Genomic DNA, 63705 nt, shown 5'->3' with positions numbered 1-63705 from the left:
CAGTTGCTGGAAATTCAAGTAACACATACAAAATGCTGGTAGAACGCAGCAGGCCAGGCAGCATCTATAGGAAGAAGTACACTCAACGTTTCGGGCTGAGGCGCTTTGTCAGGACTAACTAAAAGAAGAAATAGTAAGAGATTTGAAAGTGGGAGGGGGAGGGGGAGATCCGAAATGATAGGAGAAGACAGGAGGGGGAGGGATGAAACTAAGAGCTGGGAAGTTGATTGGCAAAAGGGATACAAGGCTGGAGAAGGGAGAGGATCATGGGATGGGAGGCCTAGGGAGAAAGAAAGGGGGGGAGCACCAGAGGAAGATGGAGAGCAGGCAAGGAGTTATTATGAGAGGGACTGAGAGAGAAGAAGAAAAAAAAAAGGTAAAAATAATAAATGAATAAATAAATAGATAAGGGATTGGGTAAGAAGGGGAGGAGGGCATTAACGGAAGTTAGAGAAATCAATGTTCATGCCATCAGATTGGAGGCTACCCAGATGGAATATAAGGTGTTGTTCCTACAATCTGAGTGTGGCTTCATCTTGACGGTAGAGGAGGCCATGGATTGACATATCAGTATGGGAATGGGATGGAATATTTCTTCCCACCCCCCCCCCCCCCATTACTATCTTTCCAACATAATTTTCCAGCGGTCCAGTTTCTACTCTTGCCTCTTTTCAGCTCTTTATTCATCTGAAAATTCTTTTGGAACCCTCTTTCATATTATTTGCTCGCTTACCTTCAAGTTTCAACCTTTTCATTTTGTACTAAAGTTATTTCAGAGTTCAACAGTTTCCTGCACATTTTGTATGCTATCCTGCTTTTAAAATAATGCCATTAATAAATGCCTTCTCCAGCCACATAGTTCATATGCAGACGGTTGGAGGTAGGTACTTTGTCAGCCTTTGCAGGTACCTAGTTTTGATGTCTTACGATATCATCAAGGTTGGTCTCTTTTTCAGCCACATCCTTTGATTTATTTTGAATAGTTTGATATAAAGTAAAATGATCACTGACTGCATATGGAGGCAAGACATTTCTTGTTGTACCTGGACCAGTTGTATCAAGAAAAATTGCTGCATATCATTAAAACAATATTATGAGTCACACTAATAGTGTTTATGAAATTTGCGTAAAAAGCAAGAATTTTAGTTGGCAGGCTCACAGAACAGTCTCACTGGGTTTAGCACTAACATTAGGTTTTAGCTTGCAGCTCCCTCACAGCTGTTGACCCTTAGCAATTCATTGCAATCAATTTTAAGGAATGAAGCTGCAGGGTAGTATTGCCAGTCTGCAACTGTGGAAGATCCGGAGGGACTGGATAAGGTTGGTAAAGATCACTGCCTGAAGTACAGAAGTTTCATAGTGCAGGGAATCTGTAGAGACCCTGCAGAACTCCAGCTAGGCATAGCAAATGGAAACTACCAGTGAGCTCTCCATAACATGGAGTGTAGTTTCTGGGTCTTCCCTGCACTTGGGAAAACCCTGAGAGCTCTGGTTGCTCCTGTGGGCAGAAGGAAAAGTAGACAAAGTCACCACTTTTTAATCCTTGAGTATGGAGTTTGAGCAACCCTCCTAATGCAACAATTATGGAATATGGCAAAGACCGATAGGAGCAGCCTAGAAGCATCATGAGGCTAAGTTGACAGTCACTATGACCCTGATGTCTATTGAACATGTGTATAGTTATGGTTGAGATCGAAACAAATCAATGATCTCAGTTAGGACAAAGGTTGTGGTTTGAGTACTGAATGTATTAGTTTCGTTCGGAAGGAAACAAGGCCTGGTTGCTCCATGTGTGAACATTTCAGCTCATTTTCCTTCCATTAGAACCCTTGTTTTTCAAAACGGATTGAAAGTCTCACAGCAGACAAACTTTGCATGTTGCATACATTTATGTAATTTATAATGGGAAGAAAGGGAGATAAAAAATCCTTCCAGAAGTCGAGACAAATTTTCTGAGAGGCACACAGCAATATGTAAAATATTTCCTACTCCAAGTTTATACAATCTTCAACAAGAATGTATCAGGTTTTTTGTAGTTGTGTGAGCAATCTCTTATTATATGGTCCTATTCCATTACCTTTCTTATTAACTCCCCTTGTGGAAATTAAGTGCAGTTATCCTACCTGAATAATATATAAGGAACTTTTTCACAGCATTTATTGCACATTCCTAATCAACTTTGTGTGTGGTTTGCTAGGGGTTAAGAAACAACCACATTACTGGAGTAACAAATGGCCAAGCCAGATAATTTGGCATATTTCCTTCCTTAGTGAATTGTACAGTGATTGATTATGCAGTGTTTAAGTTTCTTAGCTGTTCTGGTGGAATTCAAACTCACACTCTGACTCATTAGCCCAGGCCTCGGGATTTAACCATTATAATATTGTCTCTCCTTTTCTCTGACATAAGTTGCAATCCACAGATTGTAAATTAATTCGCTATCCTTGACTATTGTGTTAATGTTACCATTGTAAATTCTCAGAACTTTCTTCATATTTTAATTCTCTAACCTTACCATTATCACTTAATTTCATACCATGTTAATTTTAAAATTCACTGGTCAACCATCTATTCTAGTTAAATCTTCCCTTACTCTACATAAAGTTTGAAAACCCTGACCCGTGACAATGCTTTCTCTACTATCTACAGGATCTTTAAACACATATTTTACTCCATCCAACAATTAGTTCCTGATTTAACTGATCATAACTTTTACTAAAATAAAATCAGAAACACTCAGTAAGTCAGTCAACATTTATGGAAGAGGAAACACTTAACATTTTCAGATCCAGATACCTCCATCAGAACCATCAGAAATGTTGACTGTTTCCTTTTCCATGGATGGAGCCTGATATACTAGGTTCTTCCAGCATTTTACATTATTGATATATTCCTCGCTGGTGCTCTGAGCTGAGAGCCTAGTCCCTCAAAAAGTAGGCCTCAGTTGATATTAAGCTGAGCTGAGTCCAAGCAATGGATGTTGGGAGAAAGGCATCAAGTGGGAGATTCATTGACTCTTTCCAGTACATTTTCTGCCATAGTGACTCAAAGATATGTTTTTAGTGATTGTGCAGCAAGATTCTCGAAGGCTTTTTGTGTGTAACTCTCTATTATCCTTAGATTAAGGTGAAAATCAAGGCCACTTCTGCAAAGCTGTGTGAAAATATGTGAAAACATAAATACCCTCTTTTTAAAAATATGAACACAATGGGAAATTCGTACTTGCTTTTTGATGAAAATGCAGATAGAAATGACAGCAAAGAGATTTTGTTTACAGGGTTAATTATTCTCTCACTCCTCATAACATGCATCATTAAAAATAATGACAAATAATGAAAAAATATAATTACTACATAAACAAAGTGCATGGAAATGTGTACTGATAAACAGAAATTTACATATAATACATTATTCAAGCAAAAGGCTTTAGAATATACATTTTGAGTAGTAATATGTGCAATATTACTTTTAACTTTAAAAATACTTTATTGCTCTTGTTTGCATCAAAAGGAATAGCCAAACCTTTGACAATGCTGCAGCTATTGTTTCCTCTTTATATTGTGGCACATCCCACTGTGGAGAGTCACATTCAGCTGGAGCTGAGCACTGCTCCGTACCTCGTGCAATCTAGTCTTGTCAGCAGAGGGAGCTCACAGTTTGACAAATACATTTTAAGAGATGTTCATTGTTAACCCAAGTGCCTAACTGTGATTGTTAACACCCACACCTCACTGAAAAAAATTTAAATGCACAACAAGCAGCATCTGTGGAGAGGGAACTTTGGGTTGGTGATGTTTCATTGGGCCTAAAATGATACCTGCTTCTTTCAAGAATCCATGGGTGCAGCCTGGTCTGCTACTTCCTGCATTTTCTGGGATTTTCATTGATTTCTGATTTCCTGCTTTGGTGTATTTTGCCTTTGAACTCATGCTTGGCAGCTGATTCATGCAGCACTGTGTTATTATGAACCACGCAAGTTAACTCCGGTGAGAAATCGAATGGAATATTCATTAATTAGCTGGAGTTACAGTATGCAGTCTAAGATTTTCCTTCTGAGTCTGCCCAGCACCTCACTTTGAAATACATATGTGCAGGCCTCCTTAAGCATCTCCCAGCCTGTGAAGCCCAGAAATGGAAACCCAATCCCAGGAGGCACTGTTTAAATATTATACATACCTGGCTCCCCTTGGACAGAATTACTCCCTCCCAGTTCCTCAACAGCAGCTACCTTCATCCCACCCTCCAGTTTGTGATAATTACATCAAGATCTCAGACTTACTCTCCCCCATGAGCCCCTCATCTGCCAGCAGAAACCAAACCCAACACTCCCCCACCCATTCACACTTGACTTCCAATATACCCTTAGTAACCAAAGGCTCTTTGGCTACAAACATCCTCAACTTCACAACTAAACAGCTCATCCCATCAAATCCTTTAGCTAATAATTGGCCCTAGTTTCCCTACTGATCTGCAAATGTCCACCTCCCTCCACAGTGATACTGAGCCCCCCTGTGTGCTACTGAATTTCCTAGAGGCAGATCTCAAAGATACCACAGCCAAAGAGCTTCGAGGCACAATGCTCCAGGTATCTTACTTGTAACCGAACAGCAGAGCGAAATGTAACCTCAGATTCTAGTAACAAGGGCTTTAGATGAATTCTGCAAAGCAATTAATTATTGACATGCAGTAACTTAAATTGTTCACCAACCTTCTTTGTTAGGACGATGTGTTTTTTTCAGCATTGGAAACTTAATATTAAAATGGTTGAACTGTGCATTAAACAGGAATAGTTCAAGGACAAGTGTTCCCATTTGAATTGTTTGGAAACAGATGTCATACTTACGTCTTCAATATACAGTAGTAACTTTGTTTTTTACACTGTACAACGTCGTTTGGAAATAAACTGCTGTTATTGCTGCCATGTGTTAGAGGATTCCAATTATTTGTAAGCCTATCAGCAGTTATAATGACAAGCACAGGTGATTATGAACATCATCTGCCGTTTCTCAATCCTGCCGTGCTTACACTTGAACTCTATGCTTTCTGTTCTGGTTCTGTATGGAGTGCAGCAGCGGCTATCAGAGCACGACCCACAGTAGACAGGCCTGTAGCTCCTAACACTGATGCAGTTGTTGTATTCGAAGTGAACTGGCTGGAGTGCCCTGGTTGTTGGCTGGCAAATATTCATTCCCTGAAAAAAAAGGGACAAGTTATGTATGATGTTGTCAGAACACAGCAACTAACTGCAGTTATTCAATTTGAAAATAGACATCTTGTGTTTTTTTAGTTCACTGTGATATTTTCCTGTCTCTCAAATTCAAAACTTTTACTGTAATTGAATTTATCTGAGACTGATTGTAACAGTCAAATATATGTTCACCTTCAGAAATGATTAGGATGTCAACACCACCTTTGTCATAAAGGGGTACGGTGATAGACAATAGAGAGTTGACAAAAACAATCCTCTTACAATGGCACATTTTGCATAAATTTTCTGTAGGTTTATGCACTGGAAGCTGTGGTGTTGAGAAATACCTAACAGTATGACAGTCACTACAGGGACTTTGGTCTGGGTAAACTGCACAAGCACCTGTTCGTCTCCTTAACAAGTGGGCTGAAGAAATCTTGCTGAGATGTATTACCTAGAAATTCTCCATTTTCCTTTTTTTTATGTTGCACAACATTTTGCTACGCAAGTGAAAGTGCAATCAGGACAAGGTGGAAGCCACTATCCATATTCTGTGACATTGATCAGTAAATATCGTTCAATGGATGTTATTTATATGAGAACCTGCTGTGAATAATCAGCCTTTAAGTGGCACACAGCCCAAAAACTAAACGGGCTCTTAACCAGGGGTTTATGCCTGCAACTGTGTTGCAGGGCCTCACTCTATCTATCTTTCTGCCTTAAAGCCTGAGGTGTCTTCTCTTCCTAGTAGATTCTTTTTTCCTTCTCATGTTCTCATAGCTCCATCAAACCCTTCCCATCAGCCTTTCCAATCATTTTCTTGGATCTCCCATAATCTGTTCCATTCCCCTATTTAACCTGTCTCCCCACCATCATCCACTCAGTCCTGCATCTCCCCGACTCCCTCTATGGTCACTCCCTATACCTCCTGGACCATCTCCTCACACCCTGACTTTCCTCAATTCCCCGTTGAGTATTATGCATAATTATCTTGCAATAACGGAGTATTGAACTATTTACAATGCCCATTGGAAAAGCAAGGAAACTCACAGGGCAGCTTCCTAAATTTTGCATTTGTGCATGGTCACTAAAAGCTACTATAGGATACATTCATTAAAAATGGCAAGCTCCTTTAGTTATACTCCACTGGACATTGCACTTGTGCTCTACAATAATCAATAAGGTCTTCACAAATGTGCCAATGCTAACTTTATTTAATATTCAAAGAAATCCTCTCCTAGTAGATTATTATTTAGAGTCTGAATTCTTTTTTTATATGGCAATCCTTCATCTTTCTATTGTTATCCCTTTCAGGTCAACAGTTAATCTTCCAATGCACGTGTTCATGGACTACTACGCAATAACTGAAATAATTTCAACCATCAATCTAGAGTTTTAGAGTCATAGAAAAGTAGAGCTCAGAAACAGGCTCTTGGGCCCATCTAGTCCATGCCAAAACAATTTAAGCTGCCTACTCCCATCAGCCTGCACCGAGACCATAGCCCTCCATACCCCTGCCATCGATGTACCTATCCAAACTGTGCTTAAAAGTTCAAATTGAGCTTGCTTGCACCACTCGTGCTGGCAGCTCATTCCACACTCTCATGACCCTCTGAATGAAGAAGTTTCCTGTCATGTTCCCCTTAAACTTTTCACCTTTCACCATTAACCCGTGATCTCTGGTTGTAGTCCCACCCAGCCTTAGTGGAGAAAGCCTGCTTGTATTTACCCAATCTTTCCCCCTTATAATTTTGTATACCTCTATCAAATCTCCTCTCAGTCTTCTACCTTCAAAGAAATAAAGCCCTCCAGACCTGAGAACATCCCTGTAAAATTTTCTTTCTACTCTTTCAATTTTATTTACCTTACAAAATCTTATATTCTGTTCAACAGCCTCACTTGTGACTAGATTATTGATTAATAAACAACCTACAATTACTCACCATGTGAACTTGATTTACATAATTCCTTTGGCACGGCTTCACTATACAAAGTCGGCTTTGTGTTTCCAAAATACATTGAGGATTTTTGTTTGAAATTCGGGTGGAGACACCTATCCCACAAGTTCTCGAGCAGGCAGACCATTCACTGCTATGTTCAAGGCATTTGAAAGACGCACTGGAAGGATACCTTCCGTAGAATACATCTGACCTGAATGCTGAAGATGAAGTAAACAAAAAGCTTAGCTGTTTGTAAAGTCAGTCACAATTGAATAAACCAACAATTCAAAGATATACTTAGCCAGTCAAAGAAAGTTATGTTGGCTAGAAAAGCTACATTCTACAAATCAGTGAGCAGGAATGAGGCCTGGCAGTGGAAATAGACAAAACAAAAATCTTTGTTCTTGCCATGTGGTTGCAGGAATGGAGGTGACCATTTAGTGATTCTATCGTTGCAGCTGCCATTTTGTGAACTATTTGGTGAATTCTTGCCTGCGGGATAACTTAGGCTACATCCACACTAGACCGGTTAATTTTGAAAACGCCAGTTTCGCGTAAAAACAATAGGCGTCCACACCAGGCGTTTTTCAAAATACCTCCGTCCACATTAGAACGGATATTTGGGCGTATCTCCTCCTGCTGGGCAGGACACACAGAAAACAAGCAAGGAGGAAATGGTATACTTGGTGCGCGTTTGTCCAGTTACAGACTAGAAAAATTTAAAAGGAAATTGCCAAACGAAAGACTTGGTGCGCGTTTATCCAGAAACAATTCCTACAGCCATAGTCTCTTTACCGATAAAAGGGACGACAGCTACAACTAAATGCAATAAGGCTTGTTACTGGGCAAAGGTGAAGTTCGTTGTTAAATTTGTTTGCCTTTACTTTTGCCATGTCTTTGTGTACTATTTTGCTGTATTTAACATGTGCTAAAAAACAAGTTACTGGGCAAAAGTGACCATTGCATCTATTGAATGTTTGTACAAGCAATACATTCGGTGGTCAGTGACTAGTGGTGTGCCTCAGGGAACTGTACTGGGTCCAGTGTTATTTGTCATACACATTAATGATCTGGATGATGGAGTGGTAAATTGGATGAGTAAGTATGCAAATGATACTAAGATAGGTGGAGTTGTGGATAATGAAGTAGGTTTTCAAAGCTTGCAGAGAGATTTAGGCTGGTTAGAAGAGTGGGCTGAAAGATGGCAAATGGAGTTTAATGCTGATAAATGTGAGGTGTTACATTTTGGTAGGACTAATCAAAATAGGACATACATGGTAAATGGTAGGGCATTGAAGAAGCGAAAAGTACGTAAAATCAAAGTGAAAAGTACCAAATACTGGTCTTAAGGTGTTATACTTAAATGCACGCAGCATAAGGAATAAGATGGATGATCTTGTCGTACAGCTACAGATTAGCAGGTATGATATTGTGGCCATCACAGAGACTTGGCTAAAGGATGCATGTCTCTGGGAGCTGAACGTCCAAGGATACACGGTGTATTGGAAGGATAGGAAGGTAGGCAGAGGGGGAGGCGTGGCCTTATTGGTAAGAAATGATATTAAATCATTAGGAAGAGGTGATATAGGATTGGAAGGTGCAGAATCTTTATGGGTTGAGCTAAGAAATAGCAGGGGTAAAAGGACCCTGATGGCAGTTATTTATAGGCCTCCAAACAGCTGCAAGGATGTGGACTACAAATTACAACAGGAAATAGAAAAGGCTTGTCAGAAGGGCAGTGTTATGATAATTGTGGGGGATTTTAACATGCGAGTGGATTGGGAAAATCAGGTCGGCACTGGATCTCGAGAGAGAGAATTTGTAGAATGTCTGCGAGATGGCTTTTTAGAACAGCTTGTTGTTAAGCCCACTAGGGGGTCGGCTGTACTGGATTGGGTATTGTGTAATGAACCGGAGGTGATTAGAGACATTGAGGTGAAGGAACCCTTAGGAGACAGTGATCATAACATGATTGAGTTCACTGTGAAATTTGAAAAAGAGAAGCCGAAATCTGATGTGTCGGTATTTCAGTGGAGTAAAGGAAATTACAGTGGCATGAGAGACGAACTGGCCAAAGTTGACTGGAAAGGGACACTGCCGGGAAAGACGGCAGAGCAGCAGTGGCTGGAGTTTATGTGAGAAGTGAGGAAGGTGCAAGACAGGTATATTCCAAAAAAGAAGAAATTTTCGAATGGGAAAAGGATGCAACCGTGGTTGACAAGAGAAGCCAAAGCCAAAATTAAAGCAAAGGAGAGGGCATACAAGGAAGCAAAAATTAGTGGGAAGGCAGAAGATTGGGAAGTTTTTAAAACCTTACAAAAGGAAACCAAGAAGGTCATTAAGAGGGAAAAGATTAACTATGAAAGGAAGCTAGCAATTAATATCAAAGAGGATACTAAAAGCTTTTTCAAGTATATAAAGAGTAAAAGACAGGTGAGAGTAGATATAGGACCAATAGAAAATGATGCTGGAGAAATTGTAATGGGAGATAAGGAGATGGCAGAGGAACTGAATGAATATTTTGCATCAGTATTCACTGAGGAAGACATCAGCAGTATACAGGACACTCAAGGGTGGCAGGGAAGAGAAGTGTGCGTAGTCACAATTACGACAGAGAAAGTACTCAGGAAGCTGAATAGTCTAAAGGTAGATAAATCTCCTGAACCAGATGGAATGCACCCACGTGTTCTGAAGGAAGTAGCTGTGGAGATTGCGGAGGCATTAGTGATGATCTTTCAAAAGTCGATAGATTCTGGCATGGTTCTGGAGGACTGGAAGATTGCAAATGTCACTCCACTATTTAAAAAGGGGGCGAGGAAGCAAAAAGGAAATTATAGACCTGTTAGCTTGACATTGGTGGTTGGGAAGTTGTTGGAGTCGATTGTCAAGGATGAGGTTACAGAGTACCTGGAGGCATATGACAAGATAGGCAGAACTCAGCATGGATTCCTTAAAGGAAAATCCTGCCTGACAAACCTATTATAATTTTTTGAGGAAATTTCCAGTAGGCTAGACAAGGGAGATGTAGTGGATGTTGTATATTTGGATTTCCAGAAGGCCTTTGACAAGGTGCCACACATGAGGCTACTTAACAAGATAAGAGCCCATGGAATTACGGGAAAGTTACAAAAGTGGATAGAGCGTTGGCTGATTGGCAGGAAACAGAGAGTGGGAATAAAGGGATCCTATTCTGGTTGGCTGCCGGTTACCAGTGGTGTTCCACAGGGGTCTGTGCTGGAGCCACTTCTTTTTACTTTGTACACCAAAGATTTGGATTATGGAATAGATAGCTTTGTGGCTAAGTTTGCTGACGATACGAAGGTAGGTGGAGGGGCCGGTAGTGCTGAGGAAACGGAGAGTCTGCAGAGAGACTTGGATAGATTGGAAGAATGGGCAGATAAGTGGCAAATGAAGTACAATGTTGGAAAGTGTATGGTTATGCACTTTGACAGAAGAAATAAACGGGCAGACTATTATGTAAATGGGGAAAGAATTCAAAGTTCTGAGATGCAACGGGACTTGGGAGTCCCCGTATAGGATACCCTTAAGGTTAACCTCCAGGTTGAGTCGGTAGTGAAGAAGGCGAATGCAATGTTGGCATTCATTTCTAGAGGAATAGAGTATAGGAGCAGAGATGTGATGTTGAGGCTCTATAAGGCGCTGGTGAGACCTCACTTGGAGTACTGTGGGCAGTTTTGGGCTCCTTATTTAAGAAAGGATGTGCTGATGTTGGAGAGGGTACAGAGAAGGTTCACTAGAATGATTCTGGGAACGAGAGGGTTAACATATGAGGAATGTTTGTCCGCTCTTGGACTGTATTCCTTGGAGTTTAGAAGAATGAGGGGAGACCTCATAGAAACATTTCGAATGTTGAAAGGCATGGACAGAGTGGATGTGGCAAAGTTGTTTCCCATGATGGGGGAGTCTAGTACGAGAGGGCATGACTTAAGGATTGAAGGGCGCCCATTCAGAACAGAAATGCAAAGAAATTTTTTTAGTCAGAGAGTGGTGAATCTATGGAATTTATTGCCACGGGCAGCAGTGGAGGCCAAGTCATTAGGTGTATTTAAGGCAGAGATTGATAGGTATCTGAGTAGCCAGGGCATCAAAGGTTATGGTGAGAAGACAGGGGAGTGGGACTAAATGGGAGAATGGATCAGCTCATGACAAAATGGCGGAGCAGACTCGATGGGCCGAATGGCCGACTTCTGCTCCTTTGTCTTATGGAAGAATGCAGTAGAACAGAGGGATCTAGGAATAATGGTGCATAGTTCCCTGAAGGTGGAATCTCATGTGGATAGGCTGGTGAAGAAAGCTTTTGGTATGTTGGCCTTTATAAATCAGAGCATTGAGTATAGGAGTGGAGATGTAATGTTGAAATTGTACAAGGCATTGGTGAAGCCAAATTTGGAGTATTGCGTACAGTTTTGGTCACCGAATTATAGGAAAGATGTCAACAAAATAGAGAGAGTACAGAGAAGATTTACTAGAATGTTACCTGGGTTTCATCACTTAAGTTACAGAGAAACGAAGAAGGTTGAGGGGGGACTTGATAGAGGTACTTAAAATTATGAGGGGGATATATAGAGTTGATGTGGATAGGCTTTTTCCATTGAGAGTGGGGGAGATTCAAACAAGAGGACCTGAGTTGAGAGTTAAAGGGCAAAAGTTTAGGGGTAACAAGAGGGGGAACTTCTTTACTCAGAGAGTGGTAGCTGTGTGGAACGAGCTTCCAGCAGAAGTGGTTGAGGCAGGTTCGATGTTGTCGTTTAAAATTAGGTTGGACAACTATATGAACAGGAAAGGAATGGAGGGTTATGGGCTGAGTGCAGGTTGGTGGGACTAGGTGAGAGTAAAAGTTCAGCATGGACTAGAAGAGCCGAGATGGCCTGTTTCCATGCTGTAATTGTTATGTGGTTATATGGTTATATTAATAAAGCACCTTGTTAAATGTATAAAACATGTCTGCATCAGTGCTATCTTGTATTTCCATACAATATTACATTAGGCTGTTACACATCTATTGTCAGATACTGTTGTGGTGTTGGAGGTTGCGTTCAAGAAAACAATGAAATGCCGCGCTGCCGCCACCATTTGTTCCAGTAGGTCATGACAGCAGTTTTAAAAATAGCCGGTTACCCCGTACACACAATGCCAAATATGAGGCGTTTTCAGATTTATTCACTCTGGAGAGTGTTTCTGAAAAGCTCTGTTTTCGGGGGAGGAAAATCCCATTTCAATGTGGACGGACGATCAAAACGAAGAGAAAAAGCTTTGGTTACGGATTTATCCGGTCTAGTGTGGACGTAGCCTCAGGGAAATTTAACATGGACACAAGGAGTTTCTGTTAATGACCTTTTAAACCTGACACTATTTTAGATAAATTGTTGTTTATTATGCAAAATAACAGGCTTGTAGAACAAACAACCTGTGATCTGGACATCTGGGCATCTGGGCCCAGTGTTTGGCTGACGTAGTTGTCCTGATTTGAACTATTCCAAGTTGGACAGAACAAAAGAAGTCATTTTGGGCACAAGGCTGAAGGGAGAGCCATAAAGCAATACTGCTTATAGCTTTGGCCCACATCCAATGAGAAGCTGACACAGGTCAGTCAGATGATCTTATGCCAATGAAATTGAAACATCATAGATTGATCTGGTAAGGAAAATAATAAGAATGGAGGGTTTCAAGAGCATAGGCAGCAGAACTCTGTGAAGAGCAGCCATCGCAGAAGTGGATGGCCCTATGCTGGAAACATGGAGATTACATTGGGATCAAGAAGACTGAGTGTGATGTAAACTCCTTTTCCTGGGTATTACCTTTTCTCTTCTTTGACTGTTCCTGGAAGGGCAGGGCAACCTAATGGATGTGCATGATGGTTGTGTAAATCCATGTGTTTGTGAACAGAGCCCATAAAAGTACTTGTCAGCAAATACAGATTCTCTCTGTGTCTAAATGATCATTATTATTAATAACTATAATGATCATTAATTTATTAATGATAATTAATAACTAATGATCATTTTTAAAAATCACTATAATCCTTATGTTATAAATAATTATATCTTTAAACTAAGTACTTTTACCAACAATTATTATTGCTGAAGGTGACAGTTGGTGAATTCATTTAGAAGCTTTTTACATAGAACTCCAAAAAATTTCTATAATTTTTATTACAATAACAGCTTCCTTAGCCTAGTCCAATTCATGTGAATGAGTGTCAGATCTGGAGTTAAACCAATAGATATGTTTACAGGTGATTTTGAAGGATGAGCTTTATTTTGTATTCCATTTCTGGGCTGTCAAAATGATGGGAGTATTGACAGGCAGCCAGCTGATGAGGAAGAAAGCTTTTGTTCAGACTTCCAATGCTTAAAGGGGGAATGAATCTTTTGAGAAAGGTGGGCAATCACATGAAAACATGTTGTCTGTTGACCTTAATTGATTTACTGATTGACTGGTACCCAGTATTGTCAGTTCTAATCTTCACTTCTGTGATTTATCCAACATACTGCATCCCTCAAACTGTTACTCCACCTGCCTGTCATCTCGGCATATTTCAGGCGAGAGGCTTTCAGAGCCAATGTAAGGAAGCTGAGGCAGTGTGAAAATAGACCAAAGAACAGCACGAGAGACACGCAGGAAGGAAAACGTGGCTGAGGTGACAACCACCAGCATCTCTACTCTACAGACAAAGCTGCAGAGCAGAAGAGTCTAAGTGGCCAGCTATGAAGGCAAAGGTGAAATGCAGATCTCCGTTTTGATGACAGTTTCTGTGCATGCACCTACCCATACATACAACTCGATGTTCTCTGCCCTTTTCTCTCCAGCAGATGACAGTACCTTACAAACAGCTGCAGAGTTCTGAAATCAAGTCCTTTCACTCATGCTTTTTGCATCCACCCTTTCTTTCTGGAGTCACTCCTCATTGCTGTCTTTTCCCAGGATAGATAGAAGAGCAAAGTAAGAAACAAAAATAAGGCATTCTTCAACTGAAGAAAGTTTATAAAGGGCCAGATCTGAGGTGGGAAGGAGAGGTGGGATTATGGTGCAGGGAGGTTTATCTGTATCCCAAGCCTGGAGGGAGAGAAAATCAGCTCCATTTTGGATCAAAGCAATGCTGGAGTTATTGATGAAAATAACTTTGGCACAATCCAAAAACTGGTACCTACTCATTTACTATAAACACCTCTTTTCTCCCACAATCCTGACTGATGAGCACCACCTAACACTGATTAATATCAGTATCTTTGTTAACTGTATGGCCCATTATAATTCTTTATCCTTCTCCCCTTCTCTATGTACTTTTTTTCCACACAACAGGGACAGGTTAAGATTTGGAGGAAGTACCCCTCCTGGAGAAGTGATGTACAAGAAATTGAGATACGACCTTTATAAAGCTATCAGGGATGCCAAGAAACAATACTAGTCCAAAATCAAGTCCCAGACCAGCCATCAGTTGTGACGGGGCTTACATGCTATAACAGGCTATAAAACAGTCAGGCAGCATCACCAACAAACCTGTATCTCTTTCGAATGAGCTGAATGCATTCTATGCACGTTTTGAACAGAAAGAGATTGTAATGCCATCACCATTCCCAACCACCTTCAGCACATCTGAGCCCACAGTCACCATTGCAGATATGAGATCAGTCTTCCAGACCGTGAAGCTGCAGAAGGTATTTGGCCTGGATGGTGTCCCTGGCCGTGTCATTTGATTTTGTGCACATTAGCTGGTGGGGGTATTTGCAGACATTTTTAACCTCCCCTTATTTCAATCTGAGGTTCCCACCTGTTTTAAGAGGACCATTTTCATCCTGCTATCTAAAGGAAATATGGTAACATGCCTTAATGACAACTGCCCAGTGACTCTAACATCTGTCATCATGAATTATTGAGAGGTTTTGAGAGGCTAGTCATGGCCTTCCAACTTCCCAAACAATCTTGATCCACTGCAATTCTCCTACCACCGAAATATGTTCACAGTGGATGCCATCTCCCTAGCCTTGCACTCATCTCTGGGGCATCTGGACAGTAAAGACAACTAACAACAGGAATTCTGCAGATGCTGGAAATTCAAGTAACACACATCAAAGTTGCTGGTGAACGCAGCAGGCAACTACTGCGTTCACCAGCAACTAAAGACAACTAGTGCTCTACTTGCCGTGCACTCCTGACTGCATGCTGCCACTCCATCTACAAGTTTGCAGGTGATAGCATCAACTGATAGTCAATAGCAATGGTTCAGAGTACAGGAAGGAGATAGAGGCATGGAGTTATAACAACCTTTCTCTCAGTGTGAGCAAATCAGAAGACTACAGGAAGTGGAAGGTGTGCACGTTCTTGGTTACATCAACGGTACTGAGGTCGAGAGCGTTGAAAGCTTCAAATTCCGAGGACTGATCATCACTAATAGATATGGTCCAACCACATAGACACCGTGGGCAGCAAAGTGAGCCAGCACTTCTTTTTCCTCAGGGGGCTAAAGAAATTTGGTATGTCACCTTTGATCCTCACCAGTTTTTATTAATGCACCATAGAAATGATCTTGTCTGTATGCATCATGGCTGTCAGTATGGCAGCTGCTCTACCCGTGACCACAAGAAACTGCAGGTAGTTGTGAGCACAGCTCAGCACATCTCAGAAATTGGCCTCCCCTACATAGATTCTGTTTATATTTCTCATAGCCATAGTATGCAGGTATAATAAAAAACCTCACCCACTCTAGACATTTTCTCTTTTATCCCCTCCCATTGGGCAGAAGATACCAAAGCCTGAAAGCGTGCACCACCAGACTCAACGGCAGGTTCTATCCCACTGTTATAAGACTATTGAACAGTCTCTTAGCATGATAAGATGGACTCTTGACTTCACAATTTCTCTGTTATGGGCTGAAAATACCAGATCCCAGCTTTATTACAGTATTCCAAAATGCAGGCAGCGTAATGAAGAAGATTCCCTGGTAGATGCTAGGGATTGTTGATAGTATTGGACAACCTGCTGAAGAGCTCTCATGGACTGAGAATGTGTTCCATTCCAGTGTGTAGGAAGTTCAGGATGGTAGCACCAGCAGTCTTCCACTTACCAGAGAGTATGTGGTCATCTTTAAAAAAAATCAAGAGATTTGACCTGGATATAGTGACAGATTTGGAAACCATAACTGAACTGCACAAGACCTGTGCCTTACTGGATCTGGACTTAAGAGCGTCCAACTTCTTCAAAATGCTAATTTAATAACATTGTGATGAACTGGTAAAGAGATACAGATTCCATAAAGAATTGGTTTTGCTTTTTTGATCTGATTCCTTTAGAAGTACCATCACTTATTTCTCTGTTCTTGATGAATTCTGATGAAGGGTTTTGGTCCAAAACATCGGCTCTTTATTCCTCTCCATAGACGTTCCCTGACCTGCTGAGTTCCTCCAGCATTGTGCATGTGTTGCTCTGGGTTTCCAGCATCTCTTGTGTTTGTCCATTTCCCTTTATTTTCTGCATCAGTTCACTGCATCTTCAGATTTCTCAGTCTCCTCACCTCAACCCCACCAAGCACTCTGCTTCTCAGTGCATTATGCCCTCCATGCTTGTAATTGTTTAGATTCCATGGTGTTCCCCTCTCACCTTCTACCTCATCCAATAAGGCTTTCCACTTGTCAGAACCTCTCCCAATGCCTTCTTTACCTCCATTGGAATGTTTACCAGATCATTCCTTTTTGAAATGCTTCTCAATGCTAAAAATATTAAAAACATTGCAGTGTATGGAAGGATTATCTATGAAATAAGCTACTTCATCAAGGATTAAGCTATTTCCTCTTTCATAGGCTTTCCAACCATGTTGATTTAGGAAGCAGTGATCATTCTCATCATTTTCCATTTACAGTCAGAGAGACATAGAGCACTACAGCACAGAAACAGGCTCTTTGGCTCATCCAGTCTATGCCAGCCTATTCTTCCACCTAGTTCCATCTACCTGCACGCAGACTATCTGCACAGCTTTCCATACTACTCTCATCCATGTACCTTTCCAAACTTCTCTTAGATGTTACAATTGGACACACATCTACCATTCCCACTGGCAAATCATTCCACACTCACAACACCCTGACTGAAGAAATTCCTGTCAGATTTCCCTTAAACATTTTTCCATTCACCCTAAATCAATGACCTGCACTTCGAGTCTCATCCAGCCTAAGGGAAAAAGCCTGCGTGCATTCATCCTATACCCCATTTCTGCACCACATATTAGAGACCTGTGAAGAATTTTCTTTCATTTCAGACTAAATGTTCATTTTTTCAAATAACAGATTGAACTGATAAAGTATGCTTTAAAACATTAGACAGAAAGAGAGAGAGAGTAGCTTAGAAGATTACAAGCATGGCGGTATTGTTTATTACATCTGTCAATCACTAACACCATTTTTTACTGCTCTGACAATGCACGACAAACCAAACAAAAATATTACCTTTAAATGAAGTGAGTGTACATACCTGCCAAAGAGTCACCAAGGATACCACTGTCTTGGTTCTCACATATCCATCGAGGACAACATTCTCCTGGGACCTCAATGCGTTTGGGATAAGGACAATCTGGACTGGGTAGGCGGATATCTTCACTACAGCGTGGAATGCAACCAATTCCTCCATCTGAGCACCAACAGTGATATTTACAGCTGGGCTGGAATACATCACCATCCTTATAGAGCACCCCATTGAATTCACATGTTCCATCTTCAAGTGCTAGACACAATTTGAAAATGTTCATCATTCATCTATCTGATCTTCATTTTACTACATCATATTACAAGATAGCATAAAACCTATATAAATTCATTAGTATATATTGTAACAGATTTCTGGATCAACCCCATGAGAATGGAAGAGACCTAACTTTCCCTCACATGTCAGTGAACATCCAATGAATAATAAACTCACAGAATTTCCAAATGTTCCAGTGGCAAACCTTTGAACTTTGAGGAAGATACAATACTGAGCATCTACCAGTGTGGAAGGACGACAGCTCTCAGATATTTGCATTTAAGTGTCTGACATGTGCATTCAGTCCCATTTACTTTTTAATACCAATTAGCAGTTTTACTCTTGCTGCTGCTACTTCAAACCTGAGCTAGTACAATTTAACTCTTAATATTCTTCCATGAGACGATGGCCTGATTTTATGATGAGGAAATCAGCGTTCATAGTTATTACGCAGAAAGCTTCACAATAGTTTGCATCTGTATATGGCACTGTGAACTATAATTAGTAGCCACAGCTCAAACTGTTCTGACAATCAATGGCTATTTCAGAATAAACAGACCAATGAAGAGATGGTCAAATGTGAAAAAGAAGATTAAGTGTTATAGTTACTATTCCGTGGATTTGCTAAGTATGCCCGCAGGAAAAAGAGTCTTGAGGTGGTCTGTGATGACATAAAATTTACTTCGAACTTTGAAGTGTCACAGAATGCACAGTGGTTTCCAGTTAATTGGGACAATTGGGACCAGTACTATTTGGCCCAATGAAGCGGCTGCTCTAATTAGCCAAAGTTTCATGGAAATAGTTACATATATAAAAATGACAAACTGCCATTTAACTGAGTAACAATTTCTGTATTTAAATGACATACAGAACAAATTAGAACATTACCAATACCTCTATACTACTATAAAACTATGTATTAGTTCCTAATAGTTATCAATGGAGAATTTTATCTGCCGTTTTCTTTTAATTGACTGCAAATAAATAAAATCAGTGATGACACCTGGTGCAGATAGTGAATTGTCTTCCTATAATGCTTCAGATGATTGCATCCTCCAAATCTTCATTTTCATTGTAACATTCAAGATGATGATCGACACCTTCAAATTCTTCATAATTCCTAATTGTTGAAGTACTGAAATCATTTCATTTTCACTCATGGCCGCTTCTGGCATCTCCAAGCCTGAATGCTTGAAATTGCAGTGAGTAGAACAGTTTGGAGTTATCTTACTGCTTTTTTCTTGCCAGTTATCAGTGGGAAAAAAATCACCGCTTTTTGAACACCAACACATGCACCTGACCCAAGTTAAAAACCGTTCGGCAACAAGTTCTAAGGCAAGCAAGGCTCCCACCCCCATGTTAACTGCGTTTTATAGGAGCGCCATTGAGAGCATCCTGTCAAGTTACATCTTCATCTGGTATGGGAGCAGTCGCGCGTTGGATTAGAAGACCCTATAAAGGACTGTGAGAACAGCTGAGAGGATCATAGGGATCTCCCTACCATCCATTAGGGATATTTATCAGGAGTGCTGCAAATGCTGAGCCCTTAGTATTGTTAAGGCTCCCACTCATCCGTCCAGCATTCTCTTTGACTTTCTACCATCAGGGAGGAGACTATGATGCATAAAAACAAGAACAGTCTCTTCCCCCAGGCCATTCAGCTTCTGAACTTCCGGCTGCATCATATTTGAAATGTTATTGGTTAATCTGTTCAGTGCCTTACAATATTTAACATTAATGTTAATGTTAATTTTACTTTAGTTTGTTATTTATGTGTGATTCATCTGTAGACTTTCTTACCTCCATAAAGTTATCATGTGTTATGTGTGCTACTGTGCTTTACACCCTGGTTCAAAGAAATGTTGTCTCATTTTTATATACATTATATGGTTATATATGTTATATACATGTATGTAGTTAAACTTCACTTGGCACTTGACTTGACAGCAGTCAATTAAGTGTCATATTGTTTCAAATAAACAGAGGGAACCCTGGCTATTTTCTCAATTTAGTTTTTGTTCTTTAAGAGTAGTCCCAAATAAACAGCTGCCCCAATTGACTGGAATTCACTGCATTTAGCTGTTGAACTTATCATGTCTAAACAATTGACTTTGTTTGAAAGTTATGGGCTGTGGGTATGAGACAGAGCAATGCTAACAGTGAGATTGTGATCAAAATCCTGACTAATGGAGCGATTACAGGTCGAGGCATGAAGAGGGTGTTGTGGATTGCATTTCTATCTTCATCAACTTTGTAAATTTTCTACTAATTGTAGTCTTGTCTTTATGTATGGACAGACTGAGGAAAAGAATAAACTTTGATGTTACACAACAATATTAACGTTAATGATATTTATATATTTTGGATTTTGCTAAACATCTAAAATATGCACATGAATAGATCTCTGGATATTATGGGAATCAGAGAAAATTGGGACCGTGAAAGAAAATGGTGTTGAGGTAGATGACCAGTTATGATCTTGATGAATACTCTCCAGTGCCAGCACAGCCTCCGATGATCCTGCGATTTCAGTCTCTGAGGCCGATATGTGAGCAGGCTTCTGGACGTTGAACCCCTCGCAAAGCATCCGTCCCAGGTGGGGTACCAGGCCGAGTATTAAAGACCCGTGCTGATCAATTGGTGGAGTGTTTACTGAGATCTTTAACCTCTTGCTTTGGCAGTCTGAGGTACCCGCCTGCTCCAACCAGGCTTCACTTCTACTGGTCCCTAAGAAGAATGTGATAAACTGCCTCAGTGACTATCATCCAGTAGCACTTACATCCAGAGTGATGAAGTGTTTTGAGAGTTAGGTGATGAAACATATCAACTCCTGCTTGAGAAGAGACTTGGATCCACTCCAATTTGGCTACTCGGGCAACAGATCCACAGCAGATGCTATTTCATTGGCTCTTCACTCAACCTTGCAACATCTGGACAGCAAAGATGCATACATCAGGATGTTCCTTATTGACTACAGCTCAGCATTCAATACTATCATCCCCTCAAAACCAATAAATAAGCTCCAAGTCGTTCACCTCAATATCTCCTTGCGCAATCGGATTATCAATTTCCTCATTTACAGACCCTAGTCAATTCAGATTGGCAACAACACCTCATCCACAATCTCCATCATTACAGGTGCATCACAAGGTTATGTGCTTAGCCCCTACTCTACCCACTTCACACTTATGACTGTGTGGCTAAACACAGCTCTAACACCATATTCAAAAGTTTGACGATGAAACCACTGTCATGGGCCAAATCAAAGGTGGTGACGAATCAGCATATAGGAGAGAGATGGAAAATCTGGCTGTGTTGCCATAACGATAACCTCTTATTCAATGTCAGCAAGATCAAGGAGCTAATTATTGACTTAAGGAGAAGGAAACCCAGAGACTTTGAGCAAGTCCACATCAGAGGATTACAGGGTGGAGAAGTTCAACAGCTTTAAATTTCTTAATGTTATTATTTGGGAGGACCTGTCGTGGGCCTACACATAAGTGCAATTACGATGAAAGCACGGCAGTGTCTCTGCTCCAGATTAACCACCGATATAAGGAGAAAAAAATGAAGAGTTCCCACTTGTTTTGCCTTCTTTGAAAATAGTCATAGGCTTGTGCTAGATTTTATAGCAATTGCTTCATTAAATATTATTTTAAATAAATAAAGATTAGTATAACAAATGTAAACAAAGACTTTTTAATTATTCACAATGGATTGGATCACAAAGTAGAGAGTGGGAGTAGTTCTGGTTACATCTAAACCATGAATATTTATAACCACGTAGAGAATGCCAGATGCAGCCAGCAGACTAAGAAGTATTCAAGGACAGGAGACGAACTCAAGAACCCTTCACCTATATTTTGTAATAGAATTGGTGGGAAAGTGTATTGTCATGTACTTTGGTAGAAGGACTAAAGATATGGACTATCTTCTAAAGGGATAGAAAATTCGGATATCAGAGTTGCAAAGAGAGCTCAGAGTACTCGTGCAGGATTCCCTAAAGGTTAACTTGCAGGTTGAATCAGTGGTAAAGAAGGGAAATGCAGTGTTACCATGCAGTTCAAGAGGACTAGAAAGGGTTAACATCTGAGGAGTGCTTGGTGGATCTGAAAGTTTAGAAAAATGAGGGGGATCTCAATGACGCCTATCAAATATTGAGGGCCCTAGAAAGTGGATGTGGAGAGGATGTTTTCTATAGTGGGTGAGTCTAGGGATCAGAGAGCAGAGCCTCGGAACAGAAGGATGTCCCTATAGAACAGAAATGAGGAGAAATTTCTTCAGCCAGAGGGTGATGACTGTGTGGAATTCATTGCCATCCATGGCTGTGGAGGACAAGTCATTGAGTATATTTAAAGCAAATTTTGATAGGCTTGATTAGTAAGGGCATCAAAGGTTACAGAGGGAAGCTGGAAGACTGAGGTTGAATCATAGTCATAGAACACTACAGCACAGAAACTGACCCTTCAGCCCATCTAGTCTGTGCCAACCCATTAATCTACCAGTCCCATCAATCTGCACCCAGACCATAGCTCTCCAAACCCCTCTCATCCATATACCTATCCAAGATTCTCGTCAATGTTGAAATTGACCCCACAGCCACCACTTACACAGGCAACACATTCCTCACTCTCACCACCTTCTGAGTGAAGAAGTTCCCCTTAAACATGTCACCTTTCATTCTTAACCCATGAATCCATGAACTCTAGCTGCAGTCTTACACAACCTCTGCTTGCATTTATCCTATCTGTACCACTCATAATTTTGTATACCTCTATCAAATCTCCCCTCAATCTTCTACTTTCTAGGGAATAAAGTCCTAACGTATTTAACCTTTCCCTCAAACTCAGGTCATCAAGTCCCGACAACATCCATGTAATTTTGTCTGCACTCTTTCAATCTTATTTACACCTTTCCTGTAAGTAGGTGGTCAAAATACTCCACACAATACTCCAAATTAGGCACACCAATGCCTTATACAATTTCACCATAACATCCTAATTCCTGTACTCAACACATCGATCTATGAAGGTCAATATGTAAAAACATTTCTTTATGACCCTAACTACCTGAGTCACCACTTTCAAGGAATTATCAATCTGTATTCCCAAATCTCTCTGTTCTACCATATTCCTCAGTACCTTACCACTCACCGTGTAAGACCTATCCTTGTTGGATCTCATGAAGTGCAACACCTCACACTTGTCTGCATTAAGTTCCATCTGCCATCTTTCAGCCCATTTTTCCAGCTGGTCCAGATCCTGCTGCAAGCTTTGATAGTCTTACTCTGCCCCCTCCCCCAGCTGCCTACCACCTCCCTCATGGTCCCGCCTCCTTCTACTACCCATTGTGTTTTCCCCTATTCCTTCTTCACCTTTCCTGCCTATCACCTTCCTGCCTCCCTTCACCCACCCCTTTATCTTTCCCCTTACTGGTTTTTCACATGGAACCTACCAGCCTTCTCCTTCCCACCCTCCCCCCACCTTCTTTATAGGGCCTTTGCCCCTTCCCTCTACAGTCCTGACGAAAGGTTCCGGCCCGAAACGTCGACTCATCGTTTCCATGGATGCTGCCCGACCTGAGTTCCTCCAGCGTGTTGTGAGTGTTGATAGTCTTCCTCATTATCCACTATACCCCAGTCTTGGTGTCATCTGCAAATTTGTTGATCCACTTTATCACATTCCCATCTAGATCATTGATATAGATCTAGCACCAATCCCTGTGGCACACCACTAGTCACAGGCCTCCAGTCAGAGAGACAACCATCTGCAACCACTCTTGGGCTTCTTTCACAAAGCCAATTTACTACCTCATTGTGAAAGCCAAGTGAATGAAACTTCTTGACCAACCTCCTATGTGGGATATTGTCAAAGGCCCTACTAAAGTCCATGTAGACAACCTTCACTGCTTTGCTTTCATCAACTTTCTTGGTAACTTCCTTGAAAAATTCTATAAGATTGGTTAGACATAACTTACCATGCACAAAGCCATGTTGACTATCTCTAAGAAGTCCCAGCCAATCCAAATACATATGTATCCGGTCCCTTAAAATACCTTCCAATAAGTTTCCTACTGCTGGTGTCAGGTTCACAAGCCTATAATTTCCTGACTTATTCTTATAGCCTTTCTTAAACAATGGAACAACATTAGCGATACTCCAATCCTCCAATGCCTCACCTGTGCCTATGGATGTTTTAAATATCTCTGGTAGGGCCCCTGCAATTTCTGCACTAGCCTCCCACAAGGTCTGAGGGAACACCTTGTCAGGCCCTGGGATTTATCCACCCTAATTTGCCTCAGGACAGCAAACACCTCCTCATATGTAATCTGTATAGGGTACATGATCTCGCTGCTGCATTGCCTCACATCTATAGACACTGCGTCCATCTCCTGAGTAAATACAGATGCAAAATAATCAACTTGAGATTTTCATTTCTTTGGGCTCCATGCATAGATTACCACTCTGATCTTCCAGAGAACCTATTTTCTCCCTTGCTATCCTTTTGCTCTTAATATATCTGTAGAAGCCCTTAGGATTCTTCTTCACCTTGACTGCTAGAGCAACCTCTCCAGTCTGTCTTGAATGAGCACTACCGTGACATTTTCCCTGACTAGTTATGTCACCCCTCCCCCCTTTAATCCCTCCCGCTCTATCACATAAAATAATGGAACCCTGGAATATTGAGCTACCAGTCCTGTTCATTCTGCAAACACATCTCAGTAATGGCTTCAATGTCATAATTCCACATGCTGATCCACGTCCTAAGCTCATCTGCCTTTCCTATAATACTTCTTGCATTGAAATATACGCAGCTCACGACATTAGTCCCACCAGGCGCAACTGATTCCTGACATTGTATGTATGCTTAACAACATTTTTCTCCACAACCACTCCACTATCTGTTCTGGTGTTCCGGTTCCCATCCCCCTCCAACGCTTGTGGTTACTTTCAACATTGACTCTTCCGGGCTGCAATCACTTGAGAAGGAGAACAAGGCAGCCATGATGGAATGGTGAAGCAGTCTCAGTAAGATGAAAGTCCCAGTTCTGCTCCTATGTCTTATGGTTATGGATAAATACACACAGTCTTTTTACCAGTGGGGGGCAGATGAGAGGGGAGAGATTTAATTGGGGCATGAGGGGCAACATCTTCACAAAGAGAGTAGAGTGCTTATGGACTGAGCTGCCAGAAATAGTTGAGGCAGGTATGACAACAACATTTTAAAGACATTTGGGACAATAGTGTGGATTGGATAGGTTTAGAGGGATATAAGCCAAATGGGGTGATCTTAGCTAAGCATCTTTGCTGCTTTTATTTGGTCAGTAAATGACTCTATTAGAGTTCTAAAATTGAGAAAACAGATGTGTCTTAAGTCACAGGATGGGAACAAGGAAGGTGGGAGGCATTGCTGACGGAGAGAAAAATGGAATGTCTGAGGTAGGGTGTACCGAGGTTATCAGTTACAAGGGGTGATTGATAGGTTCGTGGCCTAAGGTAGAAGGAGATGAGTTATTAACTTTGAACTTTCTGCATTATCACTCTCGTGCATGTAACGAGAGTGTCTTGGACATCAAGGTGGTGCACAGCAGGGGTGATTGATAAGTTCGTGGCCTAAGGTAGAAGGAGATGAGTTATACAGCTCTTGTTACATGCACATGCAGTTCAACTCTTTGAGTGAAAATGCAGAAAGTTTGAAGTTAATAACTCATCTCCTTCTACATTAGGCCACAAACTTATCAATCACCCCTTCTGTGGACCACTTTCTGGAGGTCCAAGATCCGTATGCTCCACGACCACTGGAGTGTGTAAATGCAGGAAAAATAAATGTGCTAGGTTTTCTAAAATTAACTCCTTCTACCTTAAGCCACGAACTTATCAATCTCCCCTCGTATGTTAAAATGGAAGAGAAAATACACTAATGTGCAGACAGTATCAGCTCCAGTGACCCAGGCTCAATCCTGACCTGCAGCATTGCCTGTGTGGAGTTCACCCATTCTTTCTGTGAACACGTGGGTTTCCTCCGGGTGTTCCACTTTCCCCTCACATCCCACAGATTTGCAGATTGGTAGGTTCATTGGCTGCTGTGAATTACCCCTAGATGAGTGGTAGAATCTCAGGGAATTGATGGAAGTTTGCGTAGAATAAAATTCGTGTACGATTAGTGTAAGTATTGGGTGCTGGGGTGGAGATACGTTGCTACCAAAAGAGGCGTAAGGCACTCTTTCCCTCCGCTATCCTGCAGGTCCGCCTTGGGCAAGGTGTAGCACCTGCTTGGCCCCCGACCAGGGTCACATGAAGTTATGGATGCAGGTGCTAGATTGTCTGATGAACAGCAGGAGGATACCACAAGCCCCGATTTTACGCAACCACTGACGCCAGGCAGACAATCTCTGAAGAGTAATGATAATGGCTGGGGTCTCCCATCTTGTAAAGACGCTGCCCAAAAGAAGACAATGGCAAACCACTTCTGTAGAAATACTTGCCAAGAAATGTCATGATATTTTCAAGAGGTGACATAGGGTCAGAGAATGTTCAATGTTGAATCTTGGTGGGTGGAGTTAAGAAACTGCAACTGTAAAAAAAAACATTATGGGAATCATATATAGGTCTATGAATAATAGCCAAGATGTGGGGTTGAGATTGCAAAGGGAGCTTGGAAGAGCATGTAATAAGGGTAATTTCACAACTGTAACTGGGGACTTCAAGATGCAAGGGGATTGGAAAAATCAGGTTGGTGTCAGATCACAAGAGATGGAATCTGTTGAAAGCCTACGAGATGACTTTTTAGAGCAGCTTATGCTTGAACCTACTTGGGGAAAGGCCATCTTAGATTGAGCGTTGTGTAATAACCCAGATTTTATTAGTCACCTTAATGTAAAGGAACCCCTAGGAGGCAGTGATCATAATATGATTGAATTCCTACTGCAATTTGAGAGGGAGAAGCAGAAGTCACATGTATTAGTAGCTCAATGTAATAAAGGGAACTACAGAAGCATGAGAGAGGAGCTTTCCCGAGTGGATTGGAGGGGGATACTGATGGGGATGATGACAGAGCAGAGGTGGCTGAAGTTTCTGGGAATAGTTTGCAAGGTACAGGATAGATAGGTCCCACAGAAGAAAGAGTTCTCAAATGGCAGGGTGGGCAAATGCGGCTAACAAAGGAAGGTAAGGATTGCATAAAAGTCAAGGAAAGGGCATATAAGGTAGCAAAAGTGAGTGGGAAGTTTGACGATTGGGAAATTTTAAAAATCCAACAAAAGGCAACTAAAAAAGCTATAAGAAGGGAAAAGATGAAATATGAGGACAAACTAGCTGACAATATAAAGCAGGATACTAGAAGTTTTTTTTTAGTAATATAAAGAATAAAAGGGACGTGAGAGTTGATTTTGGACCACTGGAAAATGATGCTGGTGAGATAGTAATGGGGACAAAGAAATGGCACTTGAACTTAATAAGTACTTCAGAATCAGAATCAAGTTTATTATCACTGGCATGTCATGTGAAATTTGTTAACTTAGCAGCAGCAGTTCAATGCAATACATAATCTTGCGGAGAAAATAATAATAATAAATAAAATAATAATAATAATAAATAAACAAGTATATCAATTATGTATATTGAATAGATTTTTAAAAAGTGCAAAAACAGAAATACTGTATGTTTTAAAAAAAAGTGAGGTAGTGTCCAAAGATTCAATTTCCATTTAGGAATCAGATGGCAGAGGGGAAAAAGTTGTTCCTGAATTGCTGAGTGTGTGCCTTCAGACTTCTGTACCTCCTACCCAAGATGGAGCTGTACCTTCTGCAGCTTCTTTCGGTCCTGTGCAGTAGCCCCTCCATACAAGAGTGATGCAGCCTGTCAGAATGCTCTCCACAGTACAACAATAGAAGTTTTTGAGTGTATTTGTTGACATGCCAAATCTCTTCAAACTCCTAATAAAGTATAGCCGCTGTCTTGCCTTCTTTATGACTACATCAATATGTTGGGACCAGGTTAGATCCTCAGAGATCTTGACACCCAGGAACTTGAAGCTTTGCTTCGGTCTTTACTGTGGAAGACATTAACTATAGGACAGAGTTCCATGAGTGTCAAGGAACAGGAGTGAGTGCCATTGCTATTACAAAGGAAAAAATGCAGGCAAACTCAAAGGTCTTAAGGTGGATAAGTCACCTGGACCAGATGGACTACATCCCAGAATCCTGAGAGAGGTTGCTGAAGAGATAATGGATGCATTGTTCATGATCTTTGAAGAATCACTTAATTCAGTCATGGTTCCAGAGGACTGGAAAACTTCAAATGTCACACCACTCTTTAAGAAGGGAGGAAGACAAAAGAGAGGAAATTATAGGCCAGTTAGCCTAGCTTGGGAAAGTGTTGGATATTTGGAGTCCATTATTAAAGACAAGATATTGGGGTACTTGACAAATGATAAAATAAGTTAAAGTCAGCATGGTTTCTGTAAAGGGAAATCTTGCCTGAGAAATCTGTTAGCATTCTTCAAGGAAGTAACAAGTAGCCTGGAGAAAGGAGATGCAGTGGATGTCATTTACTTGGATTTTCAGAAGGCATTTGATAAGGTGCCACACATGAGGCTGCTTAACTAGATAAAATCCTATGGCGTAACAAGAAAGATACTGGCATGGATAGAGGAATAGCTGACAGACAGGAGGAAGCTAGTGGCAATAAAGGGGTTATTTGCTGGTTGGCAGCAGGGGTCAGTATTGAGACAGCTACTTCACACATTGTCAATTGTTTAGATAGTGGAATTGATGGCTTTGTGGTAAAGTTTGCAGATGGTACAAAGATAGGTGGGGTGGTGGGTAGTGCAGTGGAAACAATCTGATTGCAGCAGGGCTTAGACAGATTGGAAGAATGGGCAAAATGGTGGCAGATGGAATACAGTGTTGAGAAATGTATGATAATGCATTTTGGTTCAATAGTGTAGACTATTATCTAAATGGGCAGAAAATTCAAACATCAGAGGTGCAAAGGGACTTGGGAGTCCTTGTGCAAGACTCCCAGAAGGTTAGTTCACAGGTTGAGTTTAGAATGCAAATGCAATGTTGGCATTTATTTCAAGGGGAATAGAATATAAAAACAAGGAGATAATACTGAAGCTTTATAAGACACTAGTCAGGCTGCACTTGGAGTATTGTCAACAGTTTTGGGCCCTTATCTGAGAAATGATGTATTGTCATTGGAGAGAGTTCAGAGGAGGTTCACAAGGATGATTCCATCAATAAAGAGGTTAACATATGAGGAGTGTTTGGCAGCTTTGGGCCTGTGCTCACTAGAATTTAGAAGAATGCATGGGGATCTCCTTGAAACCTACCAAATGTTGAAAGTACTAGACAAGGTGGACATGGAGAGGATGTTTTCTCTGGTGGGGGTATCCAGAACTAGAGAGCACAGCCTCAAAACTGAGGGTCAACCTTTCAGAACAGAAGAAGGAGGAATATTTTTAGCCAAATAGTAGTGATTCTGTGAAATGCTTTGCCACAGACTGTGGTAGAAGCCAAGCCCACAGGTATATTTAAAGCAGAAATTGATAGATTCCTGCTAGGTTGGGGCCTTGAGGGATATGGTGAGAGGGCAGGTGTATGGGGTTTGAATGGGATCCAGGATCAGCCATGATGAAATGGCAGAGCAGGCTCGATGGGCAGAATGGCCTAATTCTGCTCCTATGTCTTATGGTCTTATGATCATGGAAAGACCATGATCACCTATGCCATATGCCACAGAACATAATGATGATTGTTAGGGTATATTCTGGAGTTAGGGTATATATCAAGTATTAACTTCAGCAACCAGTCTTCAGATTTGTTGATTAAATTTAAAATGCAGTCCTGAACAGTAGTTTCCTGGAGCAGTGGACACCAGTTGATTGAAAACTAGACAATGCTGATTAACATTCATTTTGGGTGAATGGAGTGTGAGTGCAAAGAAGGAGGTGTGAAAATGATATGTAATTTAAAGAAAGCATTGTAGATACATTGTAACTATAGAATTGTCCTGCAGTTACCTTTGCATATAAAATGTCGTGTAATATTGGGTTGAAGAGGCCTCTTCCTCCAATAGTGTCTCATCTTGTTGAATACAACACCTCTGTATCCATTAGCTTCAGTGTCTCTCCTGTGACTTTGCTCACGTTACAATAATAATAATGAGTATAGGGGCTGTTTGATGGTGTGGAAGTCTATGCAGATTGAGTGTATTTTCATGCCAAGTGACTCTATGATTCTATAGAAAAGAAACCAATTGAAACAGAAAAAGAAGATAGAGTGGAAAGGAAATTGTTCCATTCAGCATTAACTCCTGAGGTCTGCAATATACCCAAATGGATGATGAACAGTTTATTCTTCCTTGCATTTATTTTAGACTTGATTGGAGCAATGCAGAGGACTGAAGGCAGAGAATTAATACCTAATTGCCATCTTTGCAAGTAATTGTAACTTTGGTTTGCACCTTATCACAAATATTCTTTATTCACTCACCTCCATCCCCACCCCTGCCTTTTTTTGCAATTTAAAACTTCCTTATTTTCTAACTTTGTAGATCTTTGATCTGAATGCTGATTTCTACCTTTACAGATGCTGCTTGGTCGGCTGATCGCTTCCAGCATTTTTGGATTTTTTTTTGGGAGTTACAGCATCTTCAGCCTTTTTTTTAGCTGCAAATCTGCAGTTTACATATGGTCGTGCCAGACAATAGGTACCAGGAGAAGTATGATGGACTGAAACACACAGCACTTAGTCTTCAGTTAGCTTGTCACCTCAAAAGCCCACTGCCAGAACTAAAAATTTGACCAAATGTCTTTGACCTGAAACATTAAGTCTACTTCTCTTTCCACAAATGCTGTCTGAGTGTTTCCAGCATTTTTCAGATTTTCAGCATTTTTTTTAAATTTTAAAGTATTTTCAACATACAGGTAAATGAGCTTTGTCCTGCAGTCTCTTTTGAGGAAACCAAGCACAGATTGGTAGCCTCCATTACTGCTTTAGTGTGATCTCCGCCTGTCTACTACTCACTTTTCCAATTTCTAAACCAGAAGATGCTGGAAACATTCGGCAGGTCAGGCAGCATCTGTGCAAAGACAAACAGCGTTTCAGCTCATGAACCTTTCATGAGGGACAGAGAAAGAGAGGAATAAATTAGTCTAGGCGGCAGCGAAGGGTCTTTCTCTGATCGGATGGAATGCTATGGCAGTTAAAACAGATCGTTTCATTCCCTGTAATGTATAGCTAACATTGTAAAATTGTTCATGAAACCTGTTCAACTGGAAGATTTCATGATCAGCAGTTTCCATTCCAGCTAGTCCAGTGTCTGCCAATCCATCATTCGCCGGTAGAACTCAACGGGTCAAGCAGCATCTGTGGAAGGAAAGGAATTGTCGACGTCTAGTGTCAGGGCGGCTAGGTCTCGAAACGAAACGTCAGCCATCCCTCTGCCTCCACCTATGATGCCTGCTCTGCTGTCTTTCTCCAGCAAGTTGCTCCATGGATCCAAATGCCTTCCTTGTACACCTTGCGCGTTACCTTCCCCCCCCCCCCACCACCACCACCACCCCCCCCACCCACCCACACACACAAACAGTATACCTCAACTTACAGGTACAGATCCCTCTGTCCCCGGCGTAGCTGATGCTGTAATCACAGAACAGGTCTTGATCGGGGTCACACACGTCCAATCTGGTACATGGCTCTCCCAACTGCTTCGCACAAACTTGGCAACAACCGCAGGGATCCACAACCAGAGAAGATCCCGGGTCGCAGCGGGGCGGGATCCGGGGACAGCGACAAGGGTAAAGGCAAAGCTGAGCCCCAACCTGCAGAAGAGGACTACAGTCATCAAAATATCAGCAGCCGTGGAACCGCGTAGCGCGGGAAACCAGAGATACTGCTGTGTGAATGGACATTCGTGGTTACGGATGGACTGATGTGAGTAATACCAGTCGTGTTTGTGAAAGAATGAGAGAGGAGAACGTTAGAACCGCACAGATCACACAAAACGTGAGTGTTTTGTGAATGACAAATATAACATAGCTATGTATTAAACCAATTCGAATTAAATGCCGAGTAAACCAAGAGGAATCACCAATGACTCCTCTGCAGAAGTTGTTATAAAAATTCATAAAGCAATGAATATTGTCCGGGCCGATACAACTACCATACACTTCACTGAAAATCTACTGACATGGGAACAAGTAGCCTACCTTGTTTCCTAACACAGAACCTACTGAAGCGAAAACAAATGTGCAGAATCAGTTTTCTCACCTTGAATGCTTTGCAAAGGATATAAAACGTTAACGCAGTATTAACCCAGTGATTCCTCATGGTATTTCTGTGCGAAGCAGTAAAGTGGAGATTTCAGCAAAGCTGCTTGTTTAAACTTTGCAGCCTCTTGCGAGCCGGGAAGTAGTAGCTGTATTTATAGGAAGTTGTGACGTTAATCACAGGCTGGACAGCAAAGACAACCCTGGAATACCACCAAGTTTGTCCAAATTCCGGATACCTACTGACATTTTGACATTCGCTGACATGTGGTCTAATTTGTTATTGAATAGCAGTTAAAAACGCAAATAGAAATTTGTGCGGTTTCAATTCGCTTACCGGTGTCCATGGTGTTAGATAATATATCGTTCTGCCTACTAACGTCATCTACAAATTGCATTTGTTTGCAAATCGATCGATGCGCGTTTCGTATAATGAAGCACTTGTTCTAAACGCAAGAGACAGGGTATCACGACTGACCTGCTTCCTATTTCATAGTTGACCAGTAGGTAGACTATCAACAGAGGCACAAAAGCCCAGCTTGATGCCAAACTAAATAGAACAGTTTAGATGTCAGTCAAAGACATATAAATCCAAAACAGATACTTTTTAAAATCATAAGACACTCAGGGGTTCCCAACCTTTTTTATGCCATGAACCCCTACCATGAACCGAGGGGTCCACAGGCTCCAGTTGGGAACCCACCATCGGATTCTACATTCTGTTACATCAGCTAATGTTGATATACCAGCAGACACCATATACACTCTGTGTCCACTTTATAAGGGATATCTTGTACCTAATACACTGAGTGTATGTTCATGGTCCGCTGCTTTAGACCATCCACCTTAAGGTTTGATGTTGTGCATTCAGAGATGCTCTTCTGCACACCACTGTTGTAATGCATGGTTATTTGAGTTACTGTCGCCTTCCTGTCAGCCTTAACCAGTCTGGCCATTCTTCTCTGACCTCTCACATCAACAAGGTGTTTTTGTCCACAGAATTGCCTCTCACTGGATTTTTTTTGTTACATAGACACGTAGAAATCTACAGCACATTACAGGCTCTTCGACCCATAATGTGCCAACCATGTAACCAACTCCAGAGACTGCACAGAATCTCCCTAACACATAGCCCCCAATTTTTCTAAGCTCCAAGTACCTATCTAAGAGTCTCTTAAAAGACCCTATTGTAACCAACTCTACCACCTTTGCTGGCAGTACATTCCACATATAAACCACTCTCTGTGTGAAAAACTTACCTCTGACATTCTCTTGTACCTGCTTGCAAGCACCTTAAAACTATGTCCCCTCATGTTAGCCATTTCAGCCCTGGGAAAAAGCCTCTGGCTATCTACACAATCAATGCGTCTCATCACCCTATACATCTCTACCATGTCACCTCTCATCCTCCATCGCTTCAAGGAGAAAAGCCCAAGTTCACTCAACATATTCTCATAAGGCATGTTCTCCAATCCAGGCATCATCCTTGTAAATCTCCTCTGCACTTTCTCTGTAACGTCCACATCCTTCCTGTAATGGGGTGACCAGAACTTAACACAGTACACCAAGTGGAGTCTAACTAAGGTCTTATATAGCTGTAACATTACCTCACAGCTCTTAAACTCAATCCCACGGTTGATGGCCAACACACCATACACCTTCTTAACAACACCGTCAACCTGCGCAGTAGCTTTGACTGTCCTATGAACACAGACCTAAAATCTCTCAGATCCTCCACACTGCCAAGAGTCTTACCATTAATATTATATTCTGCCTACAAATTTGACCTACCAAAATGAACCACTTCATGGTGGAACTCCATCCGCCACTTCTCAGCCCAGTTTTGCAACCTATCGATGTCCCGCTGTAACCTCTGACAACCTTCCAGATTATGCACAACACCCCCAACCTTTGTTTCATCAGCAAACTTACCAACCCACCCTTCTACTTCCTCATCCAGATCATTTATAAAAATCACAAAGAGTAGGGGTCCCAGAGCAGATTCCTGCAGAACACCACTGGTCACCGTCCTCCATGAAGACTACGAAATATCCACAACCACATTTTGCCTTCTCTGAGCAAGCCAATTCTGGATCCATAAAGCAAGGTCTCCTTGGATCCTATGCCTCATTACTTTCCGAATGAGCCTCACGTGGGGAACCTTATCAAATGCCTTACTGAAATCCATATACACTACATCCACTGCTCTATCTTCATCAACGTGTTTTGTTACATCCTCAAAGAATTCAGTCAGGTTTGTAAAACATGACTCGCTCCTGACAAAGCCATGCTGACTATTTCTAATCAGATTATGTCTCTCCAGATGCTCATAAATCCTGCCTCTCAGGGTCTTCTCCAACAACTTGTCCTCCACTAAAGTTTCAAGCATTTCAGTCTGCTGTAAGTCATCCCCACAATTGCCAACGTCCTTTTCACTGGTGAATAGGTATTCATTAAGTACCTGCCCTACCTCCTCCAACTCTATGCCTATGTTTTCACTCTCGCTCCTGATTGGTCCTATTCTCATACAACTCATTCTCTTGCTCTTCACATGCTTGTAGAATGCCTTGGGGTTTTCCTTAATCCTGCTCACTAAGGCCTTCTCGTGGCCCTTTCTAGCTCTCCTAATTTAATTCTTGAGCTCCTTCCTGGCACCCTTGTAATTTTCCAGAGCTCTAATAGTACCTAGTTTCTTGAACCTTTCATAAACTTTTCTTTTCTTCTTAACTAGGTTTTCTACATTCTTTGTACAGCATGGTTCTTTTAGTGCCTCAATGGAACATACCTATGCGGAATGCCATGCAAATGTTCCCTGAACATTTGCCACATTTCTGGCATGCACTTCCCTGAGAACATCTGTTCCCGATTTATGTTCCCAAGTTCCTGCCTAATAGCATCATATTTCCCCCTACCCCAATTAAATGTTTTCCCAAACTGTCTGCTCCTATCCCTCTCCAGTGTTATGGTAAAAGAGATAGAGTTGTGATCACTACCTCCAAAATGCTCCCCCACCAAGAGATCTGAGACCTGACCTGGTTAATTTCCCAATACCAGATCAAGTATAGCCTCTCCTCCAATTGGCTTATCTACATATTGCATCAGAAAACTTTCCTGAACATACCTATAAAACTTCATCCCAACTAAACCCCCTGCTCTAAGGTGATACCAGTCAATATTAAGAAAGTTGACCCATCACTATTTTTCTATTATTATTGCACCGTTCCAGAGTCTGCTTCTCTCTGTTACTATTGGAAGGGGAGGTCTATAAAAACACCCAGTAGAGTTATTGCCCCCTTCCTGTTTCTGACTTTCATCCTCAAGGACTCAGTAGACAATCCCTCCATGACTTCCTTCTTTTCTGCAGCTGTGATACGATGTTTCTGGCTTTTCTACAGCCCAAAACATTGACCATACTCTTTTCATAGATGCTGCCTGGTCTGCTGAGTTCCTCCAGCATTTTGTGTGTGAAACTCTAGAGACTGCTGTGTGTGAAAATCCCAGGAGATTAGCATTTTCTGAGATACTCAAACCATCCTGCCTGGCATCAACAATCATTCCACAGTCAAAGACACTTAGATCACATTTCTTCCATTTCTGATGTTTAGCTGAGCAACAACTGAACCTCTTGACCATGTCTGCATGTTTTTATGTATTGAGTTGCTGACACATGACTGGCTGATTAGATGTTTGTATTAACGGTTTGAGAATCTCAGAAACTGTTGATCTCCTCGGATTTTCACGTGCGACAGTCTCTAGAGTTTACAGAGAATGGTGTGAAAAACCACCAGTTATTGTCATCCTGTTTCTCCCATGCATCCAGAAGTGTGGTGATTATAATAGTGCTTTAGCACCCATCTACCACTCTACAACAATCCTGGGACAAATTTGCAACATTACAGTTTATTAAATTAAAATTGATGTATTCTGAATAATGTGTGCCAAAACAATCAAGTAGTTCATTAGAATTCTTTAGAGAATAGAACTTGCTAAACTTAGCAGTCCTCTATATGAATTGAAACCTCTATATGTATAGCTCCCATGAAATTTAAATAGGTCTAATTATGTAGTGGTTAGCACAGCACCAGTGACCCGAGCTCAGTTCCCACCATTGTCTGTAAGGAATATGGATGTTCTTCCCATGACTACGTGCGTTTCCTCCGGGTGCTCGAGTTTCCTCCCACAGTCCAAAGACATACTGGTTGATAGGTTAATTGGTCTTTGTAAATTGTCCCATGATTAGATTAGGGTTAAATCAGTGGTTGCTAGGTGGTGTGACTCGAAGGGCCTGAAGATTCCATTCTGCATTGTGTCTCAATGGACAAATAAATAAATACAATGAATCATCAAACAATGGCTACCTTCTTAAATGGAAAAATGGAATCTCAACAAAAGGCAATTTAAAAATGAACTTGTTTAAAAAATTTTTATAACTATGATCTCAATATCTGGTTCATATTCAGTAGAGCGAAAGTTTGACATTAAAGTGAGAGTGCAATTCTTCAATGATCTTTAAGGAGAGAGCTGTGACATTAATTACAAACTCAACACAAGTTGCAATGCTTTCAGAAATACTTAAGCCAGGCTGCAACTTGTGAATGATATTGCAAAGTAAATTATCCAAATCAAGAAATCAGAAGTCACCAGCTTAGGTGTATCAAACCAGTAATTTGCAGTGGGCCATAAGACGTTTTGTTTCAGGTGGAGTAGTCTTGAATTGACTGATCTATAGTGGTGGGGGAATTGGACTGGATTGTCAACAGATTGGTACCAGTGTGGTTGGGTTCAGTTGGCAGTTTGGTGGTTCTGAGCAGGGGAGCAAGGAAAGTTTGAGTTAGGACTGGCACCCAAGCATGCAATTTCTAAGCATCAGTATTGCATTAGAACATTCTGCTGAAATCATGCTAGTGCAATAGTAATATCACCCATTCTGCAGTGCATTAGAACTTCCAATTACAGAATATTATCTGTTTTTAAATTGGTCAGTTTAAGTTAAACAGGAGACAGTGGCGTGGTAGCACAGTGGTTAGCGTAACACTATTCTGGAACCAGTGAGCTGGTTTCAGTTCCTGCCGCTGTCTTTAAGGAGTTTGTACGTTCCTCCCATCACTGTGTGAGTTTTCTCCAGATGCTCTGGTTTCCTCCCACATCCCAAAGACGCGCAGGTCAGTTAGTTAATTAGTTACACGGATGTAATCGGGTGACACAGACTTGTTTACTGTTACCATGCTATATTACTAAAGAAATTATTAACCTAGTGTGTATAAAGCAATTTTTTTATCCTGAATCAATTTAACCTTCAGTCATCATCATCACCATGATTATGTGCCTTGTCAAGTGACACGGGCGATCATGGTCTTCCACTTGTCATGACCATGATTGTTCTTGGCAAATTTTTCTACAGAACTGGTTTGCCATTGCCTTCTTCTTGGCAGTGTCGCTACAAGACAGGTGACCTCAGCCATTATCAATACTTTTCAGAGATTGCCCGCCTGGCATTAGTGGTCACATAACCAGAACTTGTGATATGCACCAGCTGCTCATACGATCATTCACTGCCTGCTCCCATAGTATCACATGACCCTGATGGGGGTAGGTGTGGCTAAGTAGGTGCTACACTTTGCCCAAGGGTGACCTGCAGTCTAGCAGAGGGAAGGAGTGCTGTACACCTCCTTTGGTTGAAACGTATCTTAACCTCGCCAACCTTAACCCTCGGTATTGTTTTCATATGAACTTCTTTGTAAATCTATGTCAGTTTTAATTGACTCTTTCAAATTTACCCTGGCTTTTCCTTCATCATAACTTTCATGTATTTATTTATTTAAAATTTTTACAGAAGTTGGTAAAGAGGTATCCTGTATATTAGTACAGGTTGTATGCATTCCAGATTGGCAGATCAAAGTCTTCCATTTTCCAAGTCTTCTCATGACAGGACATCATGCCAGGAATTCAGTGGTCATAGCATGTCTTGTTATATTTAACAACTTTTTTTTTGTAAGCACCAGCTGTTGACTGCACAAAACAGAGCTCCGGCGCACACCACTGATGAATTAGCCTGGAGGAAGTCACCAATTTGAATGTAAAAAGCCCTATGAGGCGAAGGGAAAACCCTTTCAATGTGATACAAAAAAAACATTCTTTTACTGCGTTCACCATTTGTAAATCACAAAAATAAATTTAACAAAAACATCAAAGGTTGTGGGAAAAGAGCAGGAAGATAAAATACTGTGCCAGCAGATCAAGCAATTGTTTTGAATAGCAGAGATAGTCCAAAGAGCCAAAATACTTGCTCTTGCTCCTGTTTTGCTATGTTCAATGTTCAGCATGTTTAACTTCAACATCATATCGTTTGTGAGGACTGTAGAAAACTGCTGTAAAATATACAAAATTATGTACTGTATACACATGAATTTTATCAGAATCATAATCTACATGTAAGCATTCCAGCCATTAAAAAGGTGAACATAAATTGACTGTTAGCATTTGTAATGAGCAAATGTTTAATTATTTATATGACAATGTTTTTGAACAGATAACTGCACAGTGCAGGAACAGGCTCTATGGCCCACAATGTTGTGCCAAACTATTTAAATTAGTAATCAAATGGCCAACTAATCTAGTCTCTTCTACTTACACAATGTCCATATCCTTCCATTTTCCTCATATCCATGTATCTATCTTTCTTTAAAGTCTGCAATGTTTCTGCCTCAGGCAGCACTTCCGGGCACCCACCACTCTCTGTGTGAAATATTGCCCCTCACATCTCCTTTGAAATTATCCCCTCTCACATTAAATGCATGCCTTCTGCTATTTGACATTCAACCCTGTACTCTATGCTTCTCATAATCTTATAAACTTACCTCAACTTTCATCACTCCAAAGAAAACAACCCAAGTTTGTCCAATCTTTTATTATAGCACATGTCCTCTACATGTGGCAACATTGCGGTAAATTTCTTCAGCACCCTCCCCAAACCCTCAACATCCTTCCTCTAATGGCTATAATGGGTGTCCAGAACTGTGTGCAGTACTCTGGGTGTGGCCTAACTAAAGTTTTATAAGCTTCAATATAACTTTCTGACTCTTGAATTCAATGCCTCAACTAATGAAGGCAGGCATGCCATATGCCTGCTTAACCACCCTATCAACCTATGTAGCCAGAGATCAATGAACTTGAACCCTAAGGTCCCTCTGGTCATCAACACTGGTAAGGATCTTGCACTTAACAAAGTATGGTCTTTTTGCATTTGACCTAACAAGGAACAACACAGGTTCATATTTGAACAGGTTAAGCTCTATCTGTCATTTCTCTGGCCATATCTGCAATTGATCTATATCCCATTGTATTCTCTGCCTGTCTTCTACACTATCCACAACACCATTTATCTTTATATAATCTGCAAACTTTTCATCCAAGTCACTTATATACATGGCAAACAGCACAGATTCCAGTACTGATCCCTGTGGGACATCATTAATCACAGACCTTCAGCTAGAATAAGCCCTTCAATCACTACCCTCAATCTTCTACCCTGTGTCTTCTATTGCAAACCAGTTTTGAATCCCAAGGGCAATTCACCCTGGATTCCATGCATCTTAATCTTCTGCATGAGCTTCGATGAAGGACCCAGTCAAACACCTTACTAAAATCCACGTAAGTAACATCCACAGTTCTACCTTCATTAATCACCCTTGTCACCTCATCAAAAAACTCAGTCTTACTAACTTGATAACTTGATTTACATGAGTCTTACTAACTCATGTTAGTAAGACATGACTTGCCCTACTAAAAGCCACACTGGCTCTCCCTGATGGTCTTCCAAATGCTCATGAATCTTATCCCTAAGAATTCTCTCCAATAATGTCCCTACAACTGACACGAGGCTCACTGATCTGCAGTATCCAGTATTACTCCTGATTCACTTCTTGAATAATGTAACAACATTGGCTACTCACCAACCCTCGGGGACCTCGCCTGTGGCTAGAGAGGACAAGAATATATTGGTCAAGACCCCAGCAGTCTCTTCACTTGCCTTTCTCAATAACCTGGTGTATATCCCATCCAGCCTGAGGGACTTATCCACCTTAATGTTTTTTTCGGACCCAACACTACATCCTCCTTTACATTGAAGTGCCCACACATATGAACATGCTCAACACCATAAGGCCATAAGACATAGGAGCAGGATTAGGCTATTTGACCCATCGAGTCTGGTCTTCCATTCAATCATAGCCAATCTTTTTTTCCCTCCTCAGCCTCACTCCCTGGCCTTCTCCCCGTAACCTTTGATGCCATGGCCAATCAAGAACCTATCAATCTCTGCCTTAAATACACCCAATGACCCAGAGTCCAAAACAGCCGGTGGTAACAAATTCCACAAATTCAACACCCTCTTGCTAAAGAAATTTCTCCACACCTCTGTTTTAGGTGGATGCCCCTCAATCCTGAGGTTGTGCTCACTTCTTCTAGACTCCTCCACTATGGGAAACATCCTTTCCACATCTACTCTGTCTAGGGCTTCCAACATTTGAAAGGTTTCAATGAGATTAACCCCTCCCCCCATCCTTCTAAATTCCAGCAAGTACAGTCCCAGAGGCATCAAATGTTCCTCATATGATAACCCTTTCATTCCTGGATTCATCCTTGTGAACCCTCTTAGAATCCTCTCTAATGTCAGGACATCCTTTCTTAGATGAGGAGCCCAAAACTGTTCACAATACTCAAGGCGAGGCCTCACCAGTGCCATACAAAGCCTCAGCATCACTTCCCAGCTCTTATATTCTAGACCTCTTGAAATGGATTCTAACATTGCATTTGCCTTCCTCAGCACTGACTCAGCCTGCAAGTTAACCTTTAGGGTGTTCCGCACAGGGACTCCCAAGTTGCTCTGCACCTCAGAATTTTGGATTTTTTACCTGTTTAAAAAATAGTCTGCACATTTATTTCCTCTTCTAAAATGCATGACCATGTATTTTCCAACATTGTATTGTATTTGCCACTTTCTTGCCCATTCTCATAATCTGTCTAAGTCCTTCTGTAGCCTTCCTGGTTCCTCAGCACTACTTGCTCCTCCACCAATCTTCATATCGGCAAACCTGGCAACAAAACCATCTATTCCATTATCTAATTCATTGACATACAGCATAAAAAGAAATGGTCCCAACACTGACCCATATGGAACACCACTAGTCATTGGCAGCCCATGAGAAAAAGATCCTTTTATTCCCACATTCAGCCTCCTACCAATCAGCCAATGCTCTAACCATGCCAGTAACCTTCCTGTAACACTATGGGCTCTTAACTGGGTAAGCAGCCTCATGCGTGGCACCTTGTCAAAGGCCTACTGAAAATCCAAATATACAACATCCATTGTATCTCATTTATCTATCCTAATTGCAATCCCCTCTAAGAATTCTAACGGGTTCATCAGGCAAGATTTTCCCTTAAGGAAACCATGCAGACATTGTCCTATCTTGTCCTGTATCACCAAATACTCCGTAACCCAATCCTTAACAATTGACTCCAACATCTTCCCAACCATTGAGGTCGGGCTAACTTGTCCATAATTTCCTTTCTGCTGTCTCCCACCTTTCTTAAAGAGTGGAGTGACACTGATTTCTTTATCCTCCACTTCCTTCTTCCTGGTAAATGCTGATGTAAAGGATTCATTAAGGACCTCAACCACATCCTCCGCATCCAAGGAAAAGTTCCTCTCTATCCTTAAATGGTCCTACTCGCTCCCTTGTTATGCTCTTGCTCTTGACGTATGTATAGAGTGCCTTGGTATTCTCTTTAATCCTACTTTTCTTGCCCCCTCCTGGCTTTCCTAATTCCCTTCTTTTCTTGCTTCTTTATAATCCTTCAGAGCTCTGTTTGATTCCAGATTTCTAAGGTTTACACAGTTCTCTTTTTTCTTCTTGGCTAAGTTCATCACCTCTCTCGACATCCAAGGTTCTCTTACCTTGCCATCTTTGTCCTTCATTCTTACTTGAACATGTCTGTCCAGTTGGTCTTTAAACACCCTCCACATGTCAGATGTGGAGTTCCCAAAAACCAGCTCCTCCCAATTAACTCACCCTAGTTCTTGCCTAATGCTCTCGTAATTTGCCCTGCTCATTTGTAATGCTCTCCGGCAAGGTCCATACTTATCCTTATCTATAGGTATCCTAAAACTAAGGAGTTGTGATCACTGTTCCCTAACCATTCATCACTGAAGGGTTGGTCGCCCGCCAGGGTCATTAACTAACACCAGGTCCACTACAGCCTCACCTCTTGTTGGACTATCTACATATTGATTTAAGAAACTTGCCTGGATGCACCTACCAAATTCTGCCCCTACCTCTTGCACTCAGAAGGTCCCAGTTTATATTAGGGAAGCTGATGTCCCCCAAGACATCAACCCTATTGTTTTTTACACCTTTCTTTAATCTGTCTGAGTATCTGTTCCTTGATATCCCTGTAGCTATCATGAGGTCTGTAGTGCAATCCCATCAGAGTGATTGCACCCTTCTTATTTTTGAGATCTACTCATATAGATTCAGTGGATGAGCCCTCCATTATGTCCCCTCTTAATGCAACTGTGATATTGTCCCTGATTAGTAATGCGACTACCCCACCTCTTTTACCTCCCTCTCTATCTTTTCTAAAACATCAAAACCATGAGACATTAAGCACCCATTCCTGTCCCTCTCTGAATCAAGTATCTCTGTAATGGCCTACAACATCATTGTTCCATGTACTGATCCATGCTCTAAGTTCATCAACTTTATCCATAATACTTTTAGCACTAAAATACACACATTTCAAACTCTGCAACCCATCATATCTATTATTTTGCTCCTGCCTGTTTTTACTGGCCCTGATATCGACCTTCCTCTCTATCCCTCTACTTTCTGAACTGGTTCTCTGGTTCCCATCTCCTACCAAACCAGTTTAAGCCTTTCCAAGTGATACTAGTGAACCTCCTGGTTAGGATATTAGTTCCCTTCCAGTCTTGGTGCAACCCACCTTGTACAAGAGGTGCAAGAGAAAAGGTTGCAATTATCCAAGAACCTGAATCCCTGCCCCCTACACTTGTTCCTCGGCCACTTATTCATCTGTGCTATCATCCTATTCCTGACATGACTAGCACATTACATGGGGGTAATCCAGAGATTACTACCTTGGAGCTCCTGCTCTTCTGCCCCTTTCCTAATCCCCTATTCTCATTGTACAAGACCTCTTTCCCCTTGCTACCTATATAATTGGTGCCAATGTGCACCATGATCTCTGGCTGCTCACACACCCCCCTGAGAATATTCTTCAGCAGCTCTGAGACATCCTGGACCTTAGTACCTGGGAGGCACTGCCCCCATCCCCCAACTATCAAGTCTCCTATCACTAGTGCTCTGCCTGACTTTACCCTTCTCTGCTGAGCCACAGTGCCACTGGTCTGGTTGCTGCTGCTGTGCTCTGATAGGTCATCCCACCCTAGCAGTATACAAAGGGGTATACCTGTTGCTGAGGGATATGACCAGTTCCAGTTCCTTGAAATTATCAGTCTGGTGCTGAAGTTGGGTGCTCTTCCTACAGATGTAGTCATCAGGGAGACTGTTAGGTACCCAGTATTCCCACATTTTACAAGATGGGCATTCCACTGCCTTAACTCCCATCCTGCCAACACCTGTTACACCTTTGGCTCTAACTTTTTAAATTTGAGTTCTACAATCAACTAGATGATTTCAAAAGACGTTGCACCCTTAGCCTCTGCCTGTTCATGCTGAAGGCTGTTGAGCCAAAGCCTTTCACTCTAACCCTGGCTTACTGCAACAATGGCCACTCTGCATACATTTGGCTTCTTTTTATTGGTCCTTGCTAAATTGCTAATAACTCAAATAATATCCTGCTCTGCAGACAAGTTTCAACAGGCCCTGCTCACTTTTTAAAACTGACACCTAAAGTCCACAAGGAACTGCCTCCAACTCACTCCACAGACCATAGTTTCCTCCTCTATTTTGCAGCAAACACTATACCATTCGTTCTCAAGTTATTGATTTTGCAAACATAGCAAAAATGGGAATCATGGCTTTAGATTTAAAATCTTTGGATAGCAATGACGGTGGATTCCAGTTGGTTGCCAACATAAGACCACACCTGCCCCTCCACCTACCTCTGTATCATGTGCAAGCTTCCCGCAAAGCCATCAATGCCATCAGCCAGATCATTAACATGTAACATCAGAAGTAGCGGAACCAATACTGACCCCTGTGGAATACTACTAGTCACAGGCTACCAAACCAGAAAAGGCCTTCTTTATTTCCACTCTTTACCTTCTGCAGTCAGCTAATCTTCAGTACATGCTAGTATCTTTCTTGTAATATTATGGGCTTGTATCTTGTTTAGCAGTGTCACATGTGGCATCTTGTCAAAGGCCTTCTGAAAATCCAAGTACACAACATCCACTGACTCTCCTTTGTCTATCCTGGCTGATATTTCCTCAAAGAATTCCAGCAGATTTGTCAGACAACAGTTTCCTTTAAGAAAACCATGTTGAATGTGTGCTATTTTATTGTGTGTCTTCAAGTACCCTGAAATGTCATCCTTAATAATGGTCTCTAATATCTTGCCAACTGCTGAAGTCAGGCTAACTGGCCTATAATGTGCTGTCTATTGCCCCCCCCAATCCCACCTTCTTAAAGAGTGGAGTGACATTTGCAATTTTCCAGTCCTCCAGAAACATTGCAGAATCTAGTGATTCTTGGAAGTTCACTGCTCTTGCCTCTATAAACTCTTGAGCTACCTCTTTCAGAACCCTTGGTTGTAGTCCATCTGGTCCAGGTGATTTATCTACCTTCAGATTCCCAAGCACCTTCTACTTAATAATAATGACTACACTCACTTTGTTCTCCTAACACTCTCAAATTTCTGGCATGCTGCTGGTGCCTTCCACAGTGAAGACGATACAAAATATTTATTAAGTTTAGCCGCCATTTCTTTGCTCCCCATCGCTGCCTCTCCAATGTCATTTCCCAGCAGTCCAATTTTCACTCTTGCCTCTCTTTTACTCTTTACATAACTGAAAAAAATAACCCTTTTATTGTACAGAATGCCGAAGCAAAAATATTGCAGGAACAGAAAATCTTAAATAATAACAGAAGCTGCTGGAAATAGTGAGCTGGACAGGTAGCAACTGTGGAGTGAGAAACATAGTCAACGTTCCACATCGATATCCTACTTGCAGAACAGACCGAAGTTCAGAATTTTTTTGCTTTTATATGTATTAAATTATTTTACAGTTATGTTTGGAAAATTCTGTATAATTTGAGAACTGCTCAAAAGATGAATAACCCAATAAAAGTTGCATTTGTTTGTATTGTATTGGCAAGTATTCACAATTTTTTATAAATACACATCCTTCTAATTACTTGCTCCACCGATAGCAGATTGATTCCAGGTTTACTAAACAGGAATTTCAATATTCACTATAAATTAATAATCTGTACATAAAAATTCATCTTCAATAACATTGCTATTTTCCTCCCCGTGGAATGTGTGGGTTTTCTCCGGGTCCTCTGGTTTCCTCCCACAGTCCGAAGATATACTAGATAAGTTAATTGATCATTGTAAATTGTCCCGTGATTAGGTTGGGGTGAATCAGGTTTGTTGGGGGTTGCTGGGGCAACATGCCTCGAAGGGCTGGATGGGCCTACTCCTTTCGGTATCACTAAATAAACATGACAAAGGCATGAATGAAGTAGTTTTCTATATTAGCTGTATGAAGCAGGTAACGTTATCTAGATGCTACCAAAAATCTAGGCAAACTAGTTATTAATCACTTTATTCTGTCTAAAAGTTAACTGCTGCAATTTCACAGCACCTAATCCCCACTGTAAAAACAGATATCAAGGAATGATGATATTTAATAACTTTCCTCACAGCAAGTGTTTTTGCAAAACTGTGAACTATAGTTTCTGGCCAGGATGTAGATGTGCTGAAATGCATCAAAGGAAATAATGTTACTGTATTAATCAAGGTTTAAAAGGTTCATATTAGCCACAATAAAGGAAAATCAACCTCTGATTTTACCATCCTGCTAAAGCACAATATTTTAAAATCAAGATCATCACCATTATTGAATTATTTCTTGAGTTGTGTTAATTCATTAAAATTAAATGATTTTGAAATATTCTTTCCAGTATCATTAGCTTTAGTGATTAATATTTTTACAGTTATTGTCATATTAAAATGAAAAATACATATATACATTGTTAACACAAGAGATTCTGCAGATGCTGAACATACAAAGCAACGTACACAAAATGCAGGAGAAACTCAGCAGGTCAGGCAGCATCTATAGAAATGAAGAAACAGTTGACGTTTCAGGATGATACCTTTCTTCAGGACACTGTTTTTGTTTTATACATTTACAGAGTGTTTTTGAAATCTGGAATAATAGTTAGGTAATGTTTTTAAGCATTGGTAATAAATATATACTGTATATTTGTGTGTGAAAAATCAATTGGTACAAAAGATCTCCAAGAATCTGAAAAGAAAAAGGGATAAAAGGTGAAAAATAATGAATTACAGATTTCCTTTGTGTCAACTCCAATAATTCTTGACTGTGTTATCTTTTGGGGTGCTTATTTCTTGCTATATATTAAAAGTATTTATGTCAGTAATCTTATCAATAAACCTTTCTAAAATTATCACTTAAGTTAGTTTGTATCCACTGACTGTGATTGGATTGTTTGGGTGCAGAACTACATAACTTTTACAAATGAGCCTCTCTGTGCCAAAAAAATATAATTTTAAAAGCTTTCGAAGCATTTGTTGATTGATTTTTTGATGCAAGATCAAAATTGTCTTCAAATTTAAGGAAATAATTCTCTAACAGTATTTCTCAGTTAGGGAATTGGAATAATAAGTAAATGTGGAATGTATGCTGTTTAGTTAAGGAAGGTTATGTGCAAAACATCTTGCCTGTTTGGGCCATCTGGGTGACAAGTGTGGTAACATTCTTCCAGATCTTAAGTGAGTTTGTTATGAGGAAAACATTACATTGCAAGTGTTCTTGACACATGATCTGGAATATACTACAGAGCACCGTCTGACTTCTAAGATCAGCATCTGACTGCTTCCAACATTCTTGGTGAGGCAGATGCGAATGGGCTGCCTGCCATTTTTATGTGTCTGACTCTCCCTTGCTATAACTTGTAATAATCTTCTTCTGTTTGATATGTTAGAATTTTAAGCCTCCTGGAGCTCCCCAGAACTCTAACAGATAATTAGCAAGGAATTAAAAGCGCTGTTTTAAATTAGCACTTTAAACACTTTTATAGAGGGTGAAAAGATGATTTGAACATGCACACGTTAAGGTGGAAACTGAAATGTTATATTATATTTCAAAAAAATCTTCCGTGGTAAAGGTTCTTTGATCTAAACTGTTAGCTCTGTTTCTTTTGCTACAGATGCTGCCTGGCCCGAGTGCTTCCTGTATGTTTTTTTATTTTTATTTTAGGGGTTTCAGCTGGCAATACAAATTCAAACATGGTAGACCATACTAATCTTTTGCATTTTGCACAGGGTTTGAGTGCAACTGGGATTCTGAAAACCTGCCAGTGGTTTGAACTTTCCAGTAGCAATGAGAAGCACATCCAGGTGGACAGGCAGCGTTGCCAAGAAAAAAAAATCACTGGAGAAAGTTGCTCGTCAGATCCTTAAGCTTCTTCCTACTTTGTTGACTCTGACAACAGCTCACTTTATAAATCTCAGTTATCTCAGATTACATTATTTTTGAGTACCTCAAATGTAAAAGCAACAAACTTTGAGATAGAGCTGCAGTGATCCACAAGACCAAATATTTAAATAAGGCTTTCAGGGATCGATGGCTTGATTGTAGGTAGAGCCAAAGTGCATGAATGAATTAGTGAAAGTAGCTTGTTGGTAGAAAGTTAGTAGCAATGGCTCCTTTTCAGCTATCTGCCACAAATGTTACTTCCTTGATAGTGAGGCAATTCATCTGCTCTCTGTTGCTTCCTCTGTTCTATTATGTGGGTCTGGAAAACATAGCGCAGAATTTTCGATACTGACATAATTTAAACCTAAGTGGTTATTGGCTGATTCAAATAGAAGTATGCCATTTTCATTCAGTGTACCTTCATCCAATATCATAGCATCAGAAGCAGATTTAGACAGATGGCAAGTGTATAGAAGTAGAAAATCATATGTAAAGGGATGGAGATAACAGCTGGTCTATCATGTGCCTAGCACCATCATTGCATCAAGATAGCCACAGTAGCCAATTAACCTTTGTCTTTGGGATGTGAACAATATGTTGAAAAGAGCTGGCTTGCTTGGAATTGGATTGTCTTCATTGTTTACAACAGTTTCCAAAGAAACACAAAATAGTTTATCATGTCCATGCCAACCATAAAATATCCATCTATATTAATCCTATTTACCAGAGCTTGATATCTCAAATGGTTGTGTCTTTACTAAGCCAATACCAAAGATGACATAACAAAATAGAGTGCTTTATTGAATATAGTCAGCTCCCTGCTAAAAGCAGTGGCTAGTACAACAATATGTCAAAAGTCATACCACATTGTATACTCAGTTCTTAAAAATACACTAACTCTTAAATGTACTATAACAGGAAGACAAGGTAAAAGTTGTACAGCCTTTATTGGTAGTCTCAAAATAAAATTGCTTTGATATATGTTAGGTTACAGATAATTTTCTAATGACAATGATGCTTCAATATTTTTCAAGCAATGCTGTCACTGGAAATTGGAACAGGGTCAACATAACATTAGCTGGGTGGGTATGACACACATAATATTCTCTATCCAGATCAGCTGACAGCCAATTGGAAATTCTAAGGCAACTATCCACTTTAGTCAGTTGCATTGAATAGAATTTAAAATGGGCAAAGTGTAAAAGAATGCAATTCCAGGAATGTCAAAAGCCATCATGAAAACTTTTAAAGAAAGAAGCTTATTAAATAATTGTCCTTTTAAATTAACTTTTAAACATTCTGTTTTCCTGCTCTCTTGAAGTTTTTTTTGAAGGTTAGTTCTGAAATCACTCCTTAGTCAGAATATAACTGTTCAGACAAATTAAATTTGTGCAGTCTTGTTTAGATACAATTTTGTTCCAACAACGTGTTGACCATTCAACCCCTTGCTCCTGCCTTACCTTCCAACCAAATCAGAGCTGATCTTAGGCAAGCAGAAGACTGAATTACATGGTATGGCTATTCTTACCCTCTGCATTTGACTTTTTTAAGAGATCAGCTTTATTTGTCGCATGTACATTGACACATCAAAACCCTAACCCTGATCCTTATGTCTGTTTTGGAATGTGAGAAGAAACTGGAACCCATGTTGTTTCGGGAAGAACATATTCCTTATAGACAGTGGCAGGAATTGAACCCCAGTCTTCCAATCGCTAGTGCTGTCAAGCATTAAGCCAACCATTACACTACCATGCTGCCCTTCACACTTAACTTGCATAAAGGAAACTGCCCCTCTTATAAATCCTTAATGTATCCAAATTATGCATTATTATATTTCCTATGGTAAAGCTTTTTTTAATCTTTATTTTGAATTTTTATGTTTAATTTATGGTATTTCTCTGTTCAGCAAATGGATGTATTAGAGCAGCTGGTCACCAGATGTTCGAAATTGACATTGGCTTTCTGTCTTTTCGATTAATGCCAATAAGCAGCCAAGTGTTTGGAAGTAAAAGAAGGAAATTATACCTGGATTCCATAAATTTCCATCAAAGCAACATATTCTTGTAAATCGCAAAAAGTGGTTTCACAGCCATTAGTGATGCACACCGTTTAACTACGTTAGAAAAACTAGAGGCATAGTGTTAGTTCAGTGCTGGTTGCAATTTCTGAATTTTTGCTTGTGATTAGTATTTAAATATCCTCTTTCGATGTGAAATACTGGATCATACTGCTGATGAGCAAAACAATGTATTACGACACGCACCCCACGGCGCCGGACTCCAGGGTTTAGACGCTTTAACTCTTCAGAATATGGATAGCTGGTGCAACGCAGCCATGTTTTGACACCAGGACTTTAATATTTAAAGAGCACCTGAACTGAGGTTCAGTACTCAATCATCAGCTCAACTTCCTATTCTTGTTCAGCATCTAGTTTGGAACTCAGTCTTCATTTCAGTCACATATTGTGTCTCCATTCTAGTCTCAGACACTCTAGCACCTGCTTCCTAACACCTTCACCCAGGTCTCTTGTCACAGTACAATTGAGCCTAACAGGGAGACCTTGGCCACTTTATACCACCACAGACTCCAAGGCAAATCAAAGGATGCCCTTGCCTAAGGAGAGCTGGTAGAGGACCTAGAGGCTCTGATTGATCAGTCTATCTGCCTCGATAATTGCCTGGTGGAGTGAAAGTGGGACTACCTCAAGAGGTTGAAGAGGGCTAGCCCGAGTCTGGCTTCAACACATCCACTTCCCAACTTCAAGCAATAACCCACCATCTCCTGCTCAAGATCCTGTCAAGCCCATGCAAATCGGTTGCGCAAGTCTCTTCACCAATGAGAGATCCCTGCACTGGAGTCAAGGTTGCTGCTATTACTGTGGGAAAGCAGGTCACCTATGGGCCAAATGTCCGAAGCTGCAGCCCTCAGGAGGACAGTTAAAACCATCCAGTTTTAGGAGGACTGTAAAGGTAGGAGCCACTACTCCCGATTCTACTGACGCTGGTGTCATGCCAAAGGTGGAGATCTCCTGGAAAAAGAATCAGCTGGAGGTGAATGCCCTTGTGGGCCTTGGGACAGGTGGTAATTTTCTGGACGTGGGGACTGCACGTCAGCTCCACATACAACTGCAGGAGTTGAGCCAGCCCATGCTCGCAACTGCCCAGGGGAGTTGTCCTCTCGGTTCTGGGCAGATCCTGCAGTAGACACTGGTTTGGAGGATCAGGATAGAGGAATTTGTGGAGGACATTTGTTTCTATATCATCAATTCTCCTCACATACCCTTGATCCATGGGCACCCCGTCCCAGCATAACCCTTCCGTGAACTGGAAGGAAGGGAGGATCTTGCACGGTCCACTCATTTTAAGCTTAATGTTCCAACCCCCAGATTCTCCCGACACTAGCAACTGATGAGGAGGTAGACTTTTGTTCAAGGTCTCCTGGAGCCTCTGGGAGACCCTGTTCTAACTCAAGGGCAGACAAGCTGGTCCCAGTCAACAGGACGATGCGAGTCCCAACCCAGTCTAATTGGGTGTGAGCTGGATCTAGTGAGAGAGGGTCTGTAGTTTAGGAGCAGGTCAATGAGGTACCTAAGCAGTCTAGAGCTCTGGCAGCCAAGCCTAAGGGATCCAGTCACAAAATGTTCAAGGGTATTGGAACACAAAAGTTGGAAATCCCTTCCATCTACAAGGATTTGGAAAGGGAGAGGGTTCGACTCCTCCACCTCACTGACCCTACAATTGTGCAATAGATCTACTGCCCGGTATTTGTCCTCCACAGGGTCAATTGTACACACTCTCAGGCCTGGAGAGAAACACTAGGGACATAATGGAGGCTCTTGCCATTGCCATGGGATTCATTCAGCCCTCCATGTTACCAGATGGTGCAGCCTTCTTTTTTGTCCAGAAAATGATGGAAGCCTGAGGCTGTGCATTGATTATAAAGGGTTGAATTGCATAACAGCCAAAAATCATTACCCCCTTCCACTCATGAACACTGCCTTTGAGATTGTCCATATGGCAAGAGTACTCTCAAAGCTAAACTTGTGGAGTGCTTACAATCTGGTCCGTATAAAGGAGGGCGATGAGTGGAAGACTACATTCAAGATAGCAACTGGACACTGTCAGTATCTGGTCATGCCATTCGGCCTGGTGAATGGGCCAGCAGTTTTCCAGGCCCTTATAAATGACGTGCTCTGGGATGATTCCTGGAATTTGCCAACTTTTACGAAAGTTCATCGGGAACTTCAACTCAGTGACGGCTCCACTGACAGCGCTAACTAGGAGATCCGCGGGCCCTTTTGTTTGGACTACCAAAGTGAGGGCTTCTTTTGCAGAGCTCAGACAGTGGTTTACAACAGCTCCCATTTTGGTTTCACCTAATCTGGACCTTCCCTTCATTGTGGAGGTTGTCACCACAGGTGTCAGAGTGGGTGCAGTGTTGTCTCAACAGACACCTTTGGACAATAAGCTGTACTGTGTGCATTCTTCTCCAGGTGGCAATGCCTTGCAGAGGCGTATTATGGCACTGGAAACAGAGAGCTGCTCGTGGTCAAGTTGCCGTCACTAGCTTGATGGAGCCAAGAACACTTTTACTGTATGGACAAACCAAAAGAACCTGGCTTATATTCAGGAGGCCAAAAGAATGAATTCAAGGCAGGCCAGATGGTGTCTCTAGCAGTTAAGGTAGATGACCATCTAAGGTAGGATGAAACTGACTTATCGACCAGGGAATTGGTGCATGTATCCACAAGTCCCAGGCAAGAGGGGAGATTCCCAGGAACAGTCACCTGGGTCACCTGTTCATCCCAAGTTCCGTCAGATCTTAGGTATTTCAATGGAAACACACATCAAGCATGACCACTCAAGCAAGGGTTGCCAGGGCCCTTGAGTTCATTAAGAGAAGATGCTGGTGGACTGAAATGGCAATAGAGGTCTAACAATACGTGCAGGCATGCGAGGTGTGCGCCCAGAACAAGGAGACCCACACACATCTTCAAGGTCTCCTTCACCCTCTACCTGTTCTGACAGACCATGGGCACACATCTCCATGGGCCTTGACACGGGTCTTCCACCTTGCAAGGGGAAGACCATCATCATGGTAATTGTAGATCATTTTTCAAAGGTCTGAAAATTCATTGCCTTGGACAAGCTACCATCTGTGGCAGAGTCAGCCAAAATTGCCCTGTACCATTCCTTCAGGATCCACGAATTTCTGGTGAACATTGTGTCGGATCACAGTCTTGAATTCGTGTTACGTTTTTGGAGACATTCTGTACACTGATTGGGCAGCAGTGAGTCTTTCCAATGGCCAGACAGAGTAGGTGAACCAGGATATGGAATGAAACCCACGTTGAAGACCAGGCACATGGTGCGACCATTTGATGCGGGCTGAGGTCACCCACAATACTTTACAGTACTCTGCACACGGGATGTTGCCTCTAGCCTTCCATGAGCAAGAGGCCGAGGTTGGAGTTCCTGCGGCTGAACATCTCGTCCAGTGCCGCAAGGAAAAGTGCACTAGGGCAAATGAGATATTGTTGGCCTCTACCCAGGAGGCTGAAATATAGGCTAACACAAGAGAACACATGGATTGGATTTACCTCTCCGAGTGGAGTCTAGGAATTCGGTGCTCCAGTTCATTGGACTCTTCAAGGTTCTCAAGAAAGTAAACCCAGTGGTTTACACCTTAGAGCTCCCCAAGGCCCTCAAGATCAGTCCCACCTTCCACACTTCCAAATTAAAACCTGAAAACACCAGTCCTTTAGCCCCACCATCATCAGTCCCGCCACCACTCAAGTTTGTCAATGGGGAACAGGTCTTTGCCATTAAAGGAACTAGATTCACGAACTTTTCAGGGCATTTGGCAGTTCCTCATGCACTGGGAAGGATTCCGACCTGAAGAACAGTGTTGGGTTCCTGAAAGGGACAATTTGGATTTGGTTCTCATCAATGGCTACCGTCATTATGTCTCCTAGCAGCCAGGACTGTCAAGAGTCAGCTGTAGGGGAAGGGGTCCTGTTATGACACACACCCGTCCGTGCCAGCCTCCAGGGTTTAGACACTCTAACCCTCTGGAATATGGATAACTGGTGCAGCCCTTTAAAGATTCCAGCTTGCCTCTCTAATTGACAGCCACGTATTGATGCCAGGATTTTAGCATTTAAAGAGCGCCTGAACCGAGGTTCAGTGCTCAGTTGTCATCTCAACTTTGGATTCTCGTCAAGCATCTAGTTTCGAACCCCGTCTTCAATTCAGTCTCATATCGTGCCTTGATTCTGGTCTTGGATACTCCAGCACTTGGGTCCTGACCATCCACTTAGGTCTCTTGTCACATAATGTCTACTCAAAATCACTCTCTTCATATAATGCTGTAAAAATACCCAAAGAAGTGTTTCCCTATCTGCTTAAACCAGTGCTGAGGTAACAGGAGGGAAAAGTGCAGAGTCACACCTGAACTAAGGTTGTTACAGCTCTATGTAGAAAGATATCTTTGTTTTTCATATCCATGCTGGCAATACATTAAAGTTATTTAAGCTGACACATCAGTGCTAATCCAGTTACTGTCGGTTATATCCTATTTACTTTAGCGGTTAGTTAGACTGCTGGCATCAGGCATTGAGTTTCCAGACCAGTGTGATTGCCGGAAAGCTGAATGTGAATTTTATGGGCTTGTTTTAAATGTCTTAGTTAAAACATAATCTGGGCATACTGAAGGGAGTTGGTTTTGGCTGTAAATACCCCAATCATAATGATAAATGGAATAAACTGACCTGCTCTGGCAGAGCAGAAAAAAAGCAAACAGTTATGAGTATGATCACCACATGCTTGCCCTCATTGTGTCACAATGTTTTAGAGTTTTTCATTAATATTTCCCAGGGACTAGTGAACTTCTCCTTGTAATATTCCTTTCCTCACAACTGGCATACAGTCACTGTTGCTTGGACTAATGGAGAATTTGATTCATAATGATGAAGGAGTAATAGACATGGCAATGTTGCCACTCCTCCCTCCTACTCACCTCTGAATCTCAAGCCTCATTCAAACCCAACAGCCTAAGGGAAGCCAATTGAAGAAAGAGAAGATGGAAGCAATTGTTCTCAATTGCTCTGCAGTTCATGTTATATGTTTCTGGTTTCTGTTTACTCCTTTTTAAATTGCTCTTTTCTCTGATTTTAGTCAGGACAAACTAGCTCTGTGGCCTGTAGTCAATGAATGACATAGCACTAAGTTGAACTGAACTAAACTAAACTGAATATTCCTAGACTATTTCAAGGCTCGACAGTTTGATGTTTAATATTCTGTGTGTTATTCACTTGTTTTTTTTGTCATTTGTACGATTCGGTTTTTTTTGTGCATTGGATGCTTGATGTTTTCTTTGAATGGGTTCCATGGTGTGTCTTTGTTTGGTGGCTGTCTACAGAAGAATGAATCTCAGGTTGTACACTGTAAACATACTTCGATAATAAATGTACTTTGAATCTTTGGATCTTTCATGTTTTGGGCTGCATAAAACCTCTCAGGTATTGTATCAGTAAATCTCATGTCCTGCGTACACAAGTCGCATATAAACTGCTGCTCAAAAGCCCTGAATTATAGTTCATGCATTTTGAAGTCAGCCAGCCTGAAGAAGCAGCAGAGGAAGAATAAATGCTGCCAACCTCGTCTGCTGAGGAAGTTTATACATTCACTGCACATACCGTCATTTAGCCTGTCTCTGCCAAGCACCACTCCAAATGCATTCAACCATGGAGATTAAGTCAGTTAGCCAAAAATGTCTGAACTAAGTGATATGCAGAGCAAAAAACAAATGAGAATGTAATTGCTCTTAGCTGAATATCTTCAATACACAGATCTTGCAGACCTTGTTTTTAATACGAGCATTCTATATATGTTAGACAATGGATTATTTTTGCCGTATTTTCTCTTATTTCAGATCTGTATCCTTTATTAAATTGATGAAATAATAAATATCATCCTGAAGATCAAGACCATAAGCAGATGTTGCTGGATACAGATTACAAGGATTCTGAAGATCTCATTAAAGTAGAAATACAGAAGTTCTCAGAGGATTTCAGTCATATCATCTGAATCAATCCATTTACGCTCAAGCTATCCGGTTCTTACATAGCACCTCCTTCAAATTCTGCAAGAGTGGCAAGTTATCAGATATTTCATCCTTTACTTACCCATCAACACCCGTAACTCAAAATTCATGTGTATATTCAGTGGCACTACACATGATTCTTGATTCATGATTCATAATTCAAAGAGTTTGTGCTGTATAGGGCTCTATCCCTTTTTCCTTACTTTTATGGTTAGGAAGGAATTGAGGGGTTTGGAACAGATGGGTCTCAAAGAAGACTCAAAACTGAAACTGTTCACAGTTATTAAATTTTATTTTGTTTTGCAAACATATTATCTTCTACAAATCTGTACCCCATGAGAGTGGCAGGGACTCCTAGCCAGAATATTTGGTATGGGGCGCTTACATTGACAGTAAGTATCTTTCAGCAACAAACATTTTAAACAATGAGCCTAAGATTCAAAGTGTAAGGAAAAATAATTCAAGTTGATTCCATTAAAATCTATTGGAGAACTACGAGTCTCTGAATTGCAGCAGCTTGCAGTTAAATATCATGTATAAAGGAGGCTTTTTTCTTATTCAGGGGATGTCGATATTACTAGGAGTACATATTCAAAATTCAAGTTTGTTTGTCACATGCACATTGAAATATACAGCGAAATGTGCCATTTGTGTCAACAACCAGTACACCTAAAGCTGTGCCAGGGACAGCCTGCAAGTCTCACCTCATAATCCAATGACAGCATGCCCACAATGCTTGACAGAACAGAGAACATAACAAAACAACAACAGCCAAACAAGCTGCACTCCTCTAACCCAAGACAGTCTCCTGTCTTCTTCATTGACCAAGCCTAATTCCCAGTGAACATTTGGGCGGTAGTTCGGGAGTCACCTATGGGCCAGAATGATTAAGGATAACAAATTTCCTTCTCTGAACACAAGGGAACCAGCCAGGGTTATGTTACAATTAAGTAGCATCATAACTATTTCTTTAAATTACATGTTTATTTAATTACTTACTTGCTTACTGCCTGCTATGCTGCTGGTGTTTAGGGCAGCAGTGAAGGTCCTCCATCTCTGTCTGACCTTGGCCATCTATTCTGTTGTGCCCCAGGTGTGATTCAAGATCCTCATTTCTGCCTGACCGGTATGGCGCCAAGTTGTCTTTGGTCTCCTGTGTTTCCTCCGTCCTTCAGGAGTCCAATGAAGTACTTTCATAATGAGGGAGTTGGCCACTCTTCTCATCACATGCCCAATCCATCTCCAGTGTTTCTTCATGCTGGTTGTTGCCATGTCCTCTTGATGACAATTAAGGAGAAGAGTGCTGGAGATCCTTCTTGGCCAGAAAATACAGAGGATCTTCTGGAATGACGGCAGCTTGGCAAGGTCACGTTCTATCATGCGCCAACATTCTGACCCAATTTATTTAATTATTTGACTTTAAATTCCCCATCTGGCAAGGAAGGATTCAAACTCATGCCTCTGGATTACTGATCCAGGACCCTGGCCCTAGTCCAGTCATTGAATTGCTATTGACCCATGCTACCAGATAATGGCTGGATCATATGGCTTGACGGTAGTGCAGTGGTTAACGGATCGCTCAACAGCGTCAGCGTGACACAAGTGTTCGATTATGGCCCAAGTGCGGAGGGAGAGGCACTGAAGCAGATGAACAGTTCACTGACTTTTAATAAGAATTGTGCAGGATTAAATGAAAAACAATAAACGCAAGGCCAACAGGGCTGTTAATTAAAACTCTTAAACTGAAAGCTGACACTAACACTGTGGCTAGAAAGCAGTAACTTATCATTAAATGAATACTGATCCTTTACAGCATCAATACAAATGGTTGTCTTCCTACCTGGAACAAGAACAAATGTAAGCAGGGAGCGTAGAAGTTGTTGTGCTTTTGGTCAAGTCTTGACAAGACTGAAGCGAGAGGAAGGGAGTTAAATTCCAGCAGAATGAAACACGAATTGGCTTGAATGAGCAAACTCATGGTCATGATTGCAGAACTGACGAGGGCAGACCCTGCGGCAGAGTCTGTGGTAGTGACACAGCAGTCACTGATCAGGGTTCAATTCCTGCAGCTGCTTGTAAAGAGTTTGTACGTTCTCCCCATGACTGTGTGTGTTTCCTCCGGGTGCCCTGGTTTCCTCCCACAATCCAAAGATGTACTGTTAAGGTTAGCAAGCTATGAGCATGCCCCAGTGTGATTCAAGATCCTCATTTCTGCCTGTCCGGTATGGCGCCAAGTTGTCTTTGGTCTCCTGTGTTTCCTCCGTCCTTCAGGAGTCCAATGAAGTACTTTCATAATGAGGGAGTTGGCCACTCTCACTGATTTGATTTAACACAAATATCCCACTTCACTGTACGCTTCGATGTTCATGTGACAAATAAAGCTAATTTTCAACCATTATTATTTTCTGAGCACACCTCATGATGAATTGCTACAAATCTGTCACATCTGCATGCAGGTCTGGGTCAGGTTAAGCTGTAATGAGTTGATGGCCTTCATACATTTCAAACCAAATGCAACATTTTATTATAAAACAGGCTCAAGTGACACTTGCTTTATTTTGTCTCTGATCTATGAAAAATGAGGTTTGATTTAATAGCTGCAGTGTCTCATGCTATGCAGAATATGTGAGAATAACAGTAAAAGAATGTATTTGTTTCCAAGTTGCACAACATGGATCTGTCAGCCCTTTCATGCTGATGAGATGTTATTTTCCTGGGTAGTGCAAAGAGACCCCTGGAGACTACCATGGCCAAAGACATTAAGCCTCATGTTAAGATGCTTACCAAAGTCAATATCCTGGCCATCTGTATTGCACTTAAAAAATCAGCTATGAACAAATTCCAGCCATCTCCACTGACATTTCCAGATTTTGTTCTCAACACAGACCCTATATTATCTTCCACAATTCAGTTTTGGTCACTTCAAGTCAAGACACTTTCTTGACTTACATCCCAGATTCAGTGCATAGTTTGGAAATCATTCATGCCTTGATCATTTTCCCTTATTCCTATGGAAGGGAAGAAATTGAGGAGACTGGAACAGGTGAGTCTCCAAGAAGACCCATTAATGTGAAACTCCTCTCAGTTGTTCTATTTAGATTTTGCTTTGAAAACATGCCATCCTCTGCCCATAGATTAGGATTCAGGCATTTTTGGTATTGCCCGTTGGCAAGACAGGAGCTGTAGCTTAAATGATAAATTATTTTTAACACTAAAGTTTACCATCCTGACAACTGAGGTGAAGTAGAAGGCGCCAATGTGCTATCGGTGCCACTAATGGCATCTTAAATAAAACAAGAAGCGATGGAAGTACTCAGCAAGTGTGGTAGAATCTGTAGAGAAAAAAAGTGAAAAGATGGAAATGAAAGTAACTTCTTTCTGGGTGGGGGGGGAGGTTGGCATTTGAGTATCCAAGAGGGAAGAGATCAGGAGACGGTAAGTAACCCAAGTGTGTGTGGTAGTGCCAACTGAATAGTGGTGGTGAAGGTGTATCTAGAGGAGGAACAGTATGCAGGTGTATATGGGAAGAGCTGAATGAAATGTGAAGTAGTAAAAGAGAAGAGCATAGAAAAACCTGAATTCTGGAAATCTGAAACTTATTACTGTATTGGATGAAACTATGGAACTAACACTGTGTTCTGAAGACAGAAAATGAGATATAATCTACTTGTGTTTTATTCGAACTGTGTTGGATAATGAAAACAGAGAAGATAATTGGAAGCTCAGAGCCACTGCTGTGAACAATTACAGTGAATAACCTTATTACATAACTCTGTCTTATTCTCTCTGACTCTTAACCTTTCACCTGAAACTTAAGACTTGTTTCATCTTTAAATTTTCCAAGTTGTGAAAAAAGGCACCAACATGAAGTCTCTCCACAAGGATGTCTCCTAACCAGTGTACAGCATTTTCTCTTTTTAATTCAATTTTCCAGGCGCTGTAGTAGATTGCTTTGGGATCAATGACATCTTACTGCTAACCTATAGAGCTGGAAAATGAATGGAACTGGTTAGCTTATCACCAAACGATATGGAGATAACACTTTCACCAATCCCTTCTGTTCAGAGTCATTATGAACTAGAGAAAGTTAACTTTTAATTTCTGTCTTTCTATGCAGTATGTCTCTTTATTAGGGATCAATTCACCCAGTCCACCTGCTACATCACTAACTGAATTATCAGTGTAGTCTAAATCAGCAGTTCCCAAAGTGGGCGATATCACCCCCGAGGGGGGAGGGATAAGTTTCTAAGGGGACGATAAAGTTAAAGGGAAGGGGGAAGGGGGCGCTTGGTAGTACAGGAACAGCTGAGGGAGTACAGGCCTTATATAAGAAACAAATTTCTTATTACAAGCATTTCATTCCTCATAATTAATTACAATGATCACGTAATCACCTCATCTCCTGCTAACCAACCATTCTCTTAGACTGTGCTCAAAGTGCATTATGGTTGTACAAAAATCAATGTGACTCTTCTATATTTGGCATATCATGAGAAATCTGGATGGAAGAAACTGTGTTATTTCTGGGCCCAGTCACGCATTATTTCCATTCACTACCGTAGTACAGTGTTAGCTAGTATGATTCCTATACTCTAATCACATAGTGAAGCAATTCCTGTGGATTAGGGTATGGTATTTAATGGGGTAAGGTTCAGAATCTGCCCTTTTGAATGTTCTTGACAACATTTCTCTTGCCCACAGCCGAACCGAGATATCACAGCTCCACTTTATGTACCTTCAGGCAGAGAGTCAGGTTTTCCTGAGCAATCATGACATCATAACTTTCCCCTTTATTGATCGTAACACTTGAGGTTGGACTTAAACAATAGATGATTGACAGTGGTCATCAATCCATAATGAAAATGGCAGAATCAGACCAAAAGAAGAAGTGTTGACAGTATAGTGTGGAGTATCTGAAATATGGATTTACACCAGCACCTAGCAACCAACAGCAGCCAATGTGTATGTTATGTGAAAAAGTTCTTTCAAATAAAGCAATGAAGCCATTCAGGCTCCTTGGACATTTGAAGAGAATACACCCTGATAGAGCAAATAAGAACTTGGCTTATTTTCAGTCACTTTGTGAAAACTTAAAGAAATAGAAAACACTTCATAACTTGCTTGCCAGCACTTCACAACAAAACAATGATGGTTTGTATGCTTCATACGACATTTCATTGCTCATTGGTAAATCTGGAAGGCCCCATAAAATTGGAGAAGAACTGATTCTGCCAGCAGTAAGGGAAGTTCTGAGTATTGTTTTACATAGGTCACCAGACCAAATAACTAAAGCAATTCCACTCAGCGATAACTCTGTTCAAAGATGAATAGGTGAAATGTTTGATAAAGTGGAAGACACATTGTGTAACATACCTAGGACAACAGAATTTGCTCTGCAGTGGGATGACTCAACTTTGCCAGGCAACAAATCTTTGCTTCTTGGTTATCTTCACTGCACACCTCGCATGCAATTGTCGTTGTTGTGTACATCCCTCCCTCTGCCAACCCAACATTGGCGTGTAACATCATTTACTTTTTTTAATTTTTTTAAATTTTATTTTTATTTGGATAAGGAATTCACAAGTATCATGTACTTTTTCCACACATAACCTTTTCCATTTTTTTATATGTATAAAACTATAATTATTTATACATTCTTAAGTACACATTCAGATGATATAAAAGGAAATTAGACACTTAAATAGATAATTATGTACAGTGGTCATTCTAATCTATTAGGCTAAGTAATGGTATTAGTTGTTAAGAAACATAGTAACAATAGTTTCCATAAATCTCTTCTGGACCATTTCTTCTGGTCCAAAATGTTGTATGTGAGCCTATGTAACAACCATTGTAGGTGTTTATATCCTAACTTGTTCATGCTTGCTCCTACCCCCAGACATAATTATCCAATCCCTATGTACTTATTTACTTAATTTTATCATTTTTTATCCCTTTCCCAAATCTTTTCCTTTACTTGTATTAATTCTCTATTTTCCAAAAGAAAACAAAAACAGTAAACATTTAGACTAGGGGTGCTTACGTTAGCAATATTACTGTGTTGATGAGAAGAGCAGTATAAATCACTAGGAGAGTTATCTAAAGTCTGCTCGCATTGGGGTTATATATTCAATCCATTTATTCCAGATTTGATAAAATTTTTCTTTTTGAATTCTCAGGCAGTAAGTCAACTTTTCCATTTTAAATATTTCCAAGATAATTTCGTGCCAATCTTCTAATGTAGGTGGTATTGGATTTAGCCGCTTTCTAGTGATTGATTTCTTACTTGCCGCTAAGAGGGCCTGCAGCAACTTTATATCTTCCTTCTGTTCAAGAAACAATACATGCCCCAAATAGAGTGTCTCAAAGTTCAGACGTATCTGGGACCTAAGTACCTTAACAAATGTTCTATGAATACCTTCCCAATATAGACTTAATTTAGGGCAATCCCAGAAAATATGAAAATGATTTGCCTCCTTGGAGCTGCACCTTCTCCAACACGTCACGTTTGTACCTTTATATTTTTCCTGATATGGGGTCTTGAAGTATCTTATAATATTTTTCCAACAATGTTCTCTCCAAGTCAAAGAATTAGTCAAGGACCACTGAAAGCTGCATATTTTCCCCCAAGCTTCCTCTGAAAGTACCAACCCCGCCTCGTCCCTGTGCCGAAGACGCCGCGCCCCAGCAGCCTCAATGACTACAGACCGGTGGCATTGACCTCCCACATCATGAAGACCCTGGAGAGACTTGTTCTGGAGCTGCTCCAGCCTATGGTCAGGCCACACTTAGATCCCCTCCAGTTCGCCTACCAGCCCCGACTAGGAGTTGAGTATACCATCAGCTACCTGCTGAACCGTGTCTACGCCCACCTGGACAAGCCAGCGAGCACTGTGAGGGTCATGTTTTTTGACTTCTCCGGTGCGTTCAACACCATCCGCCCTGCTCTGCTGGGGGAGAAGCTGACAGCGATACAGGTGGATGCTTCCCTGGTGTCATGGATTCTTGATTACCTGACTGGCAGACCACAGTAAGTGTGCTTGCAACACTGTGTGTCCGACAGAGTGATCAGCAGCACTGGGGCTCCACAGGGGACTGTCTTGTCTCCCTTTCTCTTCACCATTTACACCTCGGACTTCAACTACTGCACAGAGTCTTGTCATCTTCAGAAGTTTTCTGATGACTCTGCCATAGTTGGATGCATCAGCAAGGGAGATGAGGCTGAGAACAGGGCTATGGTAGGAAACTTTGTCACATGGTGTGAGCAGAATTATCTGCAGCTTAATGTCAAAAAGACTAAGGAGCTGGTGGTAGACCTGAGGAGAGCTAAGGTACCGGTGACCCCTGTTTCCATCCAGGGGGTCAGGGTGGACATGGTGGAGGATTACAAATACTTTGGGATACGAATTGACAATAAACTGGACTGGTCAAAGAACACTGAGGCTGTCTACAAGAAGGGTCAGAGCCGTCTCTATTTCCTGAGGAGGCTGAGGTCCTTTAACATCTGCCGGACAATGCTGAGGATGTTCTACGTGTCTGTGGTGGCCAGTGCTATCATGTTTGCTGTTGTGTGCTGGGGCAGCAGGCTGAGGGTAGCAGACACCAACAGTATCAATGAACTCATTCGTAAGGCCAGTGATGTTGTGGGGATGGAACTGGACTCTCTGACGGTGGTGTCTGAAAAGAGGATGCTGTCTAAGTTGCATTCCATCTTGGACAATGTCTCCCATCCACTAC

General features: G+C 41.2%; 1 protein-coding gene across 1 annotated transcript; it reads right to left on the bottom strand.

Annotated features, from left to right (window-relative positions):
- Positions 1–3284: 3284 nt before the first annotated feature.
- Positions 3285–32265, bottom strand: LOC140208310 (CCN family member 2-like). The gene is made up of 5 exons (XM_072276902.1): positions 32155–32265; positions 31490–31706; positions 17614–17862; positions 7132–7346; positions 3285–5191 (listed from the first exon to the last, which is right to left on the bottom strand). Exons 1-5 carry the CDS (start codon positions 32212–32214, stop codon positions 4955–4957), a joined length of 978 nt encoding a protein of 325 aa, XP_072133003.1. The 5' UTR covers positions 32215–32265; the 3' UTR covers positions 3285–4954.
- Between the last annotated feature and the right edge of the window lie 31440 nt (positions 32266–63705).

Source organism: Mobula birostris, chromosome 2 (assembly GCF_030028105.1).
Source record: "Mobula birostris isolate sMobBir1 chromosome 2, sMobBir1.hap1, whole genome shotgun sequence".
NCBI lineage: Eukaryota > Metazoa > Chordata > Chondrichthyes > Myliobatiformes > Myliobatidae > Mobula > Mobula birostris.
This window is presented reverse-complemented; position numbering and strand designations above follow the sequence as displayed.

What these genes read in the sequence shown, in the direction of transcription:
- LOC140208310 (XM_072276902.1), bottom strand. Translation starts at nt 32,214, where the DNA reads ATGAGGAATCACTGGGTTAATACTGCGTTAACGTTTTATATCCTTTGC. An exon ending in CCTTGGTGACTCTTTGGCAG is followed by an intron (nt 7,347 to 17,613) that starts GTATGTACACTC and finishes CTTCATCTTCAG; the next exon opens with CATTCAGGTCAGATGTATTC. An exon ending in ATGTAAATCAAGTTCACATG is followed by an intron (nt 5,192 to 7,131) that starts GTGAGTAATTGT and finishes CTTTTTTTTCAG; the next exon opens with GGAATGAATATTTGCCAGCC.